At 51.2% G+C, this 69,336-nt stretch overlaps 3 protein-coding genes and 1 long non-coding RNA gene across 7 annotated transcripts; 2 read left to right on the top strand and 2 right to left on the bottom strand.

The window, feature by feature from the left end:
• The first annotated feature begins 10,106 nt into the window (after positions 1-10,106).
• CAMK1G (calcium/calmodulin dependent protein kinase IG) lies at positions 10,107-26,185 on the top strand. Of its 4 annotated transcripts, XM_008923747.3 has the most exons (13): positions 10,107-10,210; positions 14,855-14,972; positions 17,487-17,615; positions 18,376-18,450; positions 19,110-19,248; positions 19,383-19,506; positions 20,049-20,124; positions 20,633-20,745; positions 22,008-22,086; positions 22,487-22,574; positions 23,557-23,981; positions 24,453-24,581; positions 25,572-26,185. In XM_008923747.3, the coding sequence occupies exons 2-12, from the start codon at positions 14,881-14,883 to the stop codon at positions 24,544-24,546; spliced, it is 1,434 nt and encodes a 477-aa protein (XP_008921995.2). In that variant the 5' UTR covers positions 10,107-10,210; positions 14,855-14,880; the 3' UTR covers positions 24,547-24,581; positions 25,572-26,185. The 4 variants fall into 4 exon arrangements, with proteins under 4 accessions (XP_008921995.2, XP_017935146.1, XP_017935145.1 ...); XM_018079657.2 differs by lacking the exons at positions 10,107-10,210; positions 14,855-14,972 and adding an exon at positions 15,504-15,613; XM_018079656.2 differs by lacking the exons at positions 10,107-10,210; positions 14,855-14,972 and adding an exon at positions 15,639-15,738.
• LOC108640890 lies at positions 14,079-15,428 on the bottom strand. The gene is made up of 3 exons (XR_001921567.1): positions 15,356-15,428; positions 14,828-14,912; positions 14,079-14,181 (listed from the first exon to the last, which is right to left on the bottom strand). It is a non-coding gene; the product is annotated as an uncharacterized LOC108640890 (long non-coding RNA).
• A 312-nt stretch (positions 26,186-26,497) lies between the features above and the next one.
• Positions 26,498-59,906, bottom strand: LAMB3 (laminin subunit beta 3). The gene is given in 24 exon segments (XM_029962523.1): positions 26,498-26,962; positions 27,363-27,516; positions 28,011-28,078; positions 28,081-28,186; positions 28,678-28,819; positions 29,803-30,010; positions 31,809-31,953; positions 32,594-32,797; positions 33,905-34,113; positions 35,086-35,246; positions 35,739-36,111; positions 36,555-36,666; positions 37,525-37,721; positions 38,291-38,446; positions 38,538-38,726; positions 39,053-39,173; positions 39,783-39,958; positions 40,259-40,322; positions 40,681-40,863; positions 41,314-41,387; positions 41,544-41,658; positions 50,708-50,862; positions 51,337-51,401; positions 59,463-59,906. Coding segments are annotated over 23 exon segments (3,498 nt in total). The 5' UTR covers positions 51,386-51,401; positions 59,463-59,906; the 3' UTR covers positions 26,498-26,825.
• Positions 59,907-63,245: 3,339 nt separating this feature from the next.
• On the top strand, positions 63,246-64,357 carry G0S2 (G0/G1 switch 2). The gene is made up of 2 exons (XM_018079651.1): positions 63,246-63,348; positions 63,694-64,357. Exon 2 carries the CDS (start codon positions 63,762-63,764, stop codon positions 64,080-64,082), a length of 321 nt encoding a protein of 106 aa, XP_017935140.1. The 5' UTR covers positions 63,246-63,348; positions 63,694-63,761; the 3' UTR covers positions 64,083-64,357.
• The last annotated feature ends 4,979 nt before the right edge of the window (positions 64,358-69,336 follow it).

Raw genomic sequence — 69,336 nt, 5'->3', positions numbered from 1 at the left:
ACAGGGATCGTTTCTTTTCCTGGCCCCAGGTCTCTGCAATCTCTCACCACAGGACAAAACCTCCCCTTTGGCTGCCTCTTCCTGAAGCTCTGCCTGTTCCCAGGAATCCTAAAAATCCTTGTGGGGGTATCTCTGCAGATTTATGGAATCACAGAATGGTTTGGGCTGGAAGGGACCTTAAAGATCAGCTCATTCCAACCCCAGGGACACCTTCCACTAATTCATTAGTAAGGTCTGGAAACTGTCTTCTTTTTGGCCAGTGTTCCTCTTGTCCCCTGAGGAGTTGGCATCCACATCCTCCAGGATCTTCATTGTTTGGCTCCTCACTCTGGCAGAGATCTGCACTAATATATCATGTGTGACTGGAGATACTTTTTTTTTTAAGAGGAGTAGGAAGGCAACAGAAAATAATCAGGAAAATGCTGTGCTAGGAAGAATCTGGTAAACTGGTCTTAGCTGTTCATCTGCTTCTCTGCTAATTATCTGCAGAAAATATGAACATTTTAACCCAGTGAAACACCACGTGAGGATGATTTCAAGTCTGCTTTTGCATCTACAGAGGCCTCTCTCTTCCAGAAGGACCACTGCTTCCTGAGATTTTGCCTGATTTTCCTGGCTGTGAATCCCATCCCTCCTTTCCAGCTCCCATCCTGCCTGTCCTTTCACCTTCCTTCCTTTCCAAATCTGCCTCTGCACTGGAGCTCAAGAGAAGGCAGCACTGAGCAAATCACCCATGTGCACACAGGAAATAAAAAACCTGATGCTTTAACCACCAAGTTTTCATTTTAAATCCACCTTCTCCTTGTCTGTTGTGCTGTGACCACCTCAGATTATTCTTGTGGTTTTCCCCATATCCTTGTGAGAGATGCTCAGAGCTTTAATTGCCATCTGAGCCTTCTCAGGAGCCAGAAGCATGAAATGAACCTTTAAGATGCAAAACAAGCCAAGAAACCTCTTTACTGAGGAGAACCAAAACCTTTTTGCACTCAGGAGAACCCCAAAGACCAAATGGAGCTCAAAACACGCAGATTGGTTTAAGCAGAGAGGAGAAAAGCCCCAAAGTCCTCTCTGTGCTGTCTGGAGCTGCCTGGGAGCACAACCTGCATCTCCCCCAGCCTGTTGGTGCTCTGCATGCCAGCACAGGAGTCCTGAGCAGCACCTCATGTAGGAATAACACTTCCAGGCCTCCTTCTGCTCCTCCTAAGGCAGCCTCAGGGCAGTCACAGAATCAGAGAATCACAGAATCAGCTGGGTTGGAAGGGACCTCTGAGATCATCAAGTCCAACCCTTGATCCAACCCCACTGTGGTTCCCAGCCCATGGCACTGATGCCACATCCAGTCTTGTCTTAAAAACCTCCAGGGATGGAGAATCCACCCCTTCCCTGGGCAGCCCATTCCAATGGCTGAGCACCCTCTCTGCAAAGAAATTCTTCCTAATCTCCAACCTAAACCTCCCCTGGCACAGCTGCAGACCCAGCCCTCTTGTCTTGCTGATGGTTGCCTGGGAAAAGAGACCAACCCCCCCCTGGCTCCCCCCTCCTGTCAGGGAGTTTGCAGAGAGTGAGGAAGGTCTCCCTGAGCTCTCTTTCCAGGCGGGAGCCCCCAGCTCCCTCAGCTCTCTCACACAACTTGTGCTCAGTCCTTCCCAGCCATCGTTGCTCTCCTCTGGACCTGTCCAGCCCCTCCATGTTTTCCTGAGCCTGCGGGCAGAACTGGACTACAGCACGCCAGGGGTGAAATGCTGAGTCCAGGGGCGAGAATCACTTCCCTGGCCCTGTTGGCCACCCTGTTCCTGAGCCAGGCCAGGATCCATTGGCCTTCTTGTCCCCCTGGGCACACTCTGGCTCCTGTTCAGCTCCCTGTCCATCCCCACTCCCAGCTCCCTTCCTGCCTGGCTGCTCTCCAGCCCCTCTGGCCCAGCCTGGAGCTGCCGGGGGTTGTTGTGGCCAAAGGGCAGGACCCGGCCCTTGGCCTGCTTGAACCTCATCCCCTTGGAATCAGCCCAACTCTCCAACCTGTCCAGGTCCCTCTGCAGAGCCCTCCTGCCTTCCAGCTGATCAACACTCCCCCCCAAGCTTAGTGTCTCTCTCTCACACATCTTGCCCATTTGTAGGGATGCTCAGAACACTCTGCTTTCCCCTCTGCCCGTGCCAACCTGCAGACAGGCACCTGACAGCTATTTCTAGTTCTCCATGACATAAATAATGAATGGTTTCGTGGTGGGAGGAATCAAATGGCACCAGATGATGCTCCCAATAAATCAGAGAAAGGCAGGTGGTCTCTTGTCTGGCATCTCAGAGCTGATGTGCAGCTTTGTGAGGAGGGAGGTGGCTCTGGCACAAACCCCATTGATACAAAGCTCAGATGTTTGAAACTCTTTCTCACTCTTTCATGCTGGGTTTAAGCGTTGTAATAATTCTGGTTTTATATGAAAAATCCCTGGCAAAGGGCTGAGCTAAGGAACACACCTGCACCACTCTGATTTTAGGGGTTGTTCATCACTAGATCACAGAATTCCAGGATGGTTTGGGTTGGAAGGGACCTTTTAAAGCTCATCTCCTTCCACCCCCTGCCATGGGCAGGGACACCTTCCACGAGCCCTGGTTGCTCCAATCCCCATCCAGCCTGACCTTGTCATTGATAAGGAAACAACTGTTTTGCTGCTAATTTCACTAAAAAAGTGGATATTTGGGAGTGGGAAAAATACACCTGAAAATCACCTTCTTCCACTTCACCACCTCGGCAGCTTGACTTGTTTTTAGACCTTAATAATAAATAATCCCTTTCTTTACTCAGCTGTTCTGGCCTTAAGCTGTAACAGGCTTAGAAAACTCTTTTTTTTTTAGGGGGAAAGATAAAAAGAGATCCTATGTCATCACACCATCTCTGTCACCTACATAGACAGAGCAGCTGAGGGGGACCAACAGGTCACCTGAGCAGGAAAAAAACATTATCTGCCACGTACATTGTCACATTTCCCAGGAAGGAGGTGAGAAGGCTCTGCCTGACAAGAAGTGGGTTTGATTTAGTGCTGCTGTAACGATCTGCATGGTGTGTCTGGAGATGACAGAGTACCTGGAAGGGAGTCTCTTTCCCCGTAAGGAGAACTGCCATCTCTTCAAAACAGAGCAGAGAAAAGGTTATTTAAATAGGTTTGGATGTATTCCCTGTGTCACAGCAGACATGTGAGCTGCCAGCAGCCATCCCACAGTGCTTTTCAGATGGTCAGAGAACATATTCTGAGTAATTACATCGAGCAGGAGCCAGGCAGATGAAAATTTCTCCCAGTGTCACCAAACTGGAGTAAATGTTATGAATAATAGCCCCTGATCTTGAACACAGGGAATCAGAGAATGATTTGGATGGGAAGGGAACTTAAAGATCATCCTGTTCTAACACCCTGCCATGGGCAGGGACACCTTCCACTAGCCCAGGTGGCTCCAAGCCCTGTCCTTGGACACTTCCAGGGATGGGGCAGCCACACCTTCTCTGGGCAACCTGTGCCAGGGCCTCCCCACCCTCACAGGGAGGAATTTCTTCCCAATATCTAACCTAAATTTCCCCTCTTTCAGTTTGAACCCACTCCCCCTTGTCATACCACTCCAGTTCCTGATGAACAGTCCCTCTCCACTCCCCTCAGGCACCAGAATTCTGCTCTCCATGTTCTCCAGGCGACCTTCTCTTCTCCAAATCTCTGATCCTCTTACGTGTAAGTGAGTAAAGTGAACACTTCCACGTGCTGATGGGCAGCCAGGTCTTGTGGAAAACACGAGGGTGATGTCCCAGAGCTCCAATCCAGGCTAATGAAGTGCAGTTTACAGTGTCAGGCAGATCCATCTCCTATGGGAACTCCCACACGCCGGGAGATGGACTCTGTGACTGCTCGTGAAATGTTTTGTCATCTCACTTCCACTTTTCAGCAAGCTGATGAAAAAAAAGCACAAACCCATCAGACATGTTGTCTTCCCAACTCCTGATATGTTTTGGCTACTTGCAGAGAGTAAGAGGAGTCTTTGGAGCAGATGTGAAATTCAGCTCTTGTTTGCTCGCTTGTCATCACTCAGAAAGCAAAACAAACACTCCTGCTCCTGCAAAAATTAGCCCTCGTGTCCCACTGCTCTGTGAGCTCACTCCATCTTCCCCAGGGATGCTCCTTTGAGTCCTTGTCCCACATTCCACAAAAACTTGCTGGGAAGCACCAGAAAAGCAGCCACGGCGAGCCCGGGGAATGGTGTAAATCAGTCTGTGTGGCAACCACGCTGCAGATATCACTCCTATAAAAGATATCACTCATACAACAGATATCTAGAATGCCATCATCCTGTACCTGAGAGTGCCAGGAAAAACAACCTCCTAAACACTGATTTCTGCCCAGTGTGCTTGTCAATGTTTTCGCTGTGTGAATTCCTCTGCCTCGCAACGGGGATTTTACAGCCAAACCACCTACAAACTGCAGATCACACCCAGGCAGCCAGGATATACCAGTTTATTACCCATTTATTGGTGTTCAGGCTTCCAAGATATTTTTCAGGTGTGAATGTGGGGCTGGTTTGGCAGGACTTCCACCTAATTCTTCACTGAAAGGGTGCTCAGGCACTGGAACAGGTGGAGTCACCACCCCTGGAAATGGTCAAAAAACCCAGGAGGTGTTGCACTCAGTTTGGTGGGATTTGATTCAAGGTTGGACTTGCTGATCTTGGAGTTCTTTTTCAACCTTAATGATTCTGTGATTCTCCAGAAGTCACATATGTGGTTTTTCAGCATCTTCTCCTTACCCTTATCTGTCCTTCCTGGTGTTTAACCATCCTTAGCTGCCCTTCCAAGTGTTTTACTTGAATAAAGCCAGAGTACAACTGGCAGCAGCAAGGGAGGGAATGAAAAGCCAAAGCAAGGCTGTCTCCATCCACCTCCCTGGCTGAGGAGAGGGAATCTTACCAGATCAGGAAGATAATGTTGGTGTATCACTCACCAGAGGGGTTTTTTTAACTCGTGTTCCTGAGCCTGTAATCACAGATAAAACACAAAAAGAGATTTAAAGCTGCTATCTGGCCCAAGAGGCAAAAAAATCTGAGCAGAAACACGAATAATTCCATATGAGACAAGCTCAGAAGAAGCTAATTGGATTCTTTCTTAAGCTAAGTTCTACAATGCCATTATCTCTTTGATTATTTACTGCACACAAGTAATAAGCAGACAAAGAGAAATTGCTCCTGGTAAAGTCTTCCAGGGCAGATTTCAGCATCCTGAAAGATTTCTTTTGCTGGAAACACTGTAATAGGTTTGGGTTTTAACAGCCATCACACCGTGTAAGAATAACAGTTCTGGAAATTCTGAATTCCAGTGCTCCTGTTACCTTTTTTTTGTTTTCCCCTGTAATAACTGATATATTTAAGCTTCTTCCCATTGGGATTATGGAGCAGGGAAGAGTCCAGTTTCCCATTTGGAACAGGCACTTCACTGATGACTTCTAGAGGATGCTGCAGCCCTGTTTCCACCATGGGCTGTGATCCCTGTGCCACATGAACATTCCAGGGCATCCCAAAGCCCAAGGATGGTGGTGGGAGCAGCCCTGGATGCAGCCACAGCATTCCAGTGGCAAGGACGTGGAAAACAAAGTGACACACAGCCCTGGGCTGTCCTTGCCTGTGCTTTGCAACCAGTTCTCTCCACCTTTCCAGCAGGGAATGGTCACTCCCCCCGTGGTTCTCCAAAGGGATGAGCAGTCACAGCAGCAGCTGGAGGGGATGAACTTCCCAGGGCTTCCCCTGCACCACAGATTCACCACTCCCACTTCCCCAGGATTTCCTGAGCCTCCCCAGATGCACCAAATTAAGTTTTGCTCTTTGTAGATGCATAATTAACCCCTTGAGTAAACATGTATTCAAACCTGTATAATCACTACTTATTTTTTCAAAAAAGCTGATGAAAGGCCCCTTTAGGTTCCTTAATTGGCTGCTACTTCCTATTAGTCAGCTCTGAGCATGAACTATCAACATGGGAAATGCTCTGCATGGCAGGAACTGGGAATGCAGGGCTGGAATGCAGGATGGCCAAGGATCTGGGTGCAGGATCAAACACACCTCGTGGGGGTTTGTGCAATACAGATTAAATACAGATTAATTCAAGTGGAAGAAATTCAATCCCAAACCCAAACCCTCCAAGTTTTATCTTTAGGTCATGGGGTGGTTGTGGATTTTGGGGTGGTTGTTTGTACAGTGGATCAGGACATGTCCTGGAAAGACAGTTTCCATGCAAACAATGTCAGTACAAGAGACATGCAAGCTGGAATTATTTAGGGACAGATAATCAAGCTGTGCAGTAAATATACCACTGGACAGCTTAATTAGGAGTACATGCCCAACAGGAGTTAATTTCCTGATTCTTTACCATTTTAAAAGGAATGGTTAACAGAGTTCCCGGGACATTCATGACCAGGAAGGCACAAAACCTGTGGCTCAGTCCTTTGGATAACTCAGTAACCAATTTAACCACTTATTTTCAAAAATAAAGCCTGAAGAGAAGAGCAGCTCTTTCCAATTGAGATAATATAGACTGAAAGGACCAGCATGTAGATCCTCACAGCTCCTCCAATCACACTATAAATGAAGGATCCTCTTTGCTTTACAGCATCCCTGGTTTGAGGCAACAAAGAAAATCAAATAATGCTTCCAGATTCCCCTTGGGAGGAGCATGTTATTGAATTGCACATTATTTCAAGGAGTTCATCTAGAATTACACCTTCCCCTGACCAAGCACTCAGAGTCCCAGCTGCACTGCTCATACTTTTATGACTTTTCTTTGAATACTTTCCCTTACTCCTTTCTCTTTGCTCCAAAGGCCAGGTGGATCCATTGGCTGTGCTGCAGTGCTCTCTGCTGGCACCAGCCTGGGAGTTCCTGGGATAATCCAGCTGAGCAAAGGCAGTGGCAAAGCTGTCCCACCCCCTGTCACAGGGTCAGAGAATCACCGGATCGTTTGGGTTGGAAAAGACCTTTAGGAACATCGAGTCCAGCCATTAACCCAGCGCTGCCAAGCCCACCAACAAACCATGTCCCCAAGTGCCACCTGGGACTGTCCTTCTGCTGCTGCCAGGCCCAAAGGTTTACAATCCCTGAGTGAGGCTCCTGGGAAACCCAGGGATTACCAACACTGCTGCTTTCTATTTGCCTTCTGAGTTTGTATTTACATTGAGGGTGTTGTGTCTCAAAACTTCTCTGTTTGGAAATTCCCAGTGCTTGAAAATCCTCCTGCCCTGCTGCCGTTTGCCTTCTCACTGATAAGCACAGAATTCCTCAATGGTTTGGGTTGGAAGGGATATTAAAGATCCTCTATTTCCACCCCCTGCCATGGGCAGGGACACCTTCCACTAGCCCAGGTTGCTCCAAGCCCCATCCAACCAGGCCTTGGACACTTCCAGGGATGGGGCAGCCACAGCTTCTCTGGGAAACCCATTCCAGGGCCTCCCCACCCTCAAAGGGAAAAATTTCCTCCCAACATCTAATCTAAATCTCCACTCAGTTAGTTTAAAACCATTTCTCCCTGTCCTATCATTATCTACCTGGGTCAAAAGTCACTCTCCATTTTTTGGTAACATTCAGGAGACATTTTCTTCTCTCATTCTTTGCCAAACCTCCCAGAACTGTTCCGGGTTCCTTCTCCCCCAGGATGGGGAAAACAGCTCCTTCCAAACCCCTCTGCAAAGGGGCTGCTGTGATCTGTGCATTGTGCTGTTGTTTCCATCCCACCTCCTCACTCTGATTCATGCCATTAAAACCTGCATTGCTGCTCACTCGGAGTGCCTTTGGTTAATAACTGCTATTTTAGCTCGAGCCCACAGAGAGCTCAGCACAAGTCCCTGAACTGAATTGCTGCTGTCCCAGATTTCCATCAGGCAAGGTCGAGAGCCACCATCTCCATGGATTCTTCCCACAGCAGAGCACACAAAGGAGCCTTTTCCTCTTGCTCCTGCTGGTTGTTGGTGTTTTCTGTGTGTCTCTGAAGGCCACGCTGGACACTGGGGATGTTGCAGCTCTCACATGCTGAAGAGTCTGCTCTCCTTCCTTTTTTTTTCCAGGCAAGTTTCTTCCTGCTCTAACTGCCAGTTGTCCCCAGCACTGCCCTGCTGCAGTCATGCTCTTCCTGTGAGATTTATAACATGTTTACAGCAAGTTCTACAAGAGCAAGACAAGACATGGGCACCTGCTCCAGTTTATCACAGCCACCTCCTCGGATTGCAGAGGAGTCAATGGTTCCCTTTTGTTCTCATTATCTCCATCTTAAACTTCTCCAAAGCAGCCACAGGATCACAAATCATGTCACTTTTTCATTTCATTTCCCCTCAATGAACCCAGCCTGGCTCAGTGCTGCCCCATGACAAACAGACAGACCCCAGGGTCAGACACAGCGTCACAGGGAGGATGGATGCTCCTGTATCCCTGCCAGTTTGTGTTCCTTATTGGCATTCTGTTTGGAATTAGATCATAATGAACCCACTTCAGTAAAGCACTTGTTGCTCCCCTCCTCTGCCTTCCCTGAGCACGTCTCCCACCACCTCCCCAGGACCTGTGGGCAGCACCTGGCTCTGCTGTGGGTTCCTTCCACTGAATCCATCCTAAAAATCCCTCCCTGGTCCAGGGTGTCCTTTCTGGGTTATCTCACAACACAAGATTAAAGTGGGGCTGTTAAATTTCCAGTTAGGATACAATGGCTGGCAGCTTGTGGGAAAGCAAAATAAATTGATAAGGAAATCCAAAATCATAAAATCGTTAAGTTCAGGAAAGGCCTCCAAGATCATCAAGTCCAACCTTCAACCAAACATCACCTTGTCAACTAAACCACAGCACCAAGGGCCACATCTGCTGGTTTTTTGAACACTCCCAGGGATGGAGAATCCACCACTTCCCTGGGCAGCCTGTTCCAAAATCAGAGAAAGGCTTGACCTGCATGTCCATGTTTTTACCTACTCACATATAGGGCACATTTCTGTCTGTATGGGGTAGATGTACCCCCAATAAACCACCTCAGGGCTCTCTGGGCTTGTCCCAGCAGTGGAACTGGTTCCTCCTCACTCCAGAGGTACAGCTGAGGCCACAAGATGGATTTCAAGGTAAAACCAATGCAAATCCCACCAAAATGTAACACTAAAGACAACCTGCACGTTCAAACCCACACCCGGAAATTCTGACCAAAAGTGGAGTTCACAGAGCTGGAGCCTGGCCAGAAAAAAGAAAAGAAGAATATCAAACAGCCTTTGCCCTGGAATGAAGCTACTGAGAAAAACATATTAAGAAAAAGAATGTGATTTTCTAGTATTGCCTCAGAGCTGATTTATTCCTGATATAAAACTAAACTTCGCAGTGATATGTACTTTTTTCATGCATTATTCTAGGTGGCAGTGTAAATCAACTGAGAATGCAGTCAGTAAAGTCATTATTGCCAGCTCTAAAAATCCTCCACTATAGAAGAGATTCAAAGAATTATTAATATTTCCTAGATTCATGTGTGCTGTGCTTGAGGAGGCACTCACAGGGAGGGCTTGAAAGTCAAAACAGAGCCATTGTATGGGTGAGAATAGCCCAAAAACTGGGGATGGAGATTCCCCTTCGCTGTGATGATTTTTCCCTGTGGGTTTGTGCCATTTAAAAATGGTGAGGAGCGTCACTTTGCCAGTGCTGGAGCATCCTGGTGGGAAAGAAACCCTGTCCTGGTGGGAAATTCTGTCCTGGTGGGAAACCTTGTCCTGGTGGGAAACCTTGTCCTGGTGGGAAATTCTGTCCTGGTGGGAAACCTTATCCTGGTCCAGCCCTGCCAGCCCCACAGAACTCCCCGTGTCACACAAAGGAAAGTGGGGTGTTTTCTAAACACCGGGAGTGACCTGTTTGATTAAGGCAAATTAAATTCACATCCCACCCGGGGGATATTTCAGCGCTGCCGAGGAGCTGCTGCTGCTCCCCCTCTCCCGGTGGCGGAGGCGATTCCCGGTGGGAAGCTCTGGGGTTCCCAGGTCCCCCCTCCTCCTCCTCCTCCTCTCACCCCCCTCCCGGCTGGTGCTCGTGGTGATTTCCTCGCCGTCAGGTGCTGCCTGGTTACCATCCCAGCAGCTCCATCATCATCATCTCCTCCTCCTCCTCGGAGCGGGCTCTAATCCCCGCACACGGAGCCGGGCGGGAGCGGCGGCCGACAGGAGTTGCTTTGTTGGTGCTGACTTGGGTAAGCGAAAAATCTCCTTTCCTTGAGAGCCATTTGCTTTTCCTCTCAGCCTGCTCCGGGCGCTGAAGCGGGTGGGGATTCCTGCTAACCTGCCTTTTTTTTTTTTTTTTTTAAAGATGAATTTTATCTCGTAAGGGGAGTTCTCTGTGCAGGCAGAATCCTCCAGCACTCGGGTTGTATTTAGCATTTCATAGAAAGCTGCCTCTGGCATTTTACTTCCCAAGTATCTGATGGAACCTGGAATATTTCTAATTAAAATCGATCTTTTGCAAGTGTCCATCTTTAAGTACTAAGTTAAAGCACTGCTTTCGAATCGGTGGAGTGGAGGGGGGAACAGAAGGTGTTTGAGGTGGGTTTGTTTTTCATGGCGAGCTCCTGTGTCCAATTTCTTGTTCTTTTGTCCCTGAACACAGAGGCTGCCCTGGCACTTCATTCATTCACATGCAGATTGCTTGCTTCCGTGTATTTTTTTTTTTTTAAATCAAAGCCCTTTGAGTTTATAATCTCCTTTTTTTTTTTCCCTGTAAACTTCTAATTCCAAAGGCAAACCCATGAAAGCTGCATGTCTCTTCCCCCCTCCACATGTAACTTTGTCACGAGACTATTAATCATGCCTTACAATAATTTTGCTAATGCAGTACATCCATTCAGAAGCAGTGGCTGCCTGCAGATGGATTTGCTACTGTGGAAGCAGAACAAATTTCCTCAGGAAATATTTAAGCAAGGTCATAATAACATTCATTACACTCTGATGTGTCGTGCTGGATCAGAGTAGAGCAGCAGCCACGTTTGTTGACTTAGGCTGTAGAAGAGCCCCAAAGGTTATACATTAATGTAAATACTGTTTATTACTTTATATATATATATATAAACTCATCAGATTGAAGCCCATATGCTGCTTAATTTGTTCTGATGGGGAAGAGGGAAGCTGAACAAATGAAAGCAATGTTATCTACTTCATTTTCAGCTCTAAAGGTTTTCACCTGCCTTCGTTAATGAGCTTTGCAATCTTATTATGCAACCTTAACACTCTGGTGGGATTGCTCTGCCCAGGGGTGAAGGGGCAACACAAACACTTGTTTAGAGCAGGTGTTTAAAATAATGTGTATTTTGGGTGCACTTTGTGTGTGCATCCCACTTTTGGGGCTGGAATGCCCGCTGAGCTGGGGGTGAGGTGCACATGGAGGGGGTGTCAGGATGGAGCTGACAAGTGAAGGAGGGGCAGGATGGGCACATCACCTGGCAGGAAAACCTGCCAGTGCCAGCACAAAGTCTGTTTGCCCAACTGTTGTTATGTTTTCTATTCCTGTGGGAAGTAAAGTTTCTTCAAGCAAGTGAGTAAATATGATAATAAATCCTATTTACCTGCGTGCTGTGTCCCAACAGCAAGAAAGGGATTGGAAAGGTGAGGCCCTGGCACAGGTTGCCCAGAGAAGCTGTGGCTGCCCCTGGAAGTGTCCAAGGCCAGGTTGGACAGGGCTTGGAGCAACCTGGGCTAGTGGAAGGTGTCCCTGCCCATGGCAGAGGGTGGAATGAGATGAGCTTTAAGTTTCCTTCCACCCCAAACCATTCTGGGATTCTGTGGTTGTTGGGCCAGAGCTTGAATAAATAACAAAGCCCAGACAACAAAGACATCAAACATTGCATTCTCACCAACTTCTGTGAAGTGCAACAGGTGACTTAACCAGATTGAGAGACAAAGACAAGCTCTTGGAGCACCAGGGAAGTCACAGGTCTCTTAATCCCATAATCCCAGCTGGATTGAGAGGTTGCTGTGTCCTGCCCCAAATCCCTTTGCAAATACTTTCCCTTGTATCAAAAGAGGAACAAAAAACCTTGAAAAGGATGTGATCCAACGCAAGGAGGAAGGTGGGCAAGTGTTCATCACCTGAGCCCATATGGAATCCCAGGGTGGTTTGGGTTGCAAGGGACCTTAAACATCCTCCACTTCCACCCCCTTCCCCCTGCCATCTGCAGCTTTACATTGGAGGTAATTCAAACCTTCCATTATTTTGCTCTCAAAACAGCCCCACTCACTCCCCTTTTCCTGCAGAAAGGGGAGAGGAGGCAGGAAATGACTTGCTGATGATGGCACAGAAAAACTGAGAGAGCAGGAAATCAGCTCCACGTGCTGGGAGTCAGAGCTGCTCATCCAGCCCAGCAAAGCAAATGCCACACACACAGAGTGACAGCAGGAGGAACTATGGGATGAGCAGATGATTCACAGGAGATTAAAGAAAACATGATACCACCTTCCTTCAGAACCAAAATCCGTTTGAAAACAAGGAACTTGTGGATTTCCCGAGGAATTAAACAGATTGATAAGGGAGCAGAGCTTAAATGAGCAAATATTGGGCAAGTTTGACACTTGGGTGTGAATTTATAGAGGTTCCAGTGTACATGGCCCCCCTGTCACCTCCCATGGGGGGGACACAGTCACCTGTGCCCAGCCCAACCTCCCCACGAGGGGCTTCTCTGCCCTGTGCCCCTCCTGGGCTGCCCCACAGAGCTTGTGCCAACCAGGATGTGCTTCCATGCACAGGAACAGAGCCCAAAATGCCATTTGTCCCCAGGGCCAGGCTGACCTACTTGGTTTTTTTTTTCTTTTTTTCACTTCATAATCTTTGTTTGGCAGCAGGCTGGGAGAGAAATGGAGGGGTCATTTCTCTCGCTGCCATCACACATTTGGTATTTATTTCAAGTGGATAAAACTCACCTTTCACCACCAGCTGAATGTCTCTGCCAGAAAATCCTCTTTTCGTGATATTCCACATCTGTAGATTAGGGATGGGTGGGTGACTGCAAAGAAAACATCGTTTAGGGGCTCAAAATAATTGGCAGGAAGGTTTCTACTAATTGATCAGCACTGTTGTCAAGGACTTTTGACCTTCACTGATTCCAAACAACAAGATAAGTTTGGTTTTTTGGGGGAATTGTATTTTTAGGAGTTACACATGCATCAGAAACTAGAAGGTAAATAAAGGCCAAGTGGCCTTTGGTGATTTTATGGACTGGAGCCTTCAACTGTTTACAATGGAGTCAATTTTGTTTTCAGTAATGTTAAATTAACCTTTAAAAATTGTGTCAAGGAGCTGAAAACCCCAAAAAGGTGCTAATTAAGGAGATAAAGTAGGTTCAGGAGGAATTCAATACCTAAACTGCCTGTCATGACAAAAGATCCTTCAGCTGTTTCTCTGCTTTAATATTTCTGCCTTTCCCAAACGTTTATTTATCCGTGAAAGCTCCTGCTTTGTCTTCTGAAGGCTCAGCTGTGTCCCACAGCTTTTGGGCAGCCCTTCCTGCTCTGGGAATTGGGATGTTCCGTGTCCCAAGGGATGTTCCATGTCCCAAGGGATGCTCCATGTCCCAGGGGATGCTCCCCATGCCCAGGGTGCTGCTGGCAGCCCCCCAAACCCCTGCTGCCTGGAGATATTTTCAGTGCATTTCTTTAACATCCTGATAGTGAGGACAAGCCACTTTAACATGTATTTTTTTTTCTAGTCTCAGGGGCTTCTTTCTCACCTTCTAGTCATTAGCCCTGATCTCATTAGGGGTGCTTAGAGGTTTGTGTAACCTTTCACACCTCCCAGCCCTCCTTCAAGCTCTAATTCTCTCGGTGCTCCCCATGCCCACAGCTCCCCTGGGTTCCAGCAGAGCTGCCTGGCCTGGCTCTGAAGAGATTAGAGCTGGGGGGGGACTGGGACATCCCCAAGGTCACACTGCCACCAGCAGCAGCCAGGGTTTCAGGGGTGGGGATCACCCAGAGCCTGCACTCACACAGGTTTGCTGCAGTTACACCCTCCAACGCTGGTGACACCCACTCAAACACCTCTTGCAGAGCTGGGGAGGCTCCAGGAAGCTGCATTTTTGGTGGGCTGCTCCCATCACTGCTCTCAGGGCACCCAGAGCTGGGCTCTCCTTCGTGGCACCACAGAGGAGAGGGGAAGGTTGTGACTCAGAGCAAAGGCAATCTGTCAGTGAACAAAAAATCAGAGATGTCAGCAGCACAAACTGTGTGAGACACGTCAACAAAAGGTTTTCTATCAAATCCCCTCCCTGCTGTCGTGATCTCTTCGAACTATTTATTATTTGAGCAGTAAAACCGTTCCACCATCACCCACCCCCATGGCTGGTTGTACATAACTCATAATCCATCAGGTTTGGGGATGTTTCAGTTAAAATTAGCCACTGTTCAGCAGGGCTTTTTTAGCCACTAAATGTGAAGCACAATGTAAACATTTGTATTTGCCAACATGCTCCAAATGAGTACAGTGACAAGAGAGAGTTACCATATGGTCACCAGCTCCTCCCCAGCTGATCCTCTCTTCCATCCCTTGCAGTGGGACATAACACCAGGGACATGGGCAGCACAAACACTTCATGGAATCACAGGATGTTTGAGGTTGGAAGGGACACTAAAGATAATTTTGTTCCATCCCTTCTACACCTTCTACTAGACCAGGTTGCTCCAATCTGGCCTTGGACACTTCCAGGGGTGGGGCAAGCTGTGAGCAGCAAGAGCAGCACAAAATTTCACCTGCTTGAAAAGCCAGACTCCTCTGGCCCAGCATCCTAAATCCAGCTTGTTCTTCATGTAGCACAAGCCATGGCAGTCACCTCTCCTCCTCCTCCTCTTCCTCACAGCGTTCCCTGCTTCCACTCTGGAGGAGATGGGTCGCAAGGAAGAGGATGACAGCAGCTCCTGGAAGAAGCAGACGAGCAACATCCGAAAAACCTTCATTTTCATGGAGGCCCTGGGATCGTGAGTACCACAGCTGCTCCCAGGGCAGGGAATCCTCCAGATCCCACCTTCCCAGCCCGGGGCAGTGACTCCCTTGCTGGCACTGGCTCCCTCTGAGACAGTCCCTGCTCTCAGGTGAGGGTGGGTGCCCATCCTGCTGCAGGGGTGCTGCTGGTACTCGTGTGCCATGAAGCACCAAAAACAGCTCCTTCCCACCCAGCCCCAGGCACAGCTCCAGTTCCTCTCTGCCCTTCCCTCCATCCCCTCTAAGATTGCATGGAACCTCAGCTGAATAAGTTCTAGGTCTGTTCCTGCTGAGGAATATCACAACAAGTCGTATATTTAGCTCAGAAACCCTGACTCAGCCGGGGGATGAAACAAAAACAAGGATGTTGGAGTCCTACAATCCTTCCCTGTGAGTTCACAGCTTCATTTGCCTATTCATGGGGATGAGACAAGAAAACATTTCCAAGGTGGTGGAGGAGGAATTGAATTACCTCCACCGGCGGGTTCTGTCATGGAAAAATGTTCAGTGACTTCAGAGCCCACAACAAAGCTCCCAAAAAAACAGCCACACCAGAGCTGGGTGATGTTTTGATTGTGTCCCTCAGCAGCCCCAGAAATTAGTGAAATTATCCAGCAGCTTTCACTGAAGGAATGAGGTTAGAAAGAGCTTTGTTCTCTCCTAGCCAACTTGTTGATTCATCATTTTTTAATAAGGGGCATAATTATTATAAACTGTTTGGGACAGATACATAGAACAGATGCCCCAGCAGCTGATTTGTAGGTTGTTCATTTCCTACTATTACATTAATAGGAAAATTTAGCATTAGAAATTGAGATTTTTTTTTTTTCCACGTGCACTACTTCAGCTCGCTGAAGAATTGAAATGAAGATCTGGGACCTAAAACCAGCTCAAAACTTGTTATCACCTTCCAGCAGCACGGCCAGCTGCCTTAGGGACCCTGCAAGGATGTGCCTGCCTATCCCCCAGGAGCTCTCAGGAATGTGAAAGGCATATCCACGAAACAGCCTGCACAGTTTATGTGGCTAAAGGGGCAAAAATGTGTAAAATGAGAGGAAAGTCCCAACACCACCTGCTTTTTGGGCCAGAAGAGAGAAGACAGTTACATATAATTTACTAAGCGAGATTAAGAGTTTATTTGTTGGGATGGCTTCCCAAAAATCTATGGGTTGTTTTTTTTTTGTTTGGGGGATGTTTTTTTGGGTGATTTGGGGGTTTTTTTCCCTTTCTAGGGACCAGTCCTGGCACAGCAAGTCCTCAGGGTCTTGCACAGGCATTCCTTGTAAGTGGATTACAGGGGACACGGGACTTGTGCCCTGGTTTATTTGGTTTGCTACACCAGCATCCCCACCAAGAGGTGCTTTCACATCACTCAACCCCCTCTCCTTGTAGGGCTTTGCAGGCTCAGGGGTAAGTTCCATTTAATGACCATCAATTAATCTGTTGCTCATTTGACGAGGATTATTGAGGACTGACCTGGCAAAATGTGCACTGTCACTGCCCTGAGCCACGTGCTCAGCTCCCTGAGACAAACCTTTAACAGGATTGGGAGCTTTAGGCATGTTATAAATACCTGCTCAGGGCTGCCCTGGGCTGACCCCTGCCCAGGGGGGTACAGGACACTCACTGTCACTTTGTCACTAAGGGTACACGGGTATTTGCAGGCTCTTCAGGTAGGAAAACACAGCAGATGCTGAAATAAAATATGAACTCATATATAACTGATAAATAACCCTAGTATTTTGCATTTTAGACATACAGAGGGTTGGGTGATAACACCCAAACTGCAACATCACTGGGCTGCTTCCACTCAGCTTTCTCAGTCCTCAGGGCAGTGCTGAGCAGGGAAAGGGCAGGAATACCCAAAGACTGTGGGGGTTTTGAAGGAACATGATTTTAGAGTGGAATTTGGCCCCATTAGAGCAGAGGCTATTGAGATCTTCCCACAGGGGTTTAACCCCAGTGAGCACCCAAGCTCCAGATTGCTCCATCTCAGGAAGGTTATGGATACAGCCCCTCCCTGAGCTTGTGCTTAGCCCAGGAAAATCCCCCCAGTCCCAAGGGATTCCAGTGCAAAGGTTCCTTGAAGGCAGAGAGCTGTGAGCCCAGGGATGTGCTGAAAACCCTGTTTGCCCTCTGCCTCCCTGGAGCCCAAGTTCACCCACAGCCAGGCCCCTGCAGGACTAAAACACTTCAGTGTCTTCCCAGGCAGTCCTGAAGAAGCTGCTTTAATTTCATCTTTTTTTGCCCACTGCCTCAAAACAGCTTCATGGCCAACTATGCAAAAATAACCTTTTCTCTACAGAGAAAACTTGGGGGTTTATCTCCATATTGCATAATCCTACCTTGGATATCCTGAGTTTGGGGCTGCTGGAGACACAGTTGTAGCTTTATAATCAGCATCCACTTAAATTACTCCCATGTTGTTTTTTCTTGCCATTCCTTCTCTCTGTAAGTGCCCTCCCAGTTCCCAGCTTCTACTGAAACACAACTTCTCCTCCTCTCTGCAGAGGTGCCTTCTCAGAAGTTTTCCTGGTGAAGCAGAAAAGCACTGGCAAGCTCTTTGCTCTGAAATGCATCAAGAAGTCTCCCCTCACCAGGGACAGCAGCTTGGAGAACGAAATAGCAGTGCTGAAAAAGTGAGTGGTGGTGTGGTGCAAAGTAGAACAAATGTCCTTTCCCAAGATCACAGAATATTTAGGGTTGGAAGGGACCTCTGGAGATGATCTTGTCCAACCCCTAAAAAAAGAAGTGTGGCTCTACAGGAAGAATAATATGAGGAAATTAGTATTTATTTTTAAAGAATATATAAATATCAGTTTGAATTGGGAAATTAGTAAAGTTTCTTCTCTCATTCCTCAGCTGGGTTTGTAACCTCAACACAGCCACACTGACCCAGAGCTGGGGAAGGAAACCATGGAATGGTTTGGGATGGGAAGGGACCTTAAAGCTCAGAATCTCTATCTTCTGGTAAGCTAAAAATAACATTTGAGGAACTTCCCATGGGCAGGGACAACTTCCATTAGAGCAGGTTGCTCCAAGCTCCGTCCAGCCTGGCCTTAGACTCTTCCAGGGATGGGGCATAATAGAAATAAATGAAGTAGAGCAGCAGACAGGGAAAAGGGAACCAGAGCAGATGTTTTTGCAGTCCAAGGAAATCTTCTGCTGTAGGTGTTTAAAAACAAAGGCTCTGGTCCCCAGCTGTTGGTGCCTGGTACTCATAAAAGAATTGGTAGGGGCATCAATGGTCCTCTGCCACTCAGGGGAAGGGAGATCAGCCACAAAACACCCCAGTGGACTTCCACTGGTGATTGAAGCAGGATGACTGTTGGGTTTTCCACTTCAAAAGCCACTTCTGTCCTCGCCAGGTTGGTTTCTGACCCACCTTTATCTTTGCAGGATAAAGCACGAAAACATCGTGACCTTAGAAGATATTTATGAGAGCACAACCCACTTCTACCTGGTCATGCAGCTGTAAGTATGAGCAGAGCCACTTCTTTGTGAGTCACAGAGGAACCACAAAGACTGGCAGGACCAGGGTGATGCCTCATATTTCCCACTGGAGCCCCTCACAGGGACCATTCAAACCCCCCTCACTGCGAGGGCTGCGCGGTTGGAACCAACCTGGCCACTTCTCCTGCTGCCTTGGCCCACCCCTTGTTTTAGCAGCAGGTTTTCTAAACCATGATTTGGAGCTATTTATGCAAATTAATTCATCACAGTTTAGCAGGGCAGAGACAGAAGTATTTCTAATTAAAGCTGTGCAGGGTTTCTAGAAATGAATATGGGCACTGTGTCAGCGGCAGAGAAAGTGCTGTGAGCACCCAAATCTGAGCAAATTTAGCTAAAGGAAGCAAAAAACTATATCCATTCTGTGGTGGAGCCTGGAGTAGGGCTGGATAGCTGTGGCTCAGTCCTACCAGGACTTTCCTCACAACTTTACCCAAATTCCCCTGGTTTACCAGCACTCCTTACAGGAGCATCCATCAGCTCAGCCTCACAAGAACTGCTGCCCAAGGAATGGTTCTGCTGTAGGTGGAGCTGTGAAAGGACCAGAAAGTCGGCTTGCCTAACACAAAAGCCTGATTCATTTTGTTTAAATTTTTTTTTTCCCGAATTGCCTTTTCCCACAGGGTGTCTGGGGGAGAGCTCTTCGATCGGATTTTGGAGCGAGGTGTTTACACCGAGAAAGATGCAAGTCTGGTGATCCACCAGGTGCTGACAGCAGTGAAATACCTGCATGAGAATGGGATAGTTCACCGAGACCTGAAGGTGAGACCTGGCCCTCAGCAGCACCTCAGGGAGCTGCCCTGGCTGCCAACTCCACCTGCTCTGCCCCAGGACTTCCTGCTCTCCCTTTGCCATTTTTCTGCCACAGATTTCAACCTCTGACCACTCTTTCACAGCCTGAAAACCTTCTTTACCTGACTCCTGAAGAGAACTCCAAAATCATGATCACGGATTTCGGCTTGTCTAAAATGGAGCAGAACGGCATCATGTCCACGGCCTGTGGGACTCCAGGATATGTGGGTAAGCCAAGGATCAGGAATGGGCTTGTGCTGGTGGATTGTCTGGAAAAAAGGCCATGCATTGCCTAGAAAAAAGGGAAAAAAAATAAATACATAATTATGTTAATAACAACGTGCTGCTCACAAATGCACTGCATGGACCACGTACAGGCTGGATTAAAAGCGAGTGTGGAGACTGAAAAATCTCAGCATGCTTAAAAATGCAAAGAAAAGGATCATTTTAGGAGCTCTATATTTATTGAATTGTCATAAAAACAACTGAAATGCAATGGGGTTGTGTTAAATGCCCACCAGAATGCACTGCCTGGACCCACAGCTCCCTGGTCAAACCTCAGGGTACAGGCAGAGGTCCTGGTTCTTTCTGTCTAATGGCATAAAATAGATACAGATAGCACAGACCAATTTAGCTGGTAAACGCTGCTGTTAGCAGCTGATCTCTGCACTGGCACCTCAGAGGCCAAGTGTACCAGGAACTGCTGCTTTTCCCAGTACTGGAGAACTCATTATTGCTCAGAATTCCCACGTGGTTTTGCTGTTCCGCAGCCCCCGAGGTCCTTGCCCAGAAGCCCTACAGCAAAGCCGTGGACTGCTGGTCCATTGGAGTCATCACTTACATCCTGTGAGTAGCAGCAAGCAGCATCCCACTTGTTTTTCCATGAGTTTTTCCCAGCTCCTCGCTGCTCACCCGCCCCGGTGGAGCAGCAGCGTGAGTGGGGGCGATGCTGGACCTGCCTCGTGTGGAGCACAGGTTCAGCAGGCACAGAAATGAAAGGCATGTGGGTAATCAAGTACAGGAGAAGAGATGAAAAGAATCACATTTTCCCCCATTATGTGCCTCATCCTATGCTTTGTTTTTTTTACCCGTTGCCTACAAATACCATTCAATCTTCCCTGGTACTTTTTGTTTCCTCCCACACCACTCAGCTCTGTACCAGCTGTGGCTTTGTCCTCTCGCTGCTGCAGTGAAGTTTTTAACTCTTTCCTGCAGCTTTGCTGATCCACTCAGCAGTCAGGGACAGGTGGATGGGCAGAGAAACCTCTGTCACTCCTCACTTGTGTTGCTTGAGGAGCCTGTGCTGATGGGGGTGGTGGCACTGAAGGACCTCTGGCTTTCTGCTCTGTTCCAGGCTCTGTGGGTATCCCCCTTTCTATGAAGAGACTGAATCCAAACTGTTTGAAAAGATTAAGGAAGGCTACTACGAGTTTGAGTCTCCATTTTGGGACGATATCTCCGAGTCAGGTAAAGCTCTTGTGCTGGGGAACTCCTTGTTCCCTCCCAGCAACTTCAATCCCAAACCCTGTAACCGTGAGCCTGCACCCCCAAAACACCCAGTGCTTGACTTGGGAGGGATGGGGAAGGATGAAGTGATGAACTGAGTCACCCTGATTTTCACAAGTGGATTAGTGAGCTCCAAGTGAGCTCAGATTTCCCTTGGAAGTGTTCAAGGCCAGGAGAAATCCTTCCCTGGGAGGGTGGGGAGGCCCTGGCACAGATTTCCCAGAGAAGCTGTGGCTGCCCCATCCCTGGGAGTGTCCAAGGCCAGGTTGGACAGGGCTTGGAGCAACCTGGGCTGGTGGAAGGTGTCCCTGCTTGTGGCAGGGGAATGGAATTACATTTTCTTTAAGGTCCTTTCCAACCCAAACCATTCTATCATTCTGTAAGAAGGGGAATTCAAGAGGGCTTTCCCCTTTATTTTCTATGTTTTTTTTTTCTTTTTTTCCCCCTTGTTTTCCTTCCCATCAAGTGTCAGCCACAACTGGGTCCTTCCACCAGACCAACCTGCTCATGGAGCTCACCTGTACACAGCTCACCACATCCAGCATCTTCACAGCATATTTTAAACATCAATCTTTTACACATACAAACAAAACTAGCAGGGGGGTTGTTAGGATTTAATAACAAACACTGCAATCCTTCCTGCTAAAAAAAAAAAATAAAAAGAAAGGAAAAAGAAATGGGACTGATGTAAGTGCTTTTTAGGGCAACTCCTAAATCCCCTCAGTTTACTCTTTAATGGCTTTTAGAGTTATTTTTTCTAGCTGAATAGTTCAACTCAGTTCACATAATCTGAGTGTTTGGTACATCTCCAGTTAATATTTTTTCATCTGGAGCCCTTCACTACGAACATGTCCCTTTAATGGAGTTATCAGAGAATTGTTAAAGTTGGAAAAGACCTCCAAGATCATCAAGTCCAACCTTTGACCGAATCCCTCCATGCCCACTAAACCACATTGCAAAGTGCCACATCTACTCATTTTCTGAACACTTCCAGGGATGGTGACTCCACCACTTCCCTGCACAGCCTCTTCCAATGCTTGTCCACTCTTTCAGTGAAGAATTTTTTTCCTTATATCCAACCTGGTGCAACGAACACCTTCTCCTCAGGGCTGACCTCTGTGACGTTTATCCACTGTATTTTCCACACCCCATTAGGATTGTGCCTTGGAAGAAGGAGAAAATAACCTTTTCCCTCTGCTTTTTTTTCCCCCCCTCCTGAACAGCCAAGGATTTCATCAGACATTTGCTGGAGAAGAACCCAGCTGTGAGGTTTACCTGTGAAGAAGCCCTGAGGCACCCGTGGTGAGTGGACAGTTCACCAGCCCCGTGTCCCTCTCCACGTGCCCCATGGAAGCTGAGGACAGGGGGGTCTCCCCACCCCATTATTAACGTCACCATCTGCCTCCACGTGGCCCTGGGTGTTCCTTTTTTTTTGGTGTGTGTGCAAAGAAAGGAAATTATGAATAATTAAAGATGCCATTTGTGCATAACTGCCTCCGTAAACAGCGGCAAAGCCGAAATCCCACCCTGAGCTCTCCCAGGCTTTGAAGTGTGTGTTTGCACTGCATTCCTGTTGCTGTTTTTCCTTTGGGTTTAATTATTGCTGATTGAACGTAGAAAGCAGTGAGTTGCTTCCAGAGTGTGGAATGCCTTACAAATGCCATCTGCCTACGAGCCCCTTTTCTTCTCTTCCCATCTGCAGGATTAATGGAAATACAGCCCTTCACCGTGACATCTACCCATCTGTCAGTGCTCAGATTCAGAAAAACTTTGCAAAGAGCAAATGGAGGGTAAGTCATTGCTGCTGGGAGCCCAGAGCCATTTCCCTAACAAACCCCAGTTGCTGTCGTGCAGCAAAAGCGAGGCTTCAGCTGCGTGGGTAAGCACCAAAAAACTGGGATCCTCCACACCTGTATCCTCCAAATTTTAAATTGAGTGCAGTTATTGTTTATTGGGTGTTTTGGAGCAGTATTTCCTGCTGCAAAAAAGTACTGGTAAATTCACCACAAACATCATGCTGTAGTGGCCTCACCACAAAAGCAAAGGGGAGGGGGAAAGGGTCATAAAATCACAGAATGGTTTGGGTTGGAAGGGAACTTAGAGCTCATCCAACCCCACCCCCTGCCACGGGCAGGGACACCTTCCTCTATCCCAGGTTGCTCCAAGCCCCGTCCAACCTGGCCTTGGACACTTCCAGGCATGGGGCAGCCACAGCTTCTCTGGGCAACCTGTGCCAGGGCCTCCCCACCCTCACAGGGATTTCTTCCCAATATCTAACCTAAATTTCCCCTCTTTCAGTTTGAACCCATTACTCCTTGTCCCCTCACTTATTGCCTTTATACCAAGGGAGTGAAATTGTTGCTCCATCAGCAGATTTTTTGGGGAGCTTAATTCAGCTTTCCCTCCTTTCAGCCTTGAAGATAAATTGGTACTTCAGTTTACATCAGGAGTTTTAGCCAGTTTAGCTGGAGAGAGGGATGCCATGGGCACCACGTGCACGACAGCGTTTTAAACAGCTACATTCACAGCTCAGCTCTAGTCTCCATCTCACACTGCTGGGTAATTTACAGCTGTTCCCACACCCTCCTCGTGTGGAAGCAGTTGTAAACTCCAAAAGCATCAGCAATTTGTGGAAAATGTGATGTTTATGCACATCCCACTTCCCACATGGTGCTGACCCACCCAGTGCCAAGCAGTCGTCACCTTGGGGGGGACAGCCTATCTGTCCCACCCAGCCTGGCACCACCAGGGTGGTTTTGTCTCCTTCCCCAGCAAGCCTTCAACGCCGCAGCCGTCGTTCACCACATGAAGAAGCTGCACATGAGCGGCCACGCTGCGGCCGAGAGCCCCGCGCCCACCACGCCCGGCCCGGGGGCCTCCACGCCCAGCACGCCCTTGGTGGCCACCCCGCCAGCAGCTCCCAGCGAAGACAAGGACACACCACTCCCCGAGGTCCCCACGCAGGGCTGTGCAAACCCTCAGCTGGAGCAAGACACGGGAATGGGAGAGGAGGAGCTGGGAAGGCACCCGGAGAACGGAGCGGTGCCCGTGGGCAGCAGCCTGGTCCTGCCCGACAACAACCACAGCCCTCCAGGCAGGACCTCCTGTGGCTGCAGCCCGGCCTGTGTGGGCCACGAGAAGACAAAGACATCCTTCTGCTCCGAGCCAGTGCTGCTGAAAAAACCTTCCAAGTCCCAGTAGGTATCCAAGATGTTAGACAGAACTTCCAGCACGTTATATGGGAATAACCACCCCTTGGAAGGGGTCGCCTGGCACGTGGGTTGCCAGGTGGAGGTAGGAAGGGAGCAATAAGCAAATGCTTTGGTGGGCTGGAAGCTGTGCCCAGCCAAGTGCCTGCTGTGTGTGTGTGAGCACGGGGGGAGGCAGGTGCCAGGGCTGCGGGCACAGCTCGCTCTGAGCCCAGGCTCTGCTGCCTCCCACCAGGGGCTGGAGCACATTTGTTCTCCAGCAACTGAACTGCCCAGTGATCAAAGCTGCTGGTGCAGAGTGACCAGAGCCTGCCTCTGCTGCAGTGACTGCACTCTTTGCTCCTGGCACTGATGTTCTGTATATTAACTGCACAATTTCGATTCCCCCCCAGAATGATTGTAAATGTTGCTTTTCCTCTCTTTTCTTCTTTCTGTTCCAACTGTTCCGTTCCCAACCAGCCATTTCAAAACAGAAGTTCTTGTTCCGATGAAGACCAGTAAACACTCCTCTCACTGTGGCACTGGGCAAACTGGAGTTTGTTTGATCATGTGATGGAGGCAGCAGCTGGGCTCTCCACATCACCAGTGGTAAGTGCTCTGCAATCCAATCACCAGCTGCTTTTAATTAATCCCATTAGGGCATGAAAAAGGGAAAGGCACAACTAGCAAAGTGACTGTGCATGAAAGAAATGAACTCACCCTTTTTTTGCAATGGAAAAAGCCTCTAAACTAAAGCACCTTTCAGGGAATGAATCATCTCTCAGCTTCCATTAAGGCCAGTCCAGTGACTCTGAATCCAACTTCTGCATTACAATAGGGTTGCCCAGGAACATGGGAGAGGAAGCCAAGCATGGGTTTGTCATATCAAGCTCTGCAATTATTCCAAGCTACTCACTGGGAAACACACTGATCCAAACAGCTCTGGCAGCTGGGATTGGGGTTTTTCAGCTGTGACCATGAGCAAAGGGCTGACAAGAGGCTGCTGGTTCAGGGCTGGGCACAGGCAGGATGTCTCTGTGGCCTGAAGGACCATTCCCTTTCCCAGATTTGGTCCAGGCAGGTCTGAGTGTCTTTGTCAGCAGAGAGCAGAGCATGGAAATGCTCAGTTTGTAGGCAAGTAGCGTAAAATAATGAAAGTTTCATCCTGTTTGACCACAGCTTGGATAAATTCTGTTATCACACTGTATGTGAGCAGTAAGAAGCACTGCTATTAGATCCTGCACTAAAGAATGCTCCCCAAAGGTGAGCACCTGCTGGCAGAGCTCTCCTCAAAAGCTGCATCAAATGAGCTCCCCCCTCTCATCTCCCGTGCCAGTCTCTGCTGATGAGACTGTGTGAACAGGACTGCAAGGCACAAAGGATTAACAGCACAGACAAATGCGTGTCAGACCCACTGTAGGCTCCAAGAAGGTTCATTCCAATGATCAGTCATGTAATAACCCTTTATAACTAAGCACACAAAGGGATCTAAGCTGCTCCTAACCCCTGTGCTACTGCTCATTAACAGCACATTCTGCAGGCAGCAGTCTAGTGAAACAAGGTTCAATCCTCAACTGAGATTCTTTCTCTCTCTTGCAGAAACAGAAGGGCTGTTTTACTCTTTTCTGCACTTCAAAGCCAGACATCACCAGTGCAAGCAAGAAAGGAGGCTGTGTCCCACCAGCAGCTCTCCCAGAGCAGTGACCAGCTGGGGACAGCAGCACAAGTCCCAGGAATCCATCACTGCAGTGACCTCGGGGTGTTTCTGGATCATTAGAGCTGGGAGAAGGCAAGGGAAAGGCTGAGGGTCCTGCTGGCATATCCAGTGTATATTATCCATATGGCATCACTCATGCTACAGGCTTTTGTTTTCCTGTTTAGTTGTCCAAGGCATAAGTGCACTGCACAACACCAACCCTCCAAACCAAAGCCATGCAGAGCTTTACCCAGTGGCAGGGCAGTTATTTTTACAATCTTCACCCTCTCCACTCCCTGGGGTTTGGTTAGTCCCAGGCTTTGGCACTCTGGAGTTCAGCATTTCCCAGCTGCCCACTCAGGCTGCTCAGCTCCCACCACAGCCATAAGAGGAGAGAGAACCTGCTAGAAACCTCCATGTGTCTGATGAGAACACAGCAAGGTCTGAATCCCCTGCTTCCAAGCCTGTAATTGCACAATAAATACTTGCTTAATAAAGCTGGGTTTTGTTTTGTAAAGTGCCTCTTGGTTATTCATAGAAACCTGATGTGGAAATGGTCTGTCAAGCCCCTCCTAAAGCATTCCCTGTGCATCCACAGACCTGCTCCCGCTGGTGTTTTCTGGCAAAGTGTTACAACACGGGCAGATTGTGACAGAAAATGAAACAAGGCATTTGAGTTGTGCACGGGGAGATAAAATTCTCCATTTTTGCAATCTGGTTATTTGAAGAAAGATCTCTGATGGAAGCACTGAAGCCGTGGCAAGTTTGAAGGATTAAAAAAAAAAAAACGCTTTAAAAAGAGCCCACGTGGCAGTTTTAATTTGAACAGTGAAATTCAGCTTAAAGAGCTTGAATTGGCTAAAACGAGAAAAAACATTTCTTGGTTTATAAACCCCTCTGGAAATAACACCTTGGGGATGTTTTTATTTGTCATGGGAGGCTGATGTCTCTCCCCTTTTTTCCTCCAACCACTGGGCAGCTTCGGCCAGTCCAACCTTCTCCATGGGGTTGCTCCTTTGGTTCAGTGCAGCTCTTTTCCAGAGGTACAGAAACTTAATTTGCTAAAAATAGAGATACTGAGCCGGAAAATGGGAATAAATACAGCAGTCAGTGTCAGCAGAGGAGGCAGGCAGTGCCTCTGGAGTGTGGTGGCTCTCTCAGGAGCAGCTGTCATAGTAGGAGACTTTCTTTTTGATGGCATCTCGGATCTTTCCCACCTGCTCCTCCAGCCCCGACAGCCTGGACCACTTGGACATCAAAGCCTTGTTGCTCTCCTGGATTTCTGCCTCTAAAGCTGAGGAGAGAGGGCAGGGAAGGGTTATGTGATGGTTGGGCTGAGCCTCCCTCCTGCACAGCTCAGGTGGGGTGAGAAAAACCAACACCCTGCATTCCCTCTTCTCTCCCTCCAAACAACCCCACAACAGGACTGCTCCCAACAAAGCCATCAGTTTGGAATGCTTAAGAAGGGAAGTATGTGGAGGAAAATGGGGCCACACTGGCATGGCAGGCAGGGATTCCCTTTCATGGTGGCTCCCTGGAAAATTCCAAATTTACAGGCACAGCATCATCAGATACTGTCATCACACTGCCAAAAGTACGTTGTCTTCCTCATAATTTCTTTCCCTCACACCATGGGAGTCCAAAAGCTTCTTCCCCAGTGCATGAGATTGTTACATTGAGTTCATAAATCTTACTTTCCATCCTGAGCATGATGCCCAAGGTTTCCTCAAAGAGAGCCCGTGCCTCCTGGCCTATGCTCTGCACTCTGCTGCCCTGCTCTCCCAGTGCCGGGCTCTGCTCCATCCTGCTCTTCAGCTCAGAGTACATTTGCTTCACTTGTTCAAAAGCCTGGGGAAAAGCAAATAAACAGCAAATAAAATAGGCTGTGGAGAAGGGGGTTTTCCAGTGTTGAATCCTGTTTAAATGTTAAATGGATATTGCACTGGAGCTTTGTCCTTGATATCATGCAAACGTGTCACAGTCTCTACTGATGAGATTGTATGAACAGGACTGGGATTAGCAGACACAGAAGAGACAAAGGCAAGTCAGACCTACTACAGGCTCCAAAAAACTCCATTTGTGATGCACTCAAAGACCGACTGACAGCTCAACAAGCTGCTCTGCCTCAGGCAGGACAAAGAGCAGAAATAAGTTTCCAGCAAAGGGCATCAAGGATGAGACAGATCCTGTAAAAACTCAGCAATGGGACAGACACCGTGGCTGATTAACGAGCACACGAGCTGTGACCCGAACGAGAAAGCTCGCTCGTCTCATCCAGAGCCACAGCTGGCTGGGCTGGCCGGGGCAGGGGGCACAGGTGTGGCAGCCCCCCGGGGTGGTACCTGCTGGGCACTCCCGGCCTGCTGTGCCGCCGTCTCGGCCGTGTGCCGTGTGTCCGTGGCCCGCAGGCGTTCTGGTCGGCCCCGCGCTGCAGCCGCTCCAGCCGCTCGCCCAGCCCGTCCAGCTGGGCCCCGATGGCAGCCACGTTCTTCTGGGCTGGCCCAAGGACGGCCTCGATCTGGAAGGTGACAAGGAAGGCACGTTCAGCCCCCGCTCCTCGGGGCTTTTCCTCGGTGCAGGGACCGGCTGTGACGGTTCTCTGGTTCAAACTGCAGGATTCCCGGGCAAAGCTGGGGTGGCACCAGCGATTTCTGTCCACACAAGGGTTGGGGCTGGATGTCTCTGGTGTATTTGGTTCCACTTTAGGTCACCTACAGTGACCTTAACCACCTCGCCTGGCTCTGTCTTGGAATGATGACAGCAGAAACACAAACCAGGCCGTGTGTTCCATCTGTGCTCTGCTCCCTGTGCAGCCAAGAGTCCAGCAGGGACCATGACTAGAGTGTGGAGAAGCACACCAGCGAGGCACATTTTTACAGCCAAAGCTTCCCCAGATCCCACTTCCCTGCTGCTCTGGCTCAGGACTCCAAAAGTGGCCTCCACAAGGACTCTGCATTTCCACAGGGGTGGTGAGCAGGGCGCAGGAGCATTGCTGGGAGCATCACTCACCTCATCAACGCGCTCCCGGATGAAGCGAAGGGAAGAGCCCGAGCCCCTGATGGCTCCCTGGGCCTCCAGGAGCATCGTGTTTGCTCGCTGCAGGTTCCCCACCACCTCCTCCATGTTGCCCTCCACAGCATTTGCCCGGTTCCTGGGGAAATGTGGGAAAGCAGGAGTGAGTGTAGGTAACTGCAAGTCAGGATTGCAGAGGTGAAATGAGGAAGCTTGAGAAGCAAGAGAGGATTGCTGCTGAGAAGCTTGTCATCTCCCTCCCCCCAAACCCACAAAGCCACACGTCTGGACTCCTGCAGGTTTCCTCTTAGAGAAATCTTAGTTCCACTTCATAGCCCCAGGCAGAGGAGACAAACTGAGAAGGGGAGAGAAACCCCTTCCTTCAGACTGGTCAGAAACATTTATTTTGTAAATGGTGTGTGAAAAAGTATCGAAGGGAAAGTAAAAACCACTGAACCAGCTTCAATGAATACTTTTCTGCTTGCAGTGGGACTGTTCAGCCTGGGTTGCAGAGCTCTCCATAGAAAACCAGACTCCCCTGTCTCATCACTTCCAGCAGGTTAAGCAGGTGTCAGACACTGTCAAGGAGTTTACAGACTCATCCCATTAACCTTCTCACTGGGATATTGCTGCAAGTCAACACGTGACAAAGCAGATGCTCCAAATTTGCAAGGACACCCTGTAATTACTTTTTAAGGGACCATGGAATAATCCTCCCAACTTTCACCCGGAAAACAAATAGCCCATTTAATCTCCTCGTGCTCTCTTGTGCAATTGGGATGTAGGTCACCAATATCAAGTGACACCAGGGCAACCCTGTCATCTCCCAGCATAGAGATAAGAGAAAAGCCTCCATTATTCAGGTAAAGCCCTTCTTGTTCTGGTCTCTACAACAGGATCTATTCTTGGCAGCCAGATTTGTTTGCACTGGGACCCCGGGGAGGTGTCTAGAGATTGCAGACTCGTTCTGGATGGACACAGAATACCACGGCCTAGAACTTCAGATTGTGCAAGTCAGTACAGCTCAGGCAGAGCGAGATTTCAACCCAGCTGAGAACCACCACGTTCACCCCCTCAGCTGAGTGCCCCTCAGCTGCCAAAGGCCCTTGAACCCCAACCCACCTGGCTTGTTCTGCCTCCTGCTGAAGCTGCTTGGCCCTGGCAATGTCCTCGGCTGTCTGGGCAAGGATGTCCTCGGGGCACTGCAGCTGAGTGGCCAAGTTCTGGATCTCGGTCATTTTTCTCAGGACTGCAGCAGCATCCGTGGGGAGACGCAGGGAGAGGACTGACTCACTGATTTCCTGGATGGCAGCAGGATCCGTGTCCTTGTCTGCAGAGCAGACAGACAGCCAGCATCAGGAAGGGGAGAGGAGAAGGTGGGAGTGCAAATGCAAGGGAGGAGGAGGGCAGACAGCCAGCCCTGCATGTTCTCACACACAGTCTCCTCATTTCAGACACCTGCCACGATCCACCCTGAGTTCATCTCCTTGAATCCAATGTACTCCTCATTTCCCTTTCAGGAAAGGGCTGCAGTGATACCTTTTATTTGCAATGAGAACACCATGGCTAAACCCAGAGCACAGTCAGGCAGATCTCACTGAGCAGATGAGGGTGTGTTTCAAGACAAGCCCCTTTTTTACTTCACAAATAAAAAGAAGCAGGCAGAGCCCAAGGGACATTAGCCCAGCGATTAGCTCAGAAATATCTTCACTCATCATTAACCCCAGGCAGCACCAAATGACCTGATTTTCTCATTCAGCTAATGCTCATGAGGCTCATTATGTTATTACAAACAATAAGTCATCGGTTTGTAGGACAACAAGGAATTCTCATCTGATTAATAGTCTCCTCCAGAGAAGGGTCATCTGTCTGTCTCTGGTCAGTGAGTGTGGCCAGAAAACATCTCTGCATCGGGTCACTGCTGGCTGCAAATCCTCAGAGAACACCAGCCATGGGGACAGGTTTGTCTTCCAGCCCCAGGGATGGCACAGAGCAGGACTCAGAGGGAGCTGCTGTCTATGCCACAAACAAAATGCCACCTCCTCAACAGCTTCCCACTTCTGCCAACTCACAGTTCACCTTTCTAGAGGTGATATGTGAGAGCAGTTCCTGTGAGGATGTTGGAAACCTCTCCACGAAGCCCTACTCACAGCAGGTCAAGGCTGTGTGGTGTCTCCTGCCCCATGGACCTCACAAGTGGTCCCCAAATGCCTCTGAAAGGAAGCAGGCAGGGTGACAGCCCAGCAAATCGACACAGGTAAGAGCTGGGATTATTTGAGCTTCATCTGAACAAGCCAATGGGCCAAACTACAACTGCTGGTGAAGTCACAGCCTTGGGTGCTGCTGCAATTTCTCTGTTTTCAGAAAACACCATCCCAGCCAACCTTGCTGCCTCAGAGGACGTGTGTTACCTTTGCTACACAAACACCCAGATAAACTGGATATCCAAGAGCTTAACTGGGCTGAGCCAACCAGCTGCTTCCCTCTCCTGTGTGCTCTCATACATAAATATCAGCAGGGCAGTGATTGTCTCCCTGTACTCAGCACTGGTGAGGCCACACCTCAAATCCTGTGTCCTGTTCCAGGCCCATCACTGCAAGAAAGACATGGAGGGGCTGGAGTGTGTCCAGAGAAGGGGAAGGGTCTGGATAGTCAGTCCTGTGAGGAGCAGCTGAGGGAGGTGGGGGGGTTCTGCCTGTAGAAAAGGAGGCTCAGGGGGGACCTTCTCACTCTCTGCAACCCCCTGACAGGAGGAGGGAGCCAGGGGGAGTTGGGCTCTGCTCCAGGGAACAAGGGACAGGAGGAGAGGGAACGGCCTCCAGCTGTGCCAGGGGAGGGTCAGGTTGGACATCAGGAGGAATTTCTCCATGGAAAGGGTGGTCAGGCCTTGGTAGGGGCTGCCCAGGGAGGTGGTGGAGTCCCCACCCCTGGAGGTGTCCAAGGAAGGCCTGGCCGTGGCCCTCAGTGCCCTGGGCTGGGGGACAAGGTGGGGATCAGCTCTTGGCATCTTTTCCCACCTTAACAACTCCACGATTCCACGATAACTCCAAAAAACTATTTTTTTCCATGCACAAACCAACACTCCCCCCTCCACCTCCCCCCTTAGGCTTTACAGGTGGCAGAACTACCTGACAAGAAGTCTCGGACCCTCTGGATGAGCTGCCGGACACGCCGCACGTCCCCTTCGAGCTGGGTCCTGGTCACCCCCAGCTGCTCCGCCAGGCGCCGGGCGCTGCTCTGGATCTGACTCGCAGACATCTCTGTTGTTTTAATCTGCAGACAACAACGGCCCGATGGAGCCACTTCTTCTTGCTCTGGAACCCCACAGCCCTGCCTCAACTCCGAGTGAACCGAGAAAGGCACTTGGGAACGGTGCCGTTCCACGTTCTTAATGTGCCGGAGCTTTTAAGGACTGTAAATGTTGAAGACTGAGGGTTGGACTTGCAAAGGAAGCTCTCAAAGAGGAACAGCAGGATTTAGCTTTTAAAAAAACACGTTTGAAATGGATTTTGAACGACTTTGAAAACTCACTTTGTCTTTGCAAGCCACAGAAAGAAGTTGTGAGAGCACTAACACGTGAACTCCAGCAGAAAGCACCAAATGCTGGAGCAGAATTAGAGTTTTCCACATTCCCACCCCTTTTTCCATGCTAATCCCAAACCAGGAGGAAGACAGGCTTCCTTGTGACATTTCCAGAGCCTCTCACACCTTCAGGTCTGTGGCTTCTGCGCTGGGGGAGGCAGGACTCAGGTGTGCAGGAGAGAGTCTCCTGCTCGAAAATTCCTGAATTTCTGAAGCTGCCCCAGGGATCAAGCCTCAAACAGAGTTTGATATGGGGTTTTTATCACTGTCTCCACAGCTGCCCCCCTCAAAGGGTCCGAGCAGGGGGACAGGCAGTGCTGCCCACACTCACCAGCTGTACCGTCTCCCGGAGCCGGGTGCTCAGGCTGCCAAATTCCCGGGATGCCTCCCCGGCTGCAGCCAGGGCTCCTCTGGCCAGAGGGAAGATGCCATGGCAGGGCTGGCCAGGCCTGCAGGCAGAGCTGTTGTCCCGTGGGCAGAGCAGCCCCTCGCAGTGGCCGGGTGTGCACGTCTCCACTCGGAACCCACCACACACCTGGGGACAGGAGAACAGCCGGGCAGGAGGGAGCTCACCTGGGCAGGAGGGAGCTCACCTGGGCAGGAGGGAGCTCACCTGGCTGGAAACACCCCAGTACCCTCGGGGAGGGAACCCAGCACATCAGAGGGGCCAAAGGTTTGACAGCCCCTTGCCAAGGGAGCTGGGAACTGGCTGTGCTGGCGCTGCAGGAGCTGGCAGTGGGCACAGGGATGGAGCCTGCCCTCCCCAGTGGGGCTGTTGGCAGCACATGTGGCACAGCCCAAGGGACTGGAGGCTGTGACAGTGCTGGAGAAGGGCAGCCAGAGCTACACACACACACAGCAGTGCTGAATGCTCACACCTGAACCAGCAACAGCAGGTCAGCACCTCCTCCCTGCCCCAAACTGGAGCAGGAGTAGGAGCAAAGCAGGAGTTAAACCCCAGTGGCTCACAAGGAGTAACAGAGCAGGTCTGCATGGAGCAAACATCTCAGCAAAACACCCTGTCCAACCTGCATAGTTTGCTTTGGGAGAGAGAATTGAATGAGAAGCCCCTGCCCTCCTGCCTGGACACCAACAGTTTTGATTGCATGGCACCTTCTGGAGTTACCCCCCAAAAAACACACTGCAGCAGAGGCACGGGCAGACCCAGAGCCAGGCTGGTGGCTCAGGAATGTGTTGGTGGCCTGAAAAGCAGAGAGGGGAGGCTGGTGGTCTCCACAGCAACCATGCATTAGGAGACATCGAAATGGATCTCCATGGCAATAACAAAGCAGTGAAGGAGAAATAAGAGAAACCTCATCCAGAAATTAAGTGGGTCTTTTGAGATACAAGAACTGACACATGAGAGAGTCCCTGGAGGAAAAAACACGTGGCTGGGAGGGGGTGGTGGGCAACGTTTTGGTATCAATAATCCCCAGGCAGGGGATGCTCAGCCAATTCTCCACTGATGCCCACAGCAGCAGGTTGCTTTGATGCCATTACTGAGTCTGTCCTGCCCTGCTGAACTGTCTGAGGAAAGACACACAACTGCAGGACGAGATTTTTGCCTCCTGAGCAATTCCAGGCCCTCTGAAAACCAAGTAAACACAACTGGGAGGTCAGAAAACAACCTTGCATCTTTTACCTTGTTTATGACAGGGGTCAGGTTGGGGGATGAGGCCATCTCTCCCTGCAGGGTGAGCAGCCTGGAGCTGGTCCCTGCCAGCCCCCCCTCCAGCCCCGCGGCGCTCCTGCGGCTCTCCCGGGACTCAGCCAGCAGCCCAGAGGCACTGGTGGCCACTCTGCTGGCATTGCTGGATGTCTGGTAAGCAGACTGGATGGTCTTGAAGGCTCCTGCAGGAATCAAACCCCAAAATGACACAAAATGACTCATAAATGCAGCACAGCTACCTTGGGGAAGGCACTGGCTCTGCCCTGCCGGTGGATGTGTGCAGGGAGGAGCGGGATGCAGCCGGAGTGATTAGTCACCAAGGCACCACCAAAAAGCTGCTTTTATTTCCAGATGCTTTTCAGCCATTCCTTCAGTGAGCTAGAGGTCTCCTGAAGGACTGAACTCCCAGCTGGGGTTAAAAGATTCAAAGAAAACTGAAGCAACATGATGTGCACGTGCTGACCCTGGGCTTTGGCAAGGGCAGGACAGTTTTCAGAGCCTTCTCCCTGGTTCCTGAGCAGCCCCACCATTCCTGGAAGGAAGGTGGTCAGAACATGGAGCTCTGAGGTCTGCACAGATGGGGAGGTGCAGAGTGAATCTGTCCCAGCAGTGGCCACTCACCACAGCTGGCACATCCCCAGCCAGCTGAGCATGGAGGGGACAGGAATGAGACCCGTGGAGAGCAGGAGCTGTAGCAGGATCTCATGGCAGCCAAACTCAGCATCGTCACAGGGCTTAATTAGCTCTTCTCCCAGGTGCCTGGCAGCAGCCTGGCTCTCCTCCCCACCCCTCCAACCCCTCCATCTGTGCACAACCTTCATTATCAGCTGCCTCATGGGTTTGGGGTTGCTCTCCCAGCAGGGTCTCCCCCCTTCCCACTGCTCCCCAGCAGTGGAGCTTGTGCTGGTGGGGAGCAGGGACACAGAGTGAGCTACCCAGCCCCAAAAGAGTGGAGCAAACACCTCAGTGGTGTGAAATCCCAGGTCATGGACCAGAGACTGGGTGGAGGGAGATCTATGTGCTGCCCCAAAGCTGAGAGTGGGTTAAAAACTCCATTACTCTTTCACGTGGCCAGTGGGAAACCACCAGGCATGGTCACATTGAGGCAAATTAATAGCTGCAAATTAAGAGGTATTAAAGCTGCAGATCTGTACCTGACAGGTCTGTGCTGAGGGTGGTTTCAAACTGGGTCTTCTTGCTCTGATACTGGGAGTTGGTGAGCAACAAGCTGCTGTTGAGGGCTTCCAGCTCCCTGGAGAGGGAGGTGGTGTCATCCAGGAAACGAAAGTCAGGATTTATGCCTCGGACCTGCTCCCTGGGAGAGAGGAAAAGCAGAAAATGTGAGTTCAAGTAGAGGGCAAAGGACCAGCAGAGAGAGAGCAGGGCTGAGCAGGGCCATCTGTGCTGGGGCACTGCCAGCACCCGGCCAAGTGGCATTTCTGAGCCCAGAGATGGCCAAGGACATGCCAAAGGTGGCAGAGAGCAGGGCTGGGCTGCAGCTGCCCCACACCAGAGTCATGCCCATGCAGGGATCAGGCATGCTGGATGTGCCCTGGGAATGCCAACCGCCCACAGCCTGCCCACCAGCCTCCTGCCTTGGTGGCACGTTGCACGGGACAGGCACACGTGGAAGGGCTGTTCTCCTGCATCCCCACCCACCTCGTGAGCGGAGCAGGATATTTCAGGGGCAGGAAACCAAAGCAGGACACGTGCAAGCAGCTCAGGGTGGTGAGAGCACACAGAAAAACTGCCAGCATCTCCCCCTGGATGAGGAGGATGGACAAGGGATGCAGCCACTGCCCCTCACCTGATGGCAGCCAGCGTGTTGCCCACCTGGGCCAGGCTCTGCTCGGTCACAGAGGAGTGGCCAAGGATGCCCTGTGCCTGCTGCACGTTCCCCTCGGCCTGGGCCAGGCGGGGGCCGAGGTGGGACCCCCCGGTCCCCACGGGCAGGAGGGACGTGGAGTTGCCGAGCCCGGCCTGGCGCAGGCGCAGGCTCTGGATGTCCCCGTCGTAGCTTTGGAAGCAGGGGTGGCACAGCTGGCACTCGGGGTAGGTGCTGCAGTGGCCCCGCTGGCACTGGTCGCAGCGGTGGCCGGTGACCCCCGGGCGGCAGAGGCACTGCCCTGTTGTCTTGTCACACCCCGCCCTCTCCGTGCCCTGGAAGTCGCAGTCACACTCTGGGGGATGGAAAAGCAGAGAGGTGAAGCCCACTGAACGTGTGGTTGTGGTGAAAAAGCTATATCTGTACAAAACCAGCCCCTGTTAATGAGGTGCCAACCCAGCCTGGCATCCGTTCCCTCCCGTCAGCTCCTGCAGCGTCTGGGACAAAGGTGGCACAAGAACGGAAAGAGCTCCCAAGTCCAGGAGCTTCCCCAGCCCCTGACCCTGCAGGACCAGAGCAGAGTGGCCCAGGAGCTCGCCCAGGGCTGCTGGCAGGGGACTGGTGGATACCTGGAGATGGGGGTGAACTGGGAGGCTGTTCCAGAGAGGAAAATCTCTCTTGCAAAACAGTGCGGGAACACGGACGTCAGGACATGGGCCAGGGGCTCTTTTTCCCAGACAATCCATGATTTCCCAGTGCAAGGAAACGCAGAGCCAAACCAAAACAGGTGGTCCCTACCTGTGCACCCCCCCCGGGTGTCTCTGTAGTGCCCGTCTGGGCACAGCTGCTCCTGCATGGCCGAGCACGTCCGTCCCGTGAACCCTTCTCTGCACGGACACTGCCCTGAGAACTGAGGACAGAGGCACATCAGGGACACCCAGCTCTGGGCACTCTCCTGGAAAAGCTCTCCCTCAGCTGCTCTTCACCGCTAAAACCAGCCCATGGACCATCTTCTCTACTCAGCCTGTGCCCCAGGACGTGCCCTTGCTGCTCGTGCCAGGCTGCAGGCACAGCCTGCAAACAGGCTGCAAACAGGCTGCAAACAGCCCAAGCACTGCAAGGAGGGTGTCAAGCTTTGTTTCAAAAACAAAGCAGTCGCCCACAAGCAGCTGCTTTGCCATTTCAGGTCTCCTCCCCTCACTGAGCTCGTTTGGGACCTATCTTTGGCTCTTAGAATTTGTCATGTGCTTGGGTTTTTTTACATTTGACTTTAATTTTCCCAGTTGCCTCTTAAGCCTGAAGTGACACACAAATGCTTTTCATTGACAAATGAGGATAATTAACTTCCCTTGCTGGTATGAAGATGTCTTATTAGGACTTCCTTGCTAAATATCAGGCTTGTTAAAATGACTTAATTTTGCCTTGATAATTACCACCTTCTTTCATTCTCCTGAGTAGTCTGTCATGTGTTTTCTAGGAAAGGGGAAAAGGAAAATAAGAGTGGGATGCACTGGGGGATGCACAGTGCTTTTTGTGAAGGCTCCCATGGATAGGATGGGACAAATGATCCCCCAACAGGTGGGTTTGATGCTCTGAGAGACCCCCAGTGTGGTGCTGCACTGGAAGCCTTCGCAGTGGCAGCCCCTCACAGCAGCGTTTTTGGGGCTGGGAAGGGGAAAAAGAGAACAAGCTCAGGGAAACGAGAAAGAAACACTGCTGAAGGAAGTGGAGCCAGCCCTGAGGGTGCTCAGGGTGGGCTGGGGGGTACCTGGTTGCAGTGGGGGCTCTGGGAGCCGCGGGGGTGGCACTCACAGGGCCGGCAGCCCTGCCCGCCGCCCATGTCCCAGTGCTCGGCCGCGCACTGGCCACAGTCGTTGCCCACCACGTTGGGCAAACAGAAACACCTCCCTGTCTCATCGTCACAGGGCATGTCCTGCCGTGTCCCCAGGGCATTGCAGGTGCATCCTGAAACAAGGAGGGGTTTGTTAAAAATGGGGGCAGAGCACTAGCCTGGCTTCCCACGAAGGGCCACTAAAGGTGAGCTCTTCCCTCTCCCCCTTCATACCTGAGCTCAAGAGAACTGCACCCCTGCCCAGCACCACCCCTAACATCACCCCTGCCCTAACACCACCCCTGCCCTAACACCACCCCTCAAGTGCTGCAGCAGGAATTGGACCCTGAGTGGGCTCAGCATCCCCCCAGCACTGACCTGGCCCACAGCTCCCTCCCTCTGTGTGCAGCCCCACATGCCATCACCTTCCGTATCCCCTGTGGCTCCCTGAGCCCTGCACACCCAGGGATACAGCTCAACACATCCCCCAAACTCCACTTTCCCTGTGCTTTTTGCCACACTTACACCTAAGACAGGTCACAGCCTGAGCAGAGGTTTTATAAACCTTTGCAAAATGAGGCTTTGGCTTGAAAACCCCCAAATCAAAGCTGGGCAGGACTCAGGTCCCTCTCAGAATCACTGGGGGCACAGAGGTGGGGTGGGAGCACCCTGGGAAGCAGGAGGTGTCTCAGGGGGTACTCACTGCGGCACCCCAAGGGGTTGGGGTTGGCCAGCTGGGTGAACCCTGGTTTGCAGAGGTGGCAGCGATCCCCCTGCACGTTCTCCTTGCAGACACAGCGCCCTGTCACCGGGTCACAGGCAGAGCCTGGCACGGTGCCATCGGGGTCACACTCACAGGCTGGAAATGGGGAGGAAACATCACAGCTGAGGGGTGGCAGGGGACTGGGGAGGGGGCCGTGGGGGGCTAGAGGGTGTAACTGTGCACTCACGCAGACAGGCTTCAGGGTGGGCGAGATCCTGCTGCTGGTTGCGAAAATAGTTGGTTTTGCAGCGCTCACAGTTGATGCCCTCAGTGTTGTGCTGGCAGTCGTCACACACTCCCCCGCTGGCCCCTCCAGTGGCCCGGTACAGCTCGGGGTCGAAGTGGCACGAGGCCGAGTGACCATTGCAGTTGCATCCTAAAAAAACCCCAAGGAGTTGGAGCTGTCCCCCTGCAAACCCCTCCGGCAGCGGCAGCTGCGGCACTAGAGGGTGCCCGAGGCTCCTGTGTGACACGGTGACACCCGTTCCACCGCCCCAGCATCAGTGGCACCAGTCAGACAGCCCTGCCGAGCACTGGTGCAGCCCGTGAGTGGCATCGCCCGGAGCAAAGCCCGCTATGCCAACGCGCCAGGGGCATCCCTGTTACCATCCAGCCACACCAAGCATCCCAGGAAAAGGTCTCAGAGCTCACTCCCGCTCACGGCTGGGGAGGATTTAGAGGAGGGGAAGGCAGGGAACATACTCTGGCACTCGTGGGGGTCGTGGTCCTCGGCGGGTGCCCAGGGCCGGGCGTTGTAGAGGTCGGCGCAGCGCTCGCAGTGGGCACCGGCCGTGTTGTGCTGGCACACGCAGTGCCCGTGGACCTGCTGCAGAGACACTGGGTCACCCCTCCTGGCTGGCAGTGGCTCAGCTCAGAGCCCTCATCCTCCTGGCCTGCTCCTGCCCCCATTCCCTGTGCAGGGATGAATCTCCAGCACCCGGGACAGGCTGTTCCCCGCTTGCTCCCACCACCCCTGCCACCCACCTGAGGGCAACCCAACTGTAATATGGGGACAAGAAAATCCCACAACAGCCAACAACCTCGCACTGGCAAATCCTCCTGGGCATGCAGGAGCCTGCTGAAACCATCTGTGTGTCCCCCACCCTGCTGAGTGCTGGCAGGAGCAATTCCCCCCAGAGCCAGACTTCCCACTGACACTGAGCTTTGTCTCTCCTTAAAAAGCCCCTCTGCCTTCTCCCTGACACAAAACGGGGTTACACGAGGGTAGCACAGGCTGCTGTCTCACAGCCATCACCCCTCTGCTTCAAGGCAATGTTGGGCACTGTTTCCCTCAATTATGAGCATTGAAAAGCCTCCCATGCCCCATTTCTGGTCGTGCCAGCCAAGGTCTCCCAAGGAGCATTCTGGGCACGTAGTGGAGCCTGATGCCATGGAGCTTGTGTTCAGGCTCTTGGCTCTTCCCGAGGCTCACCGTGGGGTGCTGGCCTCCAGAAGGGGCACACTGGTTGGCATGTCCATGGCAGAAGCAGCTCCCCAGCACCCTCATCTCTGTCACAGCATAGAAGGTGCTGGGGGAGTGGTACCCCTGGCGTGGGATGTGCTGCAGCTCCGTGAAGTTGATCCGCAGGTTGGTGAACCTCCCCAGCTCTGTTGGGGACCAGGGACAGGGGTGAGGGGGCAGCAGGTACCCGGGTACCTGCAGGCACCCAGGAGCTGCAGAAGAACTTTGCAACTCGTGTGGAGGGCTTGGAGCAAGCCAAGGGGGCATTTGCCATCAGCAAAGGCCAAATGCTGCTCCGTGGTACCCCAGAGGCACCAAGACAGCAGCTCAGGGTCCTGCTGCCCTGGGGTTACCCCAGCTCAGTCTTTCCACCAGCTGCAGGGAGAACCACAAGGTGCCTCATTCCCCTCTCCCTTTCCCAGATATGAAAGAGGAAGGTCACTCACTCTCGACAGCCTGGCTGTAGGAGGTGCTGATGGTAGATGCAAGGTCTTGGACACTGAATGTCACCTTGGAAGGAAAAAAAAAAAGGTTAAAAAGCAGGAAACTCGAGGTGCTCTCTGCTCATGGTCCAAGCAGTGTATGCTCTGGACCTGCCTCTGCACAGCATCACTGAAAACAGGGAAAAGACTTCAGAGCTGCAGAGGTTTTTGCAGGAAGACCAACACAACACCTCTCCTGCCACGAAGCAGCAAAGGCTTTCCTGCCAAACAAGCAGGAATCTTCCCAAGGACTCCCCTCAGCAGTGCTGGATGGCCATGGGCTCCATCCCTCAGGTGTAAAACACTTCCAGGCCAGCACGTGTCCCTGCAGTGTTGCCCAGTCCTCCCACCCCAAACCCAGGGCCACAGAACCCCCCACACCCTACCTTGCCCCCATGCATGGGGTGCCCCTGCAGGGGCTGGCACCGAGTGTCCTGCCAGCTCTCAGGGGAGCCCCGGGGCACGTGGGGGAAGGCGGTGGCACAGTCAGAGGCCAGGTACTGGTACACCTGCCAGGTCCTGCCCAGGTCGGTGGAGCGCTCGATCAGCATCGCCGCGGGAAGTGGAGACTGCAGGGCAGGGAGAGGGGCACAGCTGTCACAGGCACACCACAGCCAGCTCCTGCCCTGGCAGTGCCTGCCCCTCCTCGTCCTCCCTCCAGGCTCAGGTCTCTGCAGGCTGCTGGATTAATCCCCTTCCCTGCAGGTTACCAGCAATTTTTGGGGTCCCCCCCACCACCCGGCCAGCCCTGCTGCAGCCACAGAGCACACACCTGCAAGGAGGCTTTCATGGGATGGGAGCCCACCACCCTGCTCTGCCCCTCCCAAAGGAATGGAATTCCCAGTTCTCATGTGAAAAACAGGGGGAAAAGGAGGGATGGGGACCTTGAGGTGCTTGCTATCGGGAGCCTGAAGGAAGCTCCAAGATCCCCGCGGTCCTAGGGAGCCAGCAGGGCCCATCCAGTGCCATCTGCTACCTCCTGGGGAGCAGAGTTGCCATGCACAGACCCAAACACACACCCTGAAGAGCAGCACGACGCTGCTCAGCTGGAAGGTCTGGTCCAGGTCCAGCTGCAGAGACACACGGTTGGCACCTGCGGGCACAGAGAGGCGGCTTCAGAGGGGCACAGGGGGGGATAAACCACTTTGCTGCCTGAGCCAACTCGGTGATTTCCTTCTTTCCTTCCCATCTGCTGAAGCCAACACCTTCTCCTCTTCCCCTCAAGCTGGTTGTTGCCCCAGGCACTCACCGTTCTGGGACTGCCACCAGCGCGCGTGTCCGGCCAAGGACAGGACATTGTCCACCCGGTGGCCGTTGTAGGTGTGTGACAAACGGGAGTCACACCTGCAGCATTTCATGCTCCACTGCAAGACAAAGGACAGGTGAGAGTGACCATCCCAGTTTGGCCAGTGGGAAAGACCTCGGAGATGAGGGGCCCAAGAGCAGCTCGGACCAGGAGCAAACGGCACCAGTGAAGGTGGTTTGTGGAGAGCTGAAGGGCTGCAGTCAGCAAGGCTGACAACACACAGGAATCAAATGCTCCCCTTCACACCTCCTTAAAAACCACAGCTTCTGGTTTTTTACGGGCTAAAAACTAAAACCAAAATGCTTTCGACTAAAACAGATTTTTGGCAAACCAGCAAAAATGCCTTTTTTTTTCCAAGCACTCCCTACCCCCATTTTCCACCATACCAACACTTGATAGAAAGTTCTTTTCAGCTTTTCAGGACCAGTTTGCCTTTTCCACACAGCCGAGGGAGCTGTTTGGCTGAACAGAAAGGCCTTTTCTCTCTGCTCCAAAAGCTCCAGGCGATGCTCGGCCCCCCCTGAGCTCTCCCCTGGGAGCAGAGTGGGAGCAAACAGCTCAGGGGGTGAAGAGTCAGGGGGTGGGAAGTCGAGTGGCTCAAAGTTCAGCCCTGCACTTGAGCAAGTAATTCAAGGAGCAAACAGAGATGTAGCACAGGCCACGTGGGGCCGGGAGAAAACGGTCCCCTGGGAGCAAACAAATCCTTCGGTTTTGACTAACCAAGCAACGCTCCTTGCAGCCACCACCACGGGGGTGATGGGTCCTGCAGCCACCACCACGGGGGTGATGGGTCCTGCAGCCACCACCACAGGGTGATGGGTCCCTGCAGCTCATGAGCAGGCTCAGGGAAGAGTAGAAAGCAGCAGGGAAGAGGTTGAGCGAGAGAGGAGGAGCAGGGAAGGTTTGGACACTGGCCAAGGGGAGAGGCAGGCACGGGGTGGGCGAGCAGGTTGGGTGAGGACCACCCTGAAATGGGAAGGAGACACCCAGGTGAAGCCAAGGTGGGGGAGGGCAGGTCCCAGGGGGATGGTGAATGAGCTGATGATGCCAGAGCCTGCAGCAGCATCCCATGGGGAACATCCAAAAGCACTGGGAGTGGAACAAACCACAGGGACTGCAGAGGCCACAGGGAGGGGAAAGCTCCTGCTCAAGGCATGGAAGGAGGTGCTCAGCATCTACAGCCTGGTGAAAAACAGGTTACCCAGAGAAGCTGTGCCTGCCTCATCCCTGGAAGTGTCCAAGGCCAGGTTGGACAGGGCTTGGAGCAACCTGGGCTAGTGGAAGGTGTCCCTGCCCATGGCAGGGGGTGGAATGAGATGAGTTTTAGGGTCCCTTCCAACCCAAACCATTCTATAGTTCTAAAATACCAGTGGCCTGAGCAGCAAAGCAGACTCCCAAATGGAGCAGTGGGACACACGTGTCACACTGACACATCCCAAAGCCTGAGGGACTGGGGAAGGTGGAGCACAGGGTTTGCCAGTGATGGCAGGAGCTGCTCTTGATGGCACAGGGTGGGACAGCTCAGAAAGGTCACCCTGGGAGGAAAGAGGGTCCAGGGCAGAGGAGCAGAGTGTGTCTGGCACAGCTGGCACAGGGGAGGCAATGAGACACCCTGCTGCAAGGGCTGGCAGTCACTGCAGTGGCACTAAGGTGACACCAGAGGCACAGGCACCTCTGGGACCCCAGTGATGGGATCAGCTTTCAGCGACTGAGCAGGGACATGGGGTGACAAGTGACAAATAGCACTTTAGAGCCACCTCTGGGCTAAAACCTCCCGTCTGATGCTTGAAACAAATGAGCCAATTCCAACCAAAATATGAAACAAAACGTGTTCTAGGGTAAGGAGGGGCCTGTGCCCACAAGGGCAGCTGGAGGTGGCACTGAGGGCCACAGCAGCATCAGGATTACTGATTTCCCCTCTAAAAATTGATTTATGGTTTACACCTATTGCCTTACTCCTGAAACAGGTTCAGCTAAGCCAGTCTCTTATTTTGACAAAAAAAGGACTTGACTTCTTAAGAACTTAATTTTTTTCCGCCATTTTAAATCTTATGGAACATTAATGACACATTTTGTCCAGAATCACGTTTTTGCTTGCACTCCCACAAAACTGGCCAAGGGGGAAGGTGGCCTTGGCCAGAAGGCACCGACTGGCACCACAGCAGCTGCAAAGCCACCCAGGGAGGTGGTTGGGCAGCAGGGACAGATGTGGGCTCACACCTTGGGCTGGTTTTAATTCCTAACAAAGCCCAGACCTGACTCTGCTCTGTCCCAAACCTGGGAACCTTTCCTCACCTGGGTGGATTATGAGGAGAGATCCTCACTTTAAACTGATCTGTTTCCACGCTATTTTCCCCAATCTTTACGTTCTCTGTTTATAAATGTCGCAGAACAGGAGCTGTAAAACCACAATATTTATAACAATATCGCAAAGTAAGCAAACAGAGAAACCAAAATATATCATCTTGCGATTTTCCTGGCTCTACCAACTCCTCCTGGCTCTGCTAGTGAGAATCACAAATAACTCAATCGGGTCCAGGCAGAAGAACTCATTTCAGAGAATGACTACCAGCAGCAAATTGTCAGGAGCTGCAGGAATTACCCACAGAAATAATCCACTGAACAATTGCCAGCAGTGATTAAACTTCCAGCCGTTTGTGACTGTGCTTAGCAAAGGGGAAAGGAAGGTTTTTTGCGAGGGGAAAGGTTCATCTCGGCTAAATTATTCATTAGGAGTGATTCGTGCATACTTATTGGATCGTTCACACAGCCACAGACTCGATGCTCTCTAGTAGCTACTCTGCAGCTGCAACCCCACTTAAAATGCTGTGCTAAGTAAAAATGAAGCTTAAACCGTGTTAGACAGACCCTCCCCGGGCAGCCTGGGGCTGGGCTGCCTGCAAAAATCTTCTTTTTTTTTTTCTTTTTCTCAGCTTTTTAAATCAGGCTAAAATTAACACTGGAAGCAAAATTCACTTCACGTCCCGGGAGCAAATTGTGAAAGCTCCGAATTGCACAACAGGAGGGTTTGCTCTTCCCAGCTGTGACTATGTGTCTCAAAGTTCCTCGGAACAGAGGGAATTATCAAAAATGACAGTCCAGGGCCGGGCTGAGGGGAGATTTACCAGGCACAGACCTTCCTCCAGCTCTCTCCTTTTTTTACCGGGCTCAGCAGAACCCTCGGAGCTGGGCCAGGAAGAGACAAGAGACAGAGAAGAGATCTGGATTTAAACCGGGCCACCAACCCTTGGGGCATCCCTGGCTCTCCAGCACATCCTCCCCTCCCTGCCAGGCAGAGGAGAACTGCTCTGTGTGTGAGGAGGTGTGGGATGGGGGCTGGAAAGGACATTAGGAAGGTAAAAGAGGTTGTAGTTCTGCATGGAAAGCACTGATAGCCCTCCGTGCCCCCAAGCTGCTCTTAAGAGTCACCAAAAATAGGGTGACACTGGAGTGGAGGTTCTGAGATGAAGGGAAATTCATTCCAGACCTGAATGACAACTCACAACACAGTCATTTCAGAAGGAAAGCGACAGTGTTGGGAATAAACAGACTCATGTCTTAGAAATAACAGAGAAGGGGAAAAAATCCACATAGAGCAACCAGCAGCTATTGTAAAAATGCCCATGTGTGACACACTTCTGCAGGGTTTTGCTGCTCTCCTCCTGCTCTGACCTTATGAATCAGCTCCTGAGCAGCCTCCCCTGCTCACATAGGCACTGAAACCTCAAACGATTTTAAGCTGATGGACTCTGACCAAAGTAATTTAAGGAGCTGCCATTTTAACACGAGTAGAGAGCCCTCGAAATAAAACCTCCTGGCAGAGGAGCACAACCCAAAATAAACCGAGCTTATTCATCAGCAAAAATAGGAAGCTGCTGCTCTCCAGTCATGAAACAGAGACCTTTCATAGCTGTGGAGACCTCGGTGGTCCCACATTTGACCCAGCTGCTTGTCAGGGAGTGAGAGCAGTGTGTCAGTGCTCCTGGCACAGCCTCCCAGAAGGGAGCCCTGTGTGCTCTTACACAACTGATATTCTATAGGGACAGTAAACCCTGTGCCAAGTCTATTTTGGGACAAGCTGGAAAGTGGTGGGAATTTATACATCTACAGAGAGATTAAAGGTTATTAAAAACCAGGGTGGGCAGCAACAGTAAGTTACCTGGGGAACAGAGGCACCTGCAAAGCCAAGTTATGTAATTCTCTATTCCAACCCATTTTCATGCCCTGTTAGCTGCAGGGCATGGATTGTGGAGCAGGGCTCATGCCTGTGAAGTAATCTATACATTTTCCATGGGAAAAGGCAGTAGAAGTTACCCACGGTTGTGTCATCATGGTTAAACATCCCAGTGAGTAACTGGGATTTGTAAACTGGACTGGGCTTCCATTTTGAAACACAGGTATGCCATAGAACCCCCTGAGTTGGAAGAGCCCCAAAAGGATCATCGAGTCCAACTCCTGGTCCTACACAGGACAGCCCAAAATCCCACCCTGTACCTGTGATTCTCTTAACCACGACGTTGATGTCACACCCTTGCTTGGCCTGCTGGAAATGACACTGAAAATGAGCTCCAGGGTTATGCTCAAAAGACAAACAGAGGGCTCTGCCCCCAGTTTGGTCTTACCAGTGACCTCAAATTCAGAGGCAACAGCAGAGATGGGGGAGAAGACACAAGCTGGCCCAACACCCCAGGTGTGGGGTGGAAGGAAATGGAGTTCATTCCTCTTGCTTTTAAAACAAGCCTGTTTTCCTCACCCTGTCTGTTCTCTCACCAGCAAACCCTGATGGAAAATCTGCCAGGATGACAGCCTGCAAAGCCCAAAGTGCACCAGTTTATCCCACACCCTGCAGGCCTTGCTGGGGTCCTGCTGTCTCCCAGCACGTGTGTTGGTTTGCAGTCATGTGGTAAAAATAAAAAGGAGACAGAGAAGGGAGGAGGGAAAAAAACAATGGAAAATAGGCTTTTTCTTCTGCACATCCACTGCAGGTAGGGACATATCCCTGCAGCAAAAAGCAGGGTGTGTCTGAATGCCTGAATGAGATAAGCACTGAGCAGCAACACATGGTTGCTGTATCACCTTCAACTGGTCAGGAACAAAAATTATTCAGGGCAAACCCTGGACTTGAGGAGGAAAAACCCCCAAAGTAGAAGCCCTGCTTTGGTCACGTCCTCTCACAGTTATTTCATGATTTTGTGGATGCATTTTTCCATGTAAAAAGCTTGAGCTTGACTGATGATGTGGGTCTGGAAAGAAAGTGAGCTGGGAGGCACAGCTTTGCAGCCTCCTTCTGCCCGGTTCCAACATGCCAAGGGCCTGCTGGAGCACCCAGGAAGCTTTGGCTGGGCACCCAGCTCCCTGACTGACTCATGCAGGTGGGCAAAGCAGATGGAACCGTCAGACAGCAGCAGCACAGCAGGCAGAAGCATCAGTCTGGCACTTACTCTCCCTCACAGACACTGGAAGGGAGTATTTTTGGAAGCAGCCAAGCAGGAGCTGGTGCTGAGGCACCAGGGATGCTGCAGCCCAGCCCTGCCAGGCAGATGTGACCATCCACCAGCACAGACACCCCCTCTGCTGTGCCAGGAGCTCCAGCAAGCTCACATCTCCCTCCTCCTGACTCGTGTAGGATCAGGCTCCTCTGGCACCTCTCAATTCCCACCTGGATGACTCCATGTCACCACGACACAAGGGGTGATAAAGATGATTTCCCATCCTTCACATCCACCAAATGCCCATGAAGAGCAGGTGAGAGAAGGCTGAAAACCCTAGTCTTTATGCCAACAGTTTTTAACATCCAAAGTCTCCCAGGGCTGGGGTGTGAGGACCCACACAGTTGTCACACACCCCCCTCTCCACTGTAGGATGCAACACAAGCACAGGGACACCCAGCTCTGCTCCTCTCCTGCCTGTTGTCTGGGAAAAGATTTCACAGGGACCTGCAGGGGGTTTGGGGTGCTCTTCTAAACTAATAAAACAACCAGAAAAATCTGTAGCTGTGAATATGTCTAAGCAAAAGCGTTGCATGAGCCTGGAGGAAAGAAACACTCTCCCTGCAGAGAAATGCTGATCTTTGCTGGGTGTGAACATGGCATGGCACAGGTCCCACTGCTTCCAGCAGCAGAGCAAGGAGTCACAGGCAGGCACAGCCCTCAGGCTGTCACTTGGAATGGCCAGGCCAGGCAAGGGGACTTGGGATTTGATATTCCATGTGAGAGCCACAGTGTGCCTTCCCTGGGCTGGAGGCAGCCAGTGGGAGCTACTCTGCACTGCCATCACAGTGCTATGCAGATGTTTGTATTTACATCTCTATAATATGAATATTTACATACATATTATATCTTTGCAAAGAAAGAGATGTGTTAATTGAGCCTTGAACCACACCCCAGTCCACCAGAGTGTTTCCAGAAAATCTTTGCATCAGTCTTTCCCATCGAGTCTTTCCTCTCCGACTCCAAATCCAGGCTTGCTTCTTTTCCTGTTTTATTTTCAGTTTCCCTCCTGCTTTCCCTTTCCCTGCTGGCTCCACCAGCCATTTCCCAAGCACTCAGTGATTTCCAGGCCATGCCATTGGCCTGCCTGGTTTCCACCCCCCACCACTTCCCTGACCCCCAGTGCAGTCCCCTGTGCTATAAATGGCAATGCTGAGTGTCCCTCCTGGATTTCACTAGACTGAGCCTCCAGCCAAGGAGTGGAGCAATCAGGAGTGCAAAGTATAAAGGTTAGAGGGATCTGGAGCTGGAGCAGACAATGGAGCAGAGGCTGAAGTCGATAAATGACCCACCAGAGTTGCAAAAGAGGACCCTGGGGCCAGCAGACAGGCAGCACTGACCAGCTGGCACCAGGGAGAGCAACCCCTCATCCCATGCCCTCTGCTAGGATTGCAAAACCACCTCCAGATTTGCACCTATTTGGCAAAAAAAAAACCCCAAAAAACCAAGAACAAGGCTTGTGACCAAAAAAGAGTCACAAGAGTCTATAAATTAAATGTTTTATGGGACAGGAATAGGAAAATTGGGTTCAGGGGATTAAGTTTTGCTTAAATTAGGGAAGGAGAGGAAGGGTGGGAAAAATTAGGAAAGGCTGAATCCATGGGGATTTCTGCCACTGAGTTAAGTGCTGGTCTAATCAAAACTCCATTGGCCATTACAGTTGCAGAACAGGAATCAGGGAATTTTCTAGGAGTAACTCTGCATCTTTCATTTCAGTAAAGGAAAGGATCCCATGTATGTAAGGAAGCAAAGACCTCATTCCCAAAGCCAGAACTGGAGAATCCAACTCAATTTATCAATGTTAATTGTTCCATGTCCCTCTTAACCCTGGTTCTTGTAAGGCAAGGGACAAGAAATATGAAAAGTGGATAGTTTAGGGATTTGTAGACTAGAAGGGACTGCAGTAAACTTGCTGCCTGCCCTCCTCCACAGCCCCACCGTGAGCCCTCACTCACTAATTCTGCACCCAAAGGATCATTTCTGCTCCAGGAACACCAGAGACATCAGAGAGGTGTCCAATCTCCACTTCAAAGATTACAAATGATGCAGATGATCACAACTGATGCTCTTCAGAGTGATCTCTCAAGGTCAGGCAAAGGGAACAACCAGCCCACTCCAGCTGGTATTAGGATGACCAGAGCAATCAAGGGGTTTCCAACACTTGCTTCCCACAGTACAAGCCCCCCAAGTCCCCTCCCTCTTCAAGTAAAAGTCACTGTCAAAAGTCAGTGTTAAGTGGAGATTTCAGAGGCACATTTATGGAGTTTTCCTCATCTATAAATAGAGATTGGGAAGCAGAAGACAATTAAGTCAAAGCAGAAACTGTTGATTCCTTTTCCCCCTCCACGGGCCACAGCAGCCATGGGAAGCAGCAGGGGTTTGCTTGGGAGGGGAACAAACAGCCCTGATCCCTGGGAGCAGCAAAACAGCTCCAAAAAAAGCTTGGAGTGGGAGCCTGGCTGGAGGAAATGCCTGACTGTGACTGTCAGCCTGGAAAAGGACCTGCCAGAGGAGAGGTGCTGCAGCCAGCCCAGCATCCCGCAGGATGTGATGCTCACACCCCTCTGGGCCAGGGAGCTGCCTCCTCCCTGAGCTCACAGAGGAGTGGAAAGCTCTCCAGCCCAGAGAACACCACTGGCTCCACCACAGATCCACTTACTGCCACATCTTGGCCTTCAGTTTGAAGGGGAATTAAAACCAGAGGAAGGCTGACTCACTCGAGCTGGATTTCACTGCCGAAAACAGCCTCGCTGGAGGGGGACCATTTGCTTTCCTCTGCAGCATCTCCTCCAAGACCCTTTCTGCCTGTCCTGCACTGAACTCCCTCCCTTTGGAGCTCCTCCCCCAGCAGTTATGGAGTTAACAGCAGCAGAGAAAGTCTTTAGGAAGTGCTCACACCAGGCACATCACCCCTGCAGTTTTCAGCTCTGTGCTCGGGCAGATTTATCCTTAAACTCCCCCTCTGATTTGGTGGCAGCTTTGGGGAATCTGCAGCTGCCTGAAGCCTCATCCCCCCCCCAGCACGACCTCCTGCCCCCACACAAGCAGCATGATTGAAAACAGTTGTTCAGTCCAGCAGCTTTTCCAAGTCTTTGGGAAAGACCTGAAACGTTCCCGGTTTTGACAAGTGAAATACGAGTTTAGCTTATAACTAAAACATCCAGAGATAGGAGAGTTTGGGATATTTTGGATGCAAAAGCTTCTGTTTTAAATCCAATGCTTTGTGGCAGAGCTTTGCTGCCCTTTTCCTGACTTGTCCTTCCTGGCCAACTTCTCTTCTCATCCATGGGGATGGTAGAGAAGGGCTCGAGGGGACACTGCAGTGCAAAGACCCAGCATGGTTGGGGAGGGGACAAATCATAAAATCCCAGAACAATCTGGCTTGGAAGAGACCTCAAAGCTCATCTCATTCCAACCCTCTGCCACAGGGACACTTTCCCCTAGCCCAGGTTTCTCAGAGCCCCATCCTGGGTCAAACCCATCCCTGCGAAGGGGCAGGAGGGCTGGGAGGGGTGAAGGCATTGGCAGCCCTGCAGGAGGGCTGGGATGGGTGAAGGCATTGGCAGCCCTGCAGGAGGTTTGGGGCCGTGCAGGGAGGAGGTGAGGGGGTGGGGGTACCTCTCCATGGGGTGTGCAGTAGGTCTCAGGCCTGCTGAGGCCGCAGGTGGAGGAGGCTCTCAGGTGGTGGGCTCGTCCCAGCAGCAGGTCTCCAGAGGGGGGGTAGCAGGCTCCCTGGGAACAGGCTTGCTGTGCATCCAGCAGCTGTGGGGCAGCTGGGACAGCAGGAAAACAGGATTAGGGGCTGTGTCAGGGTGGCACACAGAAAACAATCTGCTGTTTCCTACAACAGAGCAACAAAGTCGTGCTTGGGACAACCTACCCCAGGCATCTGCTGATGAGAATGAAGGTATTTTGCCTCTGAACTATCTTTATTTTTAATTTGAAAAAGGCATTTTCAAAGTGTTTTGTACCAGCAGTTCTCTCTCACACTCTTCTTTGCCCTGACCCAGAGTTTGGGCTGCTCAGTGCCCTCACTGCCCATCATCCTGCCCAGCCCTGGTTGGTGTCCCCTGTTCATGTAGCCAGTCTGGCAGCTCAGCCTTTAGCCAAAAACCAGCACTGTTATCAAACCCCAGTCTCCTGCTGCTGCCACCACACTGCTACTGATACAAAGCTTACATTAGCAGTGTTTCCATTTAGTCAGCTTGCCCCATGTCCTTTCAATAACACTGCATGGTGAGCCTTACCCAGCAGGACAAATAATGCCCATGGCCAAGGCTGGCAGCGAGACTCCATTGGGCCACGGACACACCTAGGGAAGAATTCACAGTGTGAGTGAAAATGAGCAGAAAATGCCAGTCAAAAGCTCAGCCCACATCCTTCACCTTCCTGCTCGGTTTACAGGAAGATGATTTTAATTGATCCACACAGAATAACGTGGGTGAAAAATCGAGAATCGTGAAGAGGAAAGTCAGATTGTGTTAGTTTATAAGGTACAAAGAACAACAGTTTCTCATCCAGCTCATGAAGAGCACACAGGATTCTCCCAAAGTCTGTCAGAGATTCCCCTCTTCCCCAGAAGCTATCTTTGGATCTTTATGTTACTGCTGAGGTGAACCACAGGTACCAGCAGGCTCCTTGCTCTCAGCAGTGATTCCTGACTGCCCAGCTCCCCAGGGACAGGGAGAAGCCCCAGCCCCCGGCACCACAATCCACAATAACCAGGGATCGGTGCCGATGCCGGGTGGGAAGGCACAGTTGGAAGGGATGCTCCAAGGAGTGTGCACACACACTCATCCCCCATACAGCCCCCAGCCACCCCATCCCAGGGTGCACTGTCTGTTCCTCAGCCCCACCTTTTGCCTGCGTTTCCAGAATCAACTCCGGGTCAAAACTCATCACGAGACGGCTCAAAGTCCCATTTTATGAAACGAAGAAACCCATAAAAACCAACCGAGAGTAAGTATCTCCCACAGAGCCCGGGCAAGGAAGAGCTGCCAGCACACCCCCAAGAGCCAGAAACCTCACCTGCCCTCTTCCCTGGGGGAGCAGGAGCGCTGTCCCTGTCCCCGCGGTGTCCCCGGCTCGCAGGGAGGGTTCCCTCGCCCGGCAGCCGCTCCGCAACCACAGGAGCCCTCTGAGCCCCGGCTCCCTCCTCCCTGGCTTTTAACAGGCAGCTGCCTCACCTGGGCCAGAAGGTGCCCGTGGGTGCAGCGATGATAAAGGCAGTGATTCAGGGATCCCCAGACATCCCCACCCTGTTACCGCACAACTCCCGGGACGGGCACAGCTCACTCCTGGGGAGGGTGAGGGCAGCCTGGACCAGCTGCTCTGCGGGCAAGCAGCGAGTGAGAGCCCATCCATAACCCACCTTAGCTCCCCCGGGGCTGGCGTGGACCAAATCAGCCTGAAAACAGCTCCCTCCAGAGCTGCTGCTCGGCTCCCATCGGGGGATTCCCTGGAATGTTCACCCGCCCTCTCGGGCAGGTTTATTGTGTTTTGCTTCACAGTGACAGGGCAGTGCCACCACCAGCACCTCGACTTGATCATTTAAAGCCCAACTCGGCACGTCCACGTGAGTTATAATCACACTGTGTGTCCACATATCAGACTTCCAGCCCAAAGGCGACCTGGGCTGCACAGGCAGAGCCCCCCCTCCTGCCTGCAGCATCAGAATTCCTCAAGACACAAAATCACCCAAGAGGAGCTCCAGGGTTGTCTGCTAAACACAATCCTGTGGGCTCACCGGCTGTGAAAAGAGTCATTTTTAAAGAACCAAGGTTCTTGTCTGAGCTCCAGCCCCATGCCTAGCTGATGAGGAGCCCTTCTCCCCTGCTTCAGACCTAATTCAGTTATCTTACATTCACCACCTTTCAGTGGTCTCTGATGCTTTACATGACTATTAAAGGAAACAGTTTCATAACTTTATTTTCTTTTACTGTGGCAGCAGAGTAATAAACCTTTAAGTAGTATGTTTAAACTAAAAAGTGTTCTGCGAAGGCAACTCAGCAGCCTCCACATCTCAACACCCCCATCCATTGCCCCCTGCGCCACTCACACACTACATTTCACCTAAACTGCGGGTTTTCAGCCTCAAAAAGAGGCATGGAGACTTTTCCACTGTCTTTACTGAAATAACCCCAAAATCACGACCTCTCCCGTGCTGGTCAGGGGCTCAGCAGCTCGCTCCAGATCCCTCCTCCAGTTCCTCTGCCGTTTGTGCCACCTACCTCCCCATCCCCGTGCTGAGCGACACAGGCACGTGCAAGCTGAGGACTGGAAGCTCAGAGAAAGGGGATACACAGAGCTGGGGGAAAAAAAAAATGCTGTCCCTCAGGCTACGGTGTGTGAAAGCCGGGCTCGGGTTCCTCCTGGCTGAGGTGTGCCCAGCCTGGGCGTGCCCGCCCCGCCCCAGCTCCTGCTCAGCAATGCGGTAACACCACATTCCTCCTCCGGCAGCCTCCTCCCCAGCTCAGCTGGCGGCAAAAAGGAAGCGAGAAGGAGCGCTGGGATGTTTTTAAAAGCGGGATGGAGAGGGGGGGATGTGCCACGAGGTGCCCGCGCGGGTCCTGAGCGCTGGGTCTGTCGGACCCCTCAGTGGAGCCTCGTGTGGTAAAAGTGCTCCCACCGACCCCAGAAATCCCGTCAAACTTCCTCCTCCAGTGGACTGACTGTCAGGGAAGGCAAAGGAGAGGAAGGTCTGACCAGTCTGGGTTTCTGCAAGGCTGCTGGTGATGCTGGATGTGGCCAAACACCCTCTGCAGGTTGCCCATTCTGCCTGGTTTAAAGCCGTGCCCTAAAGCACTGGCAGTCAACCAGGAGGCTGAAGTCTTGGAAAGACTGTAAATCCCACCTATTGATCCCTCCAGAGCCAGCAAAGCTCAGCATTAATATGTTCTGAAAATGTGATGCTCCACCCCATATTAGTGAAAAGCTCAGGACGTTGCAATTCTGTCACATCAAGAAGGGTAGGACTGGAAAACACTACCCAGGCCACAAGCTGTTTGACTAAACTACCCAAAATACCTTGATGTGTCCTTTCCTCCTTCCCCTAGACTTGCCAAAGCAAGGTTAAACCTGGAATTTCAGGCCCTACAAGTTCAAACAAGAACAAAAAGCAATTATGGGTTGAGTAGTGCAGATCAATAAAAGCAGGAAAGGAAAAAATCAGCTGTGAACAGGTTGGTGCTCAGGGATAGCATGGCTTGGGCAGGGGGTCCCTGCCAGCCCTGTGTCCCTGATGGGACAGGATGAGGCTGGAATGCTGCTCCAGGCTGTTCTCTGTCTATGTTACCATGGACAGTGTTGTCCTGAGTACCAGGGAGTGAATGCACATCAAGGCAGTGGAGCTGGATGGATACAGAGGAGAGGAGGGTAAAACTGCACCACAAAAAATGAAAGGATTGGAACAGTCTGGGATCAGTGGGAGGAACAAGAGAGATGCTCACAGGACTCCCAGTGCTTCCTCAGTTCAGCCTGTGCTAACCTGTGATGAGCTGTGTCAGAGCCCACAGACCTCCGAGGGCTGGGCCAGACATTCCCTGGAAAACAAATAATATCATCTCCTGCAGGAAACCATGCTCTGAGTCATGGGACATACCCTGCCCAGACGTGGTGTTAGGGGTCACTACTCTGCAGGAAGCACCTTCTCCAGGACAAGATCACCACCAGCTCCTGAGGAGCTCCTGCTCCCCACCTCAGTCCCGGAGCTGCTGCCTCCTCGTGCCCTGCACTGTTCATGTGAGAGGGATAATCCAAGCTCCTGCTCTGTGGGGCACGTGTGTGACCTGCCAAGCAGGTTCTCTATCCCTTCCCAGCTCATCAGAGGCAGAAAAGCTCCACCTCAGGTCATCCTGTGCCCATGCAGTGGGCTGGCAGGGACACGCTTTACAGGACACAGCCCGTGCCACACTGGCAGCAATCAAGGTTTTAAGTTTCAAGTGGAAAAAAGTCCCAGCATCAGGTACAGAAATGCATCACAGCCAGCTGTTTGAAAGCTAATCTCCCTCTAAAAACGTGTGGGGGTGCAGAACAGCCCTGCCAGCTGGGGACACGAGTGTCACCCGGTGTCACAAAGTCACACCCTGCAGTAACACCAGGCTAACACCTGCCCAGCCTCTGCTCTTAGAATTAGGGTCCTCAGCTGGCCAGGCAGCCCGAGCCCTGCTGCCTGAGCAGGCACATTCCCAACACTTTCCAGGCCTCAGGGATGGAGCAGGGGGAGCTGTGGGGGAGGAAGGAACTGTGGGCTCACCATCCCCTGCAGCTCCCCGGGTGCTGCACCCAGGGTGACCTCAGGACCAAACACCCAGGTGGTGGCAGCCAAGGTGCAAAAGGATGTGACTCCTGCATGAGTAGCTTTGTTTTCCTTCCTGCCATCTGACATCCAGATTAAAGGCACGTGACTACTCCCTTGGGAGCTTTTCCAAGGACATCATCCCAGATCAGCAGCTTTTGATTCAGCTGCTGAGGTGTGATACCAGTTAGTCAGCACTGACCGGTCTGGAATCATCATATTTGATTAGTTTTTAACTTCTCTCTCTCTCTGGAGTTCAGAGGAACACAAAAGAAGCTGAAAATCAGAGGCAGAGCACTGCATAAAGAACGCTTAATCCCTTGAAATGCAAAACCTCCATTAAGGAAAAAAGATGGATTGAGGATGGATTTATAGTTCAAGCATAAAAAAACTGAACAGCACTTAATGCTGCTGGTACATTTTTCATTAAAGGATTAACAAATGCCTGAAACACAAGTCCTGACAGCACATTCAAATGGAAAAAATCAGGGAGAAAGATGATTTGCTTGGTGATGCTGAGCAGAATCTTGGCACAGGGCAGGGCAGACTCCAAAGTCCCAGTCCCCTCCAGGCTCTGACTTCCCAGAGCTGGGATGAAACCTCACATCATTAGAGCAGGTACAGCCTGTCTGTGTCCTGTCAGGTGCCTGCAAACCTTCGTGGGAAAAACCTGGAATGGGGTACAGGACCTGGAGCCAGAAGCACTGAAGCTGCACGGGAAGAGGGAAACCTGGGAAGCTTTTTCCAAGGGTAAGAAATGCTCTTCCGTGTTGTAACTTTTTGGCAACTCTCTCAATTGCAAGACTACTGATATCAGCAATAAAACAGGTTTTTCTTTACCTAGATTTTTTTATTTCCCACCTTAATTAAAACCTGACCAGGAAACAACCTCCTCATTCCAGCACAGATGATTTAAAGCACCGACTTTACTAATTACCATGATTTCTTTTAAAAGCGTCTCAGGAATTTCTAATGAAATTCCAATTCAACCCTACACCTGCTCTGAAAGCAAATAAAACTTTGAACCCAAACCCAACTGACCTACTTTAGGTTTAAATTCAAATAACCCTGGGAGCTGGTTCCAAAGGGCAGAGGCCCTTTGACCCGTCCTGCTGCTGCCTCTCTTTGCAGCCCTGGGGGCAGCCCTGCCATGGAATCAGAATGTCCTCAGCTGGAAGGAACCCACAAGGGAGCCAGTCCAACTCCTGGTCCTGCACAGACACCCCAAAATCCCACCCTGTCACTGGGAGCATTGTCTAAACACCCCTTGAGCTCTGGCAGCCTTGGGGCTGTGCCCACTGCCCTGGGGAGCCTGTTCAGTGCCCAAACACACTCTGGGGGAAGAATCTTTTCCCAATATCCAACCTAAACCCCTCCTGACATAGCTCCAGCCCCTCCCTGGGGTTCTGTCCCTGGTCACAGAGAGCAGAGATTGGAGCTGCCCCTCTGAGGAAGCTGCAGCCCCCAGTGAGGTCTGACCTCCATCTCCTCTCCAGGATGAACCCAGAGAAAGTCATTACCACCCCATGAAGATCCTCACACCAACCACATCACAAACTCTTCAACATTCTATTACAATTAATATTTTTCACTGTGCAAATCTGGGAGCAAATCAAGTGTAAGTGTACAAGTGTGAAACCTAAGGAAGACCCTGACTTGGGCTCACAGAAGGGGTCAGCTCTTCCTGGCACAGCAGCACAGGGCCTGCTAGATGCTGCCTGCAGCCAGCCAGATGCTGGAGGGCAGCTGATCTGGGCAAGGCAGTCACCCCAAACCCCAGGAAAGGCAGGACCAGCTCTCCTGAAGGAGCTCACACAACGCTCAGGATTTGCCCCTAAATTGGATTTTCCTTTTCTCCCCACCAGCTCATTCCCGCAGCCAGTGGAGTTCCACGTGCCCTGACTCGTGCTGGGTCAGCACAAGATGCCTCATGGAGCTGGAGGATCTGTGGCCCCCACCCCCTGGCACAGCCCTCCCCGGGCACACAGTGACACGGTGCAGAGCTGGCAGGGCCAGGGGCTGGGCTGCCTGCCCGCTTTCCACCAGGAGCTTGATAAAACTATCCTTGCAGGGGGAGGACATCGTTATTTTTGTCATGTCCCCGTTTTCTAAACGGGAAAATATTCCACTAGGAAAGCATGCAGCTCCCCTCTGGGGGATTTTGGAGCAAACAGTGGAAAGAAGGGGGCTCTGTATCCCTGCTGCCAGCCCTCAGCACAGCAACCCTGCCCCCCCCCTGCGACATCAGCCTCGGGAAGTTTAAACTAATGGCTCATTTAGGAGCCTCTGTTAAGCCGTGGATCCTCCTTAACACCGCAAGTGTGACAGAAGTGAAGGACACGCTGTTTTCTGCTCCTGGTTGCCACTTGTTGCTCCCCCCCAGCTGCTGGAATTAAAACAAGGCACTCGCTGTGCACGGGGTTCGACTCGCTGGAATTCAAACAAGGGCCTCGCTGTGCACAGGGTCTGACCTGCTCAGGTAAAACACGGTGTTTTGTCCCACCTTTGCTCCCCTCCCTGGTTGGTGCATCAGCCCCTCGTCCCAGACCACCCTGTGGAGCTGGGGCTCGTCACAGCCAAGGTCCAGCAGTGCCTGACCCTTGCCCACACGCAGACATGTGGAAGATGAAGCAACACACCTTTCCACCTCAGCTGTGCTCCCACCAAGACCACTGAGATGCCACTGTCGTTTTGGGAGATGACACCAGGAGGCAAAGGTCAGCTCAGCATTTTAAGTTCCCCTCCATGACTCTGCAAAACCCCAGAGTCACCCCGGGCTGGTGAGAAGGGACCTCCCATGGCCATTGAGACCAGGGTGTCCCTTGGGGTGGACTAGGTCAGGGTGGGCCCCTGGCTCAGAAGTCTTGCACAAAAGCACTCTGCTAACGATGCTTGAATGTCTTCCCCCCAGGTAGATAATATTAGGTGAAGAAAAATAAAATTTGGATTCACAATTCGGGTTGAGACAAGAGACCAGGCTGGCTGGAAGAGCACCTGGGTGCAAAACCACGTGGCAGCATCGGGCACCAAGCACCAGAATCCCTGTGGCTGTTCCTCTGTGACATCTCCAGGGCAGCTCAGTCCTGCAGACAGCACAGCAGAGCAGGTCCCCACGGTGCCCAGGTCACCAGGGCTGAGCCACGGGGCCATGTCCCACCCCACACCCCGCACCCCACACCGACCTGCCTGCCCTCTGCCCGTCACAGCCCGTGGGGAGGCTCCTCTCTGCCCACACACCAAGCAGGCACACAGTGCTTCAGTACAGTGGGAACTGCCAGGGCAAGGAAACCAAAATTTTGTCATTTTATTCATTTTTAATAAGGACAGATCCTTAATCAGGCTTGCTGGGCTTTGGGGTTTCCTTTTTCTTTTTACATCCCTCTTTCTCTCTCGAGTGTTTCAGGGCGGCAACGCCTACAGCACATTTGTGCCTGGGGGTGTCAACCACCCTGCAGATCCCTTGGAGCTTCATATGGGGATGTTCTGGCAGCAGGGGCTGGCCCCTTTCCCTTCCAGCACCTCCCAGCCCCTCTCCTGGCAGATCTCCTGCCCTCTGAGCCCCCAACACGCACCCGCAGCGTGCCCGGCGCCTGCCGTGCCCCTGCCCTGCACTGGCAGCTGCTCGTGGCCACAGCGCCAGCACAGAGCTCTGTGACAGCCAAGGGACACTGTCCTGTGTCCCTGAAACAGGAGCTGAGCCACCTGAAACCTCTCCAGAGCTGGGAATGCTCCCTGCTCCTCTCCTCCTGCACGTCCACCCCCAGCCAGGGCAGAGCTGTCGGTGCTCCCGTTCCCCAGGAGCATCACCGAGATTATCCCAGTGAGAAACGAGCCATGCCAGGAGGGGACTTAAATTTGGGCTGCTGCAGGCAGAGACACCCAGATGACACAGCACAGCATCACCTGCACCCTCCAGAGCAATTCCAAAGCAGCTTTTCCCGGGCTGGTGGCTCCGGATGAGCTCGGAGGTGCAAAGCCGGCGAGCGGAGCTGGGCTGTGAAGCATCATCTCCCCGAGCCCTCACACACCTCAGCCTCCCCTGTCCAGCAACATTTGGGTCAAGCCTCAGGTGCTTACCCTGCTTTGGAAATTCAGGCAGAGCCCTTCCTCCAGATGACGTTAAACTCGTGCAGTTCTCCCAGCCACAAAGCCTGGTTTAAGTTGCGATTAAACCCGACAACCTCCCTGTGCAGACTCTCCTAAATAAGATTGGGAACAGCTAAAATTAGTCTAATTTAGTTTAGTCATTAATCCTTTTATCCACACTTGATCCAATTTAAATGTCCACACCACGAGCTTGCACAGAGTTCAGTTGCCGAAATTTAAAACGAAATTGAATTAAATATTGTTTAATTAGATCAGCACAATCTGAGTGCTGCTCTAAGAGGTGTTTGCCACAGATGATTATCAGCTACTTGGTTAATGCTCCAAGTTATCCTGAGCTCTGTGCTCTCCTGACAGCTCAAGCTCTCAGTACTTCAGGATTGCATGGACATCTCCATTGGTATTTAATGAATTTAAAAATACCCTTCCCAGCCCTCAGGTTGGAAAAGAGGCTTTCAAACACAAGGTTCGGGAGGCAAATAAAACCCTGCCTGGAAAAAAAGGAAAAAAAGCAAACAAAAAACCTTTTTTAGGTGAAATGTCACGATTCCAACACTTCCCACTGACCTTTGTTTCTGGGACTGGGACAGCCCAGACACTGGAGTTGAACAGGGCCAGGGCAGCTCTCACCTCTCATCTCTTGGAGCTGGGAGGAGACAGCACATCTTACCCCCCAAAAAGCCAGTGGGGAGAACAGTAACCTTGAACTTTCCCTGTCTAATTGCTGTGCCCTCCAGCTATCTTCTCTGCAATGGCCATTTTTCTAAGCTTTGCAGAAGAGAAAAAAACCCACAGCCCGAATGCAGGAATCAGCTGCAACCTTGGCTGCCAAGTTGGCAGGGGAGATAAGGACCTTTTATTTAAAGAAAAAAAAAAAACCCAGACGCTGAGGAGGGAAAGACGAGTCTTTAGCAACTTTTACAGCCAGTCTTGCAATGCAATTTCCTAAGCACATTCAAAACTTGTAAAAAAAACCCAAGTTTTCACCGGCAGTGTTTCCTCAGAGCTCTCTGCTCGCCGTGGGGGCGGGGGAAGCCTCCAGCCTCCCTCGGACGTGCGGGATGTGAGGAGCCAGGGCTGACTCACTGCTCCACACATACCCACGGCACAGCTCAGCAAAGAGGGAAAGGAAAGGGGAAAACCACCAAAACTGAAGGACCACGTCCCTTTTCGAGGCGGGTCAGCACCGCCCACACCCCCACGGGCAGGGGACCGAGGGCTGTGTGGAGCACCAAAGCCTGGGGAAGTGGGGAGGAAGGCAGCTTGATCCTCACCCAGTTTGGAATTGTGACCCCAACACAGGCCAGACTTCAGGCTGGTTTTCATTGTAGAATCAGAGAACAGTTTGGGCTGGAAGGAACCCTAAAGATCACCTAGTCCAACCCTCAGGAGCCACTTTAGTTGTTTTAGGGCAGAATTGGGGTGATATCACCCTGTAAGGAAAGTGTTCAAATCCTCCAGCAAAAGGCATCTGGCTAAATAACACACCTTCCAGCAATTCCCATCTTCCTCAGAGCTCTATTCTGCCCCTTTCTCAAGCTCAAGAGACAAACCAGTGCTCAGCCTCAGCCGTGGCACCAGTGATGCTGCAGGGGCAGGAAGGGGAAACACGGCACCAGCCACTCACATCACGAGTTATTCCCGTCACAGAGAGGTTTCCTCAGCGTGGGCTGAGATAAAACCCAGCTCAGAGTTATCAAACCCACGTTCCCTGTGCCACAGGCCCTCTTTTCCACTCCCTGGTTTGAGGACAAGCCCCCCTTTGGCTCCAGCTTGCTTTGGGGGCTGCCTGCCCACCCTTTGAGGGTTTACAAACACCCCCCAGGAGGTGCAGCCTCCTTTAGAGCATCCTTTGAAAGGCTCCCTCCGAGCTTTCCCTCTTTCCACATACACCAACTCCTCCCTAAAATTCCTGCTATCACATCAGCTCATATTTTAATTTCTATGTCCTGTCCTGGCAGAGCAATTCTCATCATCTCAGCCAGAAATCTGTCCAGTGTCCACCATCTGCTCTGTGAAATCAGAAGCTGTAAATCCCAACAAATTCTTGTGGCTTTAGCAACTCCCTAAGGGCAGCAGCTGCTGAGATGTGCATGGAATAGATATGATTCCTCCAGGCAGAGCAGCACCTGAGCACGGATGGAGCCTGCAGAGGGAGCAGATGATGATGGTGGTGATGCAACGTGCTGGGAGGGATTGATGCAACACTGCTGGCAGCAGTCCAGGGAAGCAGTGTGACAGCACGGCCTCCTGCTTCTCCCCAGAATGGAAACAGCCCCGGCCTCCAGCTGAATCACAAGGAGTGACACAACAGAGTGCCACAGAGCTCCAGCAGCAAGTGTAAGAAAAGTGAAAAACAGGGGTTTAACAGGCTGATGTAACTTTTACTAACTCAGAAAATTCCAATTGTTGCTATTTCCAAGAAATAAGGTGCTGCCACACACTGCAGCCATCACCTGCTGATGGCTGTCTCTGCCAGGAACCACCTCTAGAAACCTTTAAGAAACACCTTCACACCTTGGCCTGGGTAACACCTTTGCTCTCCTTCACTATGGCATTTTTTAACCCATTTCACCCCAAGAAAAAAGAGCAAGGCAGGGATATCCACTGTGCTGAATTGACTGTGCACAGACCCAAGCCCCAGATCCAAACCCTGCCATATTTTAGGAGCTCAGGACACAGATCCTCTCTCACTCACTCCCATGTACCAGCTCAATAAAGTTTCTATTATCATATTAAATATTTCTTGCAGAAGCAGCTATGGAGTTGCACAGCAAGTGAGACAACAGAAACAGATACCTCGTGCTGGAATTGGACTTTGGGATAATTATTTTTTGAGGGGAGGGAGGAGGAACATCAACGAGTTTTGTGAAAGAAAAAAGGAGGAACAGAAGGAGGAATAGAGGGAGAAATAGAGGGAGATAGGGAGATAGAGAGGGAGATAGAGAGGGAGAAAAGAAGAAGGAAAAATAGAAGGACAGGGTAAAAAGAAGAAAAAAATAGAAGAAGATAAAAAGAAAAAAAATAGAAGGAGAAGGTAAGAAAAAGGAAAAATAGAAGGAGAAGTAAAAGAAGTAAAATAGAAGAAGGTAGAGAGAAAAAATAGAAGGAGAAGGTAAAAAGAAGAAAAATAGAAGAAGGTAAAAAGAAAAAAAGGAGAAGGTAAAAAGAAAAAATATAAGGAGAAGGTAAAAAGAAAAAAACAGGAGAAGGTAAAAAAGAAAAAGTAGAAAGAGAAGGTAAGAAGAAGAAAAAACAGAAGGAGAAGATAAAAAGAAGAAAAATAGAAAAAGGTAGAAAGAAGAAATAGAAAGAGCAGGTAAAAAGAACGAAAAATAGAAGACAGAAAGAAAAAATAAAAGGAGAAGGTAAAAAGAAAAAAATGAAGGAGAAGGTAAAAAGAAGAAATTACAGAAGGTAAAAAAATAGGAGATGGTAAAAGTAAGAAAAAATAGAAGAAATTTAAAAAAAAAAAAAAAGAAAAAGGAGGAAAAAATAAACAAATAAAAACAAATAAATGAGGCAAAGTAAGAACTAGGGGAAAAAAAAAAAAAAAGAAAAAAAAAAACCAGAAGAAGAGTATTTTTCCCCCGTCTGGCCGGATTAAGGGCAGGAGCTGCCAAGCGGCAGGGGGGGTTGGCCCGCACTCGGGGCACGGTGCCCGCCCCGCCCGGCCCCGCCCGCCCCAACGGGCCATCATAAGGCGGCGGGGCGGCGGGTGCGGGCAGGGCAGCAGCTGCCGAGCGGAGCGGCCCCCGCAGCTCAGAACAACCCAGAACAGCCCGGCCCCGCAGCCAAAAACCAGCGCAGCGCTCCCCACCCTCATCCTGGCCCCGCACAGCAGCACCGCCGCCTCTGGGTAAGGGGGAGCGGTGAGATGCCAGGGGGAGTGGGATGCCACCGGGAGTGGGATGCCAGGGGGAATGGGATGCCGCGGGGAATGGGATGCCGGGGGGAATGGGATGCCACCGGGAGTGGGATGCGGGGTTGCCGTGATCCACCTGGATCTCCCATCTCAGGGGCTGCCCTGCCGGGCAGTGCCACCAGCACCGCGGGCACGCCGGGGATGCGTTTTCCTGCAGCGAACCCTCAGCAAAAATCCCAAATTCCCCGCTGAAAGCAGCGCTGGGGGGTCTGCGGGGAGCTCGGGCTCTGGCGCCGCAGCAGCTGGATTTAACTAATGTCCTTCTCTCTTCTCTTGCAGAACCGACATCTAAACCCGCTGCAAAAAAAAAAACAAACAAAAAAAAAAACAAAAAAACACCCGCAGAAATGGAAACCATGCACGAGCTGATCCCCTTCGCCAAGGAAATGCTGAGCCAGAAGCCCAACAGGAAGATGGTCAAGCTGTACATGCTGGGCAGCGTGCTGGCCTTCTTCGGGGTGGTCATCGGGCTGGTGGAGACGGTGTGCAGCCCCTTCAGCTCCGAGGGCAGGCTAGAGGAGGAGGAGGAGGAAGAGAAGAAGAAGAAGAAACCTGCCGCGACGCGAGGGCAAAGGCTCCCCCAGAAACGGGAGGATTTGCTCCTGGACAAGGGCAAGACGCCGGGGGCGGTGCAGAGAGCCCTGGTGACCAGGCTGCACGCCTCGTAGGGACCCGCCGAGCTGCCTGCTGAGCAACCGAGCACGGAGACTCTGCTGCCCCGGCCTCCCTGGTGGTGGTTCCAGCACGAAGAGAGAGAGAGAGAAGGCTTGGCTGAAGGAGACTTGAGAGGAGAGAAGGGTTTTATTTGCTGCTGTGCAGCAGTGGGGGAAAAAATACCTTTTGTTGGTATAAACCTGTGCCAAGATGCACAGCATGGTTTCTTATTTTTATTACAGATGCATTTTACACCCTTTTGCAAGATCAATAAATATTTTATATGGTACCCAGTGCTCTCTTGCTGCGTTTATTTTATCTTTTAGTGGTTTTACTCACTTCTGGCTCCTTTCAGGTGGCAGCTGGGGGAATCCAGAGAGTAATGAAGGGGCTGCAGCCTCTCAGTAAAGTCCCCCCAGTGAGGCTGCTCTGGGGCCAAGGGGGTCAGTGTGTCTGTACTCCTGGCAGCTGCTCCCTTCCAAAATGAGCCAGCTGGGGAGGAGGTGGCATTTGTGTCACATGGGTGACAAACATGCCCTAAGCTGGAGGTGGGGTTGTATTTCAGGGGGTTATTTGGGTTCAGTGGCACGGATTCACATCTCTGTCATGGCCATGGGTTTACAGAACTGTTTAAAAATCAATCAATAAAACCCCTGTCCTTGCCTTGGCAATCCTCCAGCTGGCTACAGCTGCTGCACAGCAAAAAAAACTTTAAAAATATCTTCTACCCTTGCTGGGCACCTTCACAAACCCACCACAGACACCTAATCGTGCAGAGTAATATCGGATTCCAGTATTGCAGGGGTGTCAGAGGTGGAAAAATTGAAGCATGGAGGTGGCACAGCCAGTCTGGAGGGTGTGGAAATAGAGTTCCAACCTTCAGGCTGTACCCAGGGCACTGCCAGAATCATTAGAGGACTTTCACCTATTTAAAAATCGTTCTGGGCTCAGCCAGAATTTGTTGCACTCAGAACTATGTCATGTTAGTCAAATAAAGCCCCCAGCCAGGCACAGCTGAATGGTCCCAACCACACTTGGGAGGGGAAGGCAGGGAAACAGTCACGGCTGGGGCAGAAAATCCCTCTTTGTCTGCTCAAAGACACACCAGCAGGGCAGAGGCAGGAGCAAGGCTACACACCTTGCACAGGAACTGGGAAATGTGTCAGGAATATGCCATTCTCTGGCAGAAATCCAAGCAGCAGATCCCAGAAGAGTTAAAAACTGCTGCCCGACTCCGGTGCCCAACGCGCGGCTCCTCCCAGAGCTGCACCAGTTAAGATCAGCATCTGAAAATTCCAGAGCACAGCTGAAGCACAACTTCACAGCACATAGTTCGTTTTGCTGACCACTATTTGTGTTTAAAAAAAAACAACCCAAACAATAAAACAGCAGCACGTTGCAGACGAGGAGTCCTACCCGGTCTCTGCACAAAAACTCTGCACAAGCTTTCAGTCAAGTTTAAAGTACCTTTTCCTCAGTTAAAATTAAAGTTTGGAGTAAAATGGCCTTTGAGAAGTGCTTTATTTAGTTCATAGCCAAGCCTTTGGATTCTGGCAAGGTCAAACAATCCAACCTCTCATTGACAGCAGTGGAAGTTTCATGGGAAAATGTGAGAATTGAGGCCTGAAGAGAGCCATCAGCTGAGGAGGGTCCATCGTCCTCCCCTACCTGCCAATTCCAGCTTTATATTTGCAACCCAGCCTCAGGGATAGGGAAGGCTGTCCTGGAATTCCCTGTGGCACATTTGATGCATGGACAGAGCAGGGACCTGGATGTCTGTGGCTGTATCAGGCATGAAAGTGTTCCCAGCTCTGATCAGCCAGAGCTGAACACTTAAACGGATTAAACCAAGATGACAATCACATCTCTGTCCAAGGAAACTGTTAATCCCACATCACTTCCCAGGATTAGTGCTACTCTACAAGTCACAGGTGTCTCATCCTGCCCTGTGGGGAAGGGGAATTTTAGAAATGAGGAGATGGAGCTGGTCTCAAGCAGCCCAGCCTGTGAGCCCAGAGGTGACCAGGGGGAGCTCCAGGTGAGCTGGGTTTGGACCTGGGTTTGTCTTCACACCTTGTCACATAGTGCCATGCCCTGCTACCCACACCTCCTGTCCACAGTGATCCAGTCACGGGGTTCAGGGGCTTAAAGCAAAGAGATTTGTGAACCAGTCAAAATAGCTCCTCCTAAGGCAGTTAATGGGATTAGACAGATAAAGCACCGCCGGCAGCTCGGGCCCCACCTCGGGAACATCGTGGCCTGCCACCACAACCTCCTGCCTCCTGACGTCCTGCAAGCTCAGAGGTCCTTCCTGGACACACATCACCCTGAAAGGCCAGCCTGGGAGGTCAGCCCTGCGTGGTACCACTTCCCCAGGGGAATGCACTGACACTGGACAGGGCTGGCTCTCTGCAGAGCACTGAATTAGACAATCATTAATAGCTGACTTTACCACAATGGCCATAAAAAGGGTTATTTAAACCACACAATAAATTTCTGTGTGCACAGAAGCTTTGTAACCCCTTTAACATCACTTTAAGGATGACTTGCCAGATGCAGCAGATTAAAAGGCTTCAGCCAACTTCCCCACCCTTAAACCAGGGCACAACCCTCCAACCCAGCCTATTTTCCCAGCCCCACCAAGCCTGTATTCCCATTCCAGGTAAACTGCAGCAAAGCCTGGCCAACACAAGTACCACAAATACAGCAAACAGCATCCACACACTCCTGCCATGGAGCAAACAACCACTGCCATAAATTGCAAAGACAAATTTTAATTATAAATCCTGGGATATACCAGACAGCAACCAGATGGAATAAGACACACAGATAGTACTTGTGAGGACACCTCAGGCAAGCTACTGGGTAGCAGCAGACAGAGCATCTAAGGCTAAGCTAAACTCAGGTCCTGAGGGATAAACTCCTGAGGACAGCCACACATTGCCCAAGGGCTGAGTTGCATTGCTGAGTTTGCACGAGGCCGATTTCTGTTGTTCTCTTTGAGACTTGTTTGTATCTAAATCCATAATAACCTGTGAACGTGACATTTTCCTGGTACGTGAAGTTCAAAGGAAAATTGCAGCTGGCACGAGAGCTGGGGAGTGTCTGCCTGTACCCATCCTGCAGCATCTCTTCAAAGATCCTGTTTCAGCTTGGAGTTGTTGCCCAGACCTTCATCACATGGAGCTGAAGGCCACCCAGGCCCAGCAGCCCTCACTCACACATCAACCACTTCAAAGGCATGAGCTGAATGTCTTCAGAGAGTCCTCATTCCCTATTTGTAGTTGGGATGCTGGATATTTCAGGAGCTGCCAGGCTAAATTTAGGGGTGCAGATAAGCATATCAACCTCAGGCACCCAACACCAAGGGCACTGGGAACATGGACAGCGGCCAACATTTAAGGCAGCCACAGTTCCAACAATCAAAGAGCAAGGCAGCAATGCCTGATTTGGTCACACAGGGAAAAAACATTAATTTAGCACTTATAAATGACTTAAACATCACAGTATTTTCTCTAAACCAGCAGTGTGTAGAAATATGATGTCAAACCAAACCAAACCCATCCTACAATCAACTCCAGTCTCCCCTGGGATCTGAGAGTGCATTTTTCTGGAGTGATGCAGCTGTGACAGTGATGGGGTTTGCAGGATGTGCCCAGGAGCCACAATAATGTGACATGAAGCTGTGCCAAAACCCACAGGAATCTGTCATGGCCCAGCACCATCATGCTGACATGCAGTCTAGTGCAAGAATAATTTTATAACATGATAGCCCTGTCTGGAAAGAACATATTTAGAGCTGTGTTCATGGTAAAGGATGCTGGGAGAGCTGGGTATGAAAAGTAAAGTCTAAATATCCATGAGATAAAGGAAAGTAAGAGGAGAAAGAAAAAAAAAAAATAAAAAGGAAAACCTTCTGCATTTAATCAAGACTTGACCATCGGTTGAAAAAAGCCAAATATCACTCAAAAGAGGGGAAAAAAAAGAAACAGTATCCAAATTCCTGCCGAGTGTGTTTGAGTCTTTGAGCTGCCTGCACAAACCCGCCTGAGCCTCAGCCTTGCTCTGGAACGTGCTCCCTCCAGGGACTCCCCAAGCTCCCCTCTCCCAGTCTGTTGTCAGAACAAGTTTTCCTTTCACAGATTTCGTTTCCTCCGAGGAGCTCCCGGCACCACTAAAGGAAGAACCTCCCCCGTGCAGAGAGGGCAGCACCGTGCTGAGCATCACCCCTTGGAAAACACAGCTCCGAACAGACAGGGACACAGAAGGGACTTGCAGCAGGGGAAATACATCCAGGATAATCCGGGAGAAGCTGTTTCAGAAACCACAGAGCTCCCTCTCACCGGGTCAGGGCCAGGCACAGCCCTGGGCTCCCCTCTCCGGGGTCTGGACCAGCTGAGAGGAGAAAACCCTTGTCCATCCTCGCCTTTCCCTGCCCTCCTCTGCCTTCCCTCACTCCCCGCCCCCAGGAAAAAGGCAAAAACAAGTTCTTAAGTTGCACACGGGAAAACAAGGCCAGAAAAAGCTGCGAGTGGGAGTGAGGAGCAGCAGCAGCACCCTGGAAGGGACGGGTGGCCAAGAGCAAACGCACGTGGGCAGCGAAGCGTGGCCGGATCCGGCAGCTCCTGCCACAGCCCCCGACCCTCCTGGGGACCACCCCAGCTTCATTTCCACACACTGAGCTGCACGTGAACTGCTTATAAAAGAAAATTTGCATAAGTTTCGGCCGAAATATTCAATATTTCAAGCCTTTATTATCGGTTACTTGGTAAAAACCCAACCTGACCCCACGAATTCTCATTACCACCAGCGAGGCGAGTGCAGTGTCAGCTCCAGAATCCCCCCCTGCCTCCATCCCCACATCTCCTCGTGCTGCTGCAGAGCAAAGAGCACGATACCTTCCTGTCACGCTTGCACATGGTGCACAAAGGTTGCTGGTTATTGCTTTACTGCAGTATCCTAATGCTGGTAATAAACTGAACTATCTAAAAAGAGCCCCTCTCCCTGCCAGCAGCACAGACAAGATCAGCTGAGATATGGTTAATTACTTCAGTGTTGGGGTTTTTTTTTCCCCCAAGCCAAGGCATGAAATGGTTGCCCCATAATTGTGACTCAAGTTCAAAGCAAAGGGAGACAGGAAGAGGCAGTGAGTTCACTGGTGTTATCTGACCAAGCGTGGGCTGAGTGCTTCTTATCACAGGGAAAGTTGAGACAGAAGTAGAAAGGCAGAAAAGAAAAAAAAGTAATCTGTAAAGCAGTAGTAAGGCC

The sequence above is a fragment of the Manacus vitellinus genome, unplaced genomic scaffold (assembly GCF_001715985.3).
Source record: "Manacus vitellinus isolate BGI_N305 unplaced genomic scaffold, ASM171598v3 scaffold_47_pilon, whole genome shotgun sequence".
Classification (NCBI taxonomy): Eukaryota; Metazoa; Chordata; class Aves; order Passeriformes; family Pipridae; genus Manacus; species Manacus vitellinus.
Note: the sequence above shows the minus strand (reverse complement) of the source record. Positions and strands in the feature narration are given on the sequence as shown.

Excerpts from the sequence above, each read along its gene's own strand:
- G0S2 (XM_018079651.1), top strand. The coding sequence starts at position 63,762 with ATGGAAACCATGCACGAGCTGATCCCCTTCGCCAAGGAAATGCTGAGC.
- CAMK1G (XM_008923747.3), top strand. The coding sequence starts at position 14,881 with ATGGGTCGCAAGGAAGAGGATGACAGCAGCTCCTGGAAGAAGCAGACG. Across the intron at positions 19,507-20,048 it reads TGGGACTCCAGGATATGTGG|CCCCCGAGGTCCTTGCCCAG; the intron begins GTAAGCCAAGGA and ends GCTGTTCCGCAG. Across the intron at positions 20,746-22,007 it reads GGACGATATCTCCGAGTCAG|CCAAGGATTTCATCAGACAT; the intron begins GTAAAGCTCTTG and ends CCTCCTGAACAG.